Source organism: Silene latifolia, chromosome X (assembly GCF_048544455.1).
Source record: "Silene latifolia isolate original U9 population chromosome X, ASM4854445v1, whole genome shotgun sequence".
NCBI lineage: Eukaryota > Viridiplantae > Streptophyta > Magnoliopsida > Caryophyllales > Caryophyllaceae > Silene > Silene latifolia.
Window position 1 is genome coordinate 76,291,280 of NC_133537.1, and position 72,089 is coordinate 76,363,368.

At 38.3% G+C, this 72,089-nt stretch overlaps 2 protein-coding genes and 1 non-coding gene across 3 annotated transcripts; 2 read left to right on the plus strand and 1 right to left on the minus strand.

Annotated features, from left to right (window-relative positions):
- The first annotated feature begins 5,564 nt into the window (after positions 1–5,564).
- On the plus strand, positions 5,565–5,671 carry LOC141626094 (small nucleolar RNA R71). Its single transcript, XR_012535820.1, has one exon. It is a non-coding gene; the product is annotated as a small nucleolar RNA R71 (small nucleolar RNA).
- Positions 5,672–20,615: 14,944 nt separating this feature from the next.
- On the minus strand, positions 20,616–33,850 carry LOC141617643 (uncharacterized). The gene is made up of 6 exons (XM_074434814.1): positions 33,428–33,850; positions 32,034–33,320; positions 31,380–31,742; positions 31,262–31,293; positions 30,915–31,164; positions 20,616–21,146 (listed from the first exon to the last, which is right to left on the minus strand). The coding sequence occupies exons 1-6, from the start codon at positions 33,848–33,850 to the stop codon at positions 20,616–20,618; spliced, it is 2,886 nt and encodes a 961-aa protein (XP_074290915.1).
- Positions 33,851–40,673: 6,823 nt separating this feature from the next.
- On the plus strand, positions 40,674–41,264 carry LOC141617644 (uncharacterized). Its single transcript, XM_074434815.1, has one exon. The coding sequence runs from the start codon at positions 40,674–40,676 to the stop codon at positions 41,262–41,264; it is 591 nt and encodes a 196-aa protein (XP_074290916.1).
- Positions 41,265–72,089: the final 30,825 nt, after the last annotated feature.

A 72,089-nucleotide genomic window follows, 5' to 3' on the forward strand; every position in this document is an offset into this window, starting at 1 on the left:
CATGCTTCGTGGAAGTTCTCATCCGGCCCTTGTTTAAAGCCCGTGATTTGAGCTCTAATAGAAATCGTCCTTGAAGCGGAAAAGTACTTCTTGTAGAATGCCAATGCCAATGAATTACAATCGGTGATCCCCTAAACGGTTCGGTCCAAATCTCTATACCACTCCCTTGCAGCATCACGAAGGGAGAAGATGAACATGGTCTCCTTGATCTGGTCTTGGGTCACGCCGGCTGGTGGGGGTATGGAACAGCAGTAGTCAATAAAGGTCTCCATATGCTTAGCTGCATCTTCATTTGCAGCTCCCCCGAACTGGTTCTTCTCAACCATGCTAATGTATGAAGGCTTTGGCTCGAACTTCCTGGCATCTCCTGGTAATTCGAACCCCTTATATAAGTTTTCAGCTGTCGGCTCAGAATGACTAGCTATACTCGCTTCCTCGGCCATGACTGGAATTTCTGGAGAAGTAACTGTCTCGGCTGAAGAAGTGGAAACGGGTGAAGATTGTGGGTCTTCTTCGAACAGATCGTTCTCGTAATAGCTTGACAGAGTACTCAGCTCTTCCTCTGTCGGTAGTATCCTTTGTGTTCGTCTCAACTCGCGCAAAGATTTCTCTAACTCAGGGTCAAATGGTACTAGTTCACCACCCTGTGACCTGCGCATAAGAGAAAACTACAAAAAGAATATAAGAAAAGTTTAAGGAACAGAAGTCCCTTAAACTAAGAAAGACTAAAAATAAAAACAACTAAAATTAGGACTATTGCCTCCCCGGCAACGGCGCCAAAATTTGATACCCGTCGTTGTGACTACCAAAAATAAGATTTATAATTTCCTATTAAGACTAACCTAGGCTAGTGGTAACATGGTCGAACCACAAGGAGGCAGATGTAAATTCTAGTTGATTTATATTCAGTCTAAGGTAACAATTGTGGGGGTTGAGTTGAGATGGTCTATAGCTAAGAACAAATAAAGATAATAAACTAAAAAGACGGTTTAACAGATAAAGAAGGGGTACTAGGATGATCGGTTCATTATAGCTTCGGCGGCAGCAAACTAAGTCGGTCTGAGTCAACACAGGTGAGGCGGGAAATAAAGAGGTCCTCTCGGTCCACTCTTAACAAATAGCATCTTTCGATCTCGCTATAGGTCCCTAATATCACTAATACTAACTTTCGTTCTAAAAAGTGACTAACGGTCTAAACTATACATATCTTTCGATCTTAGCACAGTTTAGTCGATTCAATTGATGGTCTAACAACTTTCCCTATCTTTCGATCTATTGGGTCAGTCACGAAAGGGTATCTAACTGGTCGCATGCATTCGATTCGTTAAATATAACAATTAAAATCAATTAAAACGAAATAAAGCTTACGAGGTCAGTCGATCGACCGGGTTAGGTGGTCGACCGACCAACACGCGGGTTCAGGCCGTGTATAATCTAATGCCGCCTATGCTACAATTCGCCTACATCCTAGCACAAACTATTTAGCTACTCATGCTGAAAGTGATAACAACAATAATACTAGGGCGTAAAAGAATTGAATTCATAATTAAAGCGACAAGGCAAACAATTAACATGCAACAATAAAGATGGTTTCGGGAAGCTACTAGCAATTCTAATCTAATAACGAAATAGATGAATTGAAATAGGGCAGAGGAATACCGAGAATAGCAGAAGAATGATTAAGAACAAGAGCGGAAATTCCAATGCTTACGTTATTCCAAACCCTAATTCTTCCTAAAACCGTATGTAAACTTAATGTAAAACTTACTGAATAAAACTTAGGTGAAAACTTCGATTCAAAAACTTCCTTCAAACTGAATGTTTCTAGGTTACGTTATATAGCAATTAACGTAACTTCATATTTCCTAAACCTAGCATCATGGGCTTGCGCTTCCTCAGTCTTCTAATTCTAAATCGAAATAGCGAGTTGGTCGATCGATCGATAGGATCGGTCGATCGATCGGTCCTCGCAAACAGTAGCTTCTGGAACCCGATAGTTGGTCGATCGACTGAAGGAGGTGGTCGATCGACTGGATGAGCTGCTACTTGCCTCTTATAAACTCGTGGATTTGTCTTTTGGGTCTTGGATTGCGCACCAAGCTCGTTCCTTAAGTGATTCCTTTACTTCATTTGCAATGCAGGATACTCGGGGACGGATTTAGCTTGATTTTCCCGTTGAATTCTTCACATTTCTGCAATAATGTACAAAACACGGAAGTAGACGGAAATAGGGAGAAATGCAGCATAAACTACACGAATGAGCTCTGAAATGCGTGTAAAATGGGATGTAAAACATCATATAAAAGACACGCATCAATAGCCATTGAAGCTTTATTTGCTTGAAGGCATTGTTGCCTTTTTGAGAGTGCCTTTGCCTTGAGTGCCTTTGTTGACCCTTTTGTTCTTGCCATTGATGATTATACCAAGAAAAGATTGAAAATCTTCAATTTCCAATTATACCCAAATCGATTTTAAGATAAAAGTATTTGCCTTTGTATTTCAAAAATCGACTCAAAGGTTGAAGATTTGGTGCTTGGATTGATTATTGTTGGAAAAGGAGTGATTAATTGTTGTTGTAAGGAAGTTTGGATTTGATTTTGTTGAATTTGGTTGAGGAAATCTTGTTTTGGTGATGGAGAGGATGAGGGTTTTGGGGTTTATGGGTAGTGTTTTGAATGTATGAATGAATGAATGAATGTGGGAAGGGTATTTAAAAACACCCGAAATTTCGAATCTGGAGGGGGAAGACGAGCGGATTCCCTTCGGGACGCTCGGATTCTGCCTAATCTGGGTTCAGGAAATCTCGCCTAAAGACGGGCGTCTTTCAGTAAAGACGAGCGGATTCTTCAGTTCCAGGACGAGCGGATTCCCTTAAAGACGAGCGGATTCTGTTACAGGAACTTTTCTTATTCTGCACTGGCAAAAAGACGGGCGTCTTCTTGCAAAGACGAGCGGATTCTTTCAGACGAGCGTCTTCTCTGCTGGGACGCTCTGATTCTCTAACAGTCCCAAATTTTCAACTTTGCAGCTCATTTGGACGGACGGTTTCAGCCATAGACGCTCGGGTTCCCAAAAGACGAGCGGATTCCCCATAGGGACGCTCGGATTTCTCCTAGTCTACCCGGATTCAGATCCATCCGTGCACTTCCATATCCCGTGTAATTTTCATTCTTCAAATCCCGTGTTCTTCATTGTAGGGGCACTACTAAGGCATGAATAGCCTAGGCAATTGTTATCCCTACACTAAGCTAAAGCACTATACATCAATAAAATCATTAGTCTCTCCCTTACTTCTCTCAAAAATGATAAATATCTTGATCAAAGCATAAAAAATCCAAAAATGACAAAAATGCAATGTAAGAATTAAAATGCAAGTTAGGGAGTTAGAAATATTTACAAATGGTGGTTTGGAGAGGACTCCACCAAACTCTCATCCTTAGTGAGATGTCATGGGCGCATGTCCAAGGTGTTGTTGATGTTACACAACACCTTGAAGAAGTAGTCAAAAGCTTGTTCATTATCATGATAAAGATCCTCAATAGATATTTGCACTTGTTGTCCTTCATGTTGGTCTTGATCGATAGCATTACCAATGTAGGGATTGAAAATCCCTTCAAACTCATCGTCCCAAAGACCATAAACTTCATCTACTTGATCACTAAAGATCTCTTGAGTTGATAGAGACAACTCTCCCACTTTCTTGTCTTGGCCAATGAGGCCATCTTCTTCATTGCTTGACTTTGGTGAGCTTTTCAAGCTCTCTTTGTTACCATTTCCTTGCTCTTTTGATGAAGTATCATCGACTTTCTTCTTCCATTGGAATTCCGACTTCTTCCTATCATCCTTCCGGCTATAATGATCAACCATAAAACATGGTTCATGCAAACGGGGAGTTCTCATGGTCTTGTCAAGATTGAAAGTTATGCTCTCATCTCCCACTTCTAGAGTGAGCTCTCCATGCTTCACATCTATCACCGCACCCGCGGTGTGTAAGAAAGGTCTACCTAGAATGATTGGAATATTGGAGTCTTCTTCCATGTCAACAATGACAAAGTCCACCGGGATGAAAAATTTCCCAACTCTTACGGGAACATCTTCCCATATTCCTAATGGTGTCTTCGTCGATCTATCGGCCATTTGGAGTATGATATTGGTGCATTTAAGCTCTCCGATCCCTAACCTTTTACTCACCGAGTACGGCATAACACGCACACTAGCCCCTAGATCACATAAGGCTTTGTTGATCGTGGTGTCGCCAATGGTACACAGTATTGAGAAGCTTCCCGGATCTTTAAGTTTTGGAGGTGAACTCCCTTGAAGTATTACACTACTTACCTTAGTGAAGGCGATAGTCTCAAGTTTCCGGATCGACTTCTTCTTCGTAAGGATGTCTTTCATGTACTTTGCATTGGCCGGCACGTGATTGATTAAATCCGTGAAAGGAATTGAGACTTCCAAATTCTTTACAATTTCCATAAATTTTCCAAGTTGGTCATCAAATTTGGGCTTGGCTTGACGACTCAGAAAAGGAAGTCTAATCACAATGGGCTCCTTCTCCTTGGCCTTGTCTTCATTTTTCTTTGAAATTTCTTCTTTTGATTGTTCTTCATCCTTGGAGTCTTGCACAATTTCTTCTTTGTCACTAGCTTCCACAACTTCATCCTCAACTTGCTTCTCCGGTGCTTCATACCTTGTACCACTTTTCAAGTGAATGACACTAACCGTTTCATGTCTTGGGGGATTACATTGAGGTGGTAATTGCCCCTTTTGTCTTTGTGAGCTTGAAGATGCTAGTTGGTTAATTGGGTTTCCAACATCTTGGTGTGGGCTAGGATGTTGTTGATGGTGATTTCCTTTGCTTGACTATCCTTTAGCATTTGAGTGAAAAACTCTTGTTGATTCTTTTGCATTTGGTGGACCGCTTTTTGAACATCAAAACCTTGGTCATTTTGTTGATTGTATGGAGTTTGATTTTGGTAACCTTGGTTTTGGTTGTAAAAGGGTCTTTGGTTTCTCATGGGAGGTGGGGTGTATGTTGGTTGAGGGTTTTGAACATTTTGGCTTTTGTATGAGAGATTTGGGTGGAATTTGGTGTTTTCATTGTAATAGTTTGAATAAGGGGTACCACTCTTGTATGTTGAAAAGCATTTACTTGTTCATTTGTTCCCTAACATTCACTTTGGTCATGTCCCAAAGTTCCACAATTCTCACATATCCCACTTGGGATTGATGAAGATGCCGTCATGGCATTAACATGTTACTTTGGTGATTTTGAGGCTTCTTCAAGTCTAGCCATAGCTTTTTCGAACTTCAAATTGATGGTATCAATGTGAGCACTAAGTTGAGAACCCAATTGAGTAATAGAGTCCACTTCATGCTTTCCTCCTCTAGTAACCTTGCGAGGTCTACTATATTGTGAGTTATGGACCGCCATTTCCTCAATCTTGTTCCAAGTTTGATTGTCGTCAACTTCGGTGAACATTCCATTTGATCCCATGTTGAGAATGTTTCTTGAGTCTTCATAAAGACCGTTCCAAAATTGTTGTACCAAGAACCACTCTCTAAGTCCATGAAGAGGACATGAGCGACAAATTCCTTTGAATCGCTCCCAAGCTTCATACAAGGATTCTTCATCTCTTTGCTTAAAGCCCGTAATTTGAGCTCTTAGCATGTTAGTCTTTTCCGGTGGATAGAACTTTTTGTAGAAAGATAGAGCCAATTTCTTCCAAGAATCAATTCCGAGAGTAGCCTTATCAAGGCCTTTCAACCATTGTTTTGCGGTGCCAATGAGAGAAAAAGGAAATAAGACCCATCGAATTTGGTCTTGAGTTACACCGGTTTGAGAAATCGCATCACAATAATCGCAAAAAGTCTCCATGTGAGAGTGAGGGTCTTCACTAGGCATCCCCCCAAATTGGCTTCTTTCGACTAATTGGATAAATGCGGATTTGGCAATAAAATTTCCAGTTAAATGTTGTGGTGTGGGAGTACCATTGGGTAGGTTCTCTTCGGTTGGTACGGAATGTGATGAAAATTTAGGCATTGTGGATTGATTTTGTGTTGGATTTTGTGTTGGGTTCTCCTCACCTTCTCTTGCAAAAGGGTTGATGAACTCAATAGTGTTTGGTTGAATATCTACAACCTCACCAATACCTCTCAAATTTCTCCTAGCAAGTCTTCTATTGGTTGTCAAAGTCCTTTCAATTTCGTGATCAAAGGGTAACAAGTTACCTTGTGATCTTCTAGACATGCAAAATATCAAACAACTTGGAAATAATTAGAACAAACCTTGAGGAGTTTTACTTCCCCAAGGCAAAGAAAGACACAACTAATAACAATACAAGAAAATCTAAATCAAGTTAACACCGTCCCCGGCAACGGCGCCATTTTTGGTCGGACTCACTTGGAGGTTTAGTTTTCGGTACTTGTCGTTAGGAGCACCTAGACCAAAACACAATTTATAACTTCACAAACAACTCTACAATTAGTAAACAGGCAAGTAAAGGTCGGATCCCAAGGGACGAGAATTGAGATGAGATTTTCAATTGCAACTAGTGGTGTCTAAGGGTGTCACAATTTGGGGTTTGAAGTAGAAGATCACTAAACTAAATAGCAATAAAAGTAAACAAGCAAGATGATTAAAAAGGGGTGTAAACAATTGATAAAAGGCACTAGGGTGTCATGGGGTCATAGGGGATTCATGGGAATTGATCATAAAAACATATTCTCAAATTATAAGCAAGCAATTATTGTTGTGATGGATCGAGTTGGTTTATATCTTACAATCCTAGGAAAGTTTGGGTCCCGGAGCCGAATCGATTAGATTGTACAACACCTACAAGTCGGCTTAATCTTCCCTACTCAACTATATGCATGGTCTAATGAGACTCGAGTTGGTTTATGTCTTATAAGTCTCATTGAAAAGATAGGTGATGGGTAAAAAATGCAAGGATTCATAGGCTCGCATTTCATCAAACATAACATGTGCATAAGTTGTGATCACAACAAGCAAACAAATAAACTATGAAAACATATTAATTTAAGCATGAATCATCCCCCATGTTGGTTTCCCCTAATTACCCATTAACCCTAGCTAAGGAAACTACTCACTCATTATCATGTTGAACATGCTAGCAAGGTTGTCAATCATACCAACAAAGTGAAACATGATGAATAAATTTAGATAATTAACAATAATTAAAAAGGGATTAAGAGAATTATACCTACTAATGATTCCAATAATAAAGCAAAGAATAATAGAAGTACTTGATGATTGATTGGAAGGTTGTCAATCTCCCAATAATAACCTAAATAATCTTCAATTACCCAAAACAAAGGATGAACAAGAGAGAGATTAAGAAAATGAAACTTGATTTAAAACTTGATTAAATGTTGATTACAAGATTAAAGAGAGATATGATTGATATTAACTACACTAAAGATTGCTAAGAAGAACATGCTCTTCTAATTAGCCTAATGGGGTATTTATAGTGGGGATTAGTTACATAAATTAGGGTTTACTAAGGGCTTAAATGACGATTAAGTCCTTGAGGAATCGCCGGTCTCAAGGGAGACCCCGGTCTCCTTTTCGCCGGTCTTAGAAAAATATGCGCATCCTCCCTTGAAGCTTGTAGAAGACAAAATGGCTGACAGACAATCCGAGCGTCCAGGGCACGGGACGGGCGGATTGTGGTGATTCTGGACGGGCGTCCAGCTGGGGAAGACGGGCGGATTCTGGGTGTTTTGGACTGGCGTCCACTGGGGGAAGACGCTCGGATTGCCCCTCTTGGAAGGGCGTTTTGTGGACAATCCGCTCGGATTGTCTTACAGCTACTTTACTTCTTCTTTTCTTCCTTTTTCTTCATAAAATCCTTGAGGATTTCCTCGGGGATGCAAGGATCATTTCTCATCATTGCCCATCTACTATAGTATGTACAAAGGCCTTCTAATCTTGTCTTCTCTTTGATGTTTGGTCAATGAATTCAATCAATTTAGCTTCATTTTGCCATGAAAATGCAAGGTTTGCACTCCTTTCCTACCAAGGAAACAAAACCTCAAAGAATATGCAAAACAAAGGACTAAAGACAATAAATGACCCAAATATGCACTAAAAAGCATGGGAACAAGGCTAATTCGGGGACTAAATATGCTCTAATTATGGTCACATCGGTATTTTTCCAGAATGTTCATGAGTTTAAATTTCAAATTTTGAAATTATTTTAAATTTTTATAATTTAATTTGAAGTTTATAGCATAATTTTATATTTTTGGGTCCATTTATGAACAATATTAAGAAATCAAGTTTAATTATTGTCAAAATGTTAGTGGAGACTAAGTTTTGAGTCCTACGATGGTTAGGGTAATAAACTTGTACATAAATATGAATTTATGTAATTATTGTGATTTTAACAAGTTATAATCACGCAAATCCATAAAAACCGATAAATATACGATATTGGCTCTTAAAAGGCGATTTAGCATAAAATTAAGCATGTTCATACATTTTATAATGCTGCATTTTATTTATGATTGTCATATTTTAATTTTATGTAATTTTTGAATTATGTAATTTTACTTAGTATGGCCTTAGTTTTAATTGGTATTACCCGAAATGTATGGGAGTATCGATTTGGTTGTAATTATTGTGATCTCGTATCACCGTTTTGTAACATAATAGATTTATTTTTATTTTTATTACAAATGTATAATAGGAAATTATGTAATTCGTTTTGTAATTTAATTATTCCGGAGTTCCTTGAAGATGGTGCCATTCGAGAAGGCGGTCCATCAAAGAAAGTGTTACCTCGAGATGCGTGCCAAGACCGAAGTTCAAGGGACCAAAGGAGTTGGTTTCCGAATTTGTAATAGTTTATTAGATTTACTTTTTTAGGAAGGCCATACTAGGATTTTATTTTTATGCTCTGCATTTTATTTATATGTTGCAAGCATCGCTAAATCGCCAGAACTAAACATGCATTTTAAATCGAGTTTATCGACCGTGTTAGTTACAATTATCATAGTTCACCGCTTTAGTTTACTTAAAACGTGATAGATAATAAATTGACATGACCTCTCGCTAAATAAATAATTGAGAGTTAGCCTTACCAAAAATTAGAAACCATGAAAACCTATTTCATGAGGGAGTGCGCTCGGCCAAACCGGGGTACAAACCTTGTTACGTAGGGGAAGTGGGTGATAAATGTCTATCCACTGAATTCATGTTGATAAGGGTTGTATCGCCAAAGCGTGCCCAAGTTGATGTGGATTTGGATCATGGACACATTTATTCGAAATTTGGGCTGAACTCAACAAAAGTATTCTCGACCATAGCCGGATGTGTTTTGGGCTAAAGATAAATATTAATGTAATTTTATCGACCACGAGTTCTAAAAGTAGAATCGATTAAAGGGTTAATCCACCGAGTTATATTGATGAGGGTTGTATCGCCAAACCGTGCCCAAGTTAATATGAATTTGGGTCTTGGAATCATTTATCAAGTTGGGTAGAGGTCACTAGATAAATGCAATAAAACTTGTTTAAATTAAAATTTACAAATATTATTATTATTTTGAAAAACGACAAGTGTTTTATTTCTTCTATTTTTGTTTTGTAGACCACTTTTATTTCTCATAACAAATGGCCACACCAAACACCAACGCCACCACTCTCACTAATGTTTCATGGCTCCGATCCTTCATGGATCGTTGTAAACTTGAAAAGAATGGGTCAAATTTCTCCGATTGGGATGCCCAACTCAAATTAGCCGCTCAAGGTGACGACAAGCTTTGTTACCTCATTGAGGCCTCTCCACCCGAACCTAATGCTAGGTCGAGGGGTCCCCACTAGGGAAGCATATGAGGCTTACCACAAAGAGTCCGCCGCTATGAAAAATGTGTTGATTTTTGCTATAGAGGCGGATCTCCAAAGGAGAGCCTTTAAAATGGGCACCACTTATGAAATCTATTCCAAACTTGTGACAATGTTCTCACAAGCACCGAGGATCGTCCAATATGAGACGGCCTCGGCATTCTTTGATCTCGATTTCAAGGAGGGCGAAAAGGTTAGCCCTCTCGTGCTCAAATTGTTGGAGCTAGTCGAGACATTGAAAATTCAAAAGATTGAAATCCCCAAGGAGCTCATTGTTGATAGGATTCTTCACTCCTTATCCAAAGTCAAAGCATATGTACAATTCCGGGTGAATTTCAACATGCAAGACAAGGACGCGTCTCTTGAAGAGTTGCACAAGTTACTTGTGCAAGCCGAAAGAGACATGGGGCTAAATGTTAACCCACCTAAGGATGTGCTTAATATAAGCACTAAGAGCAAGGGGAAGTTCAAGAAGAATGAGAAAAAGAGTAAGAGGCAAGCTCCCATGAACACCAAGGCTAGGACTTTTGAAGCTAGCACTTCCAAAACCAAGAAGGGTCCTCTTGATAAATGCCATTATTGTAATGGTGTTGGACATTGGAAGAGGAATTGTTCCAAGTATCTTGGTGACATCAAAGCTGGAAAGATCACTCCAGTAGGTAAATGACTATCCTTTCTTTTATGTTTCTAATTCAACTATGGTATTTTGATACAAAGTTGTGATGATGTATCCCCTTTTTATTGTAAATAGGGCCTCCTCCAAGCAAAGACAAGGGAAAAGAGAAGCAAGCTTAAGATATCATGAAGGAGCTAGGAGTAGCTACCAATGAAGCTTAGCTTTTATTATTGTCTTTATTTTAATGTTATGAATTTTAGAACTATTTAGATTTCCGTGTTCGATATGGAAATGGTTGATCCTTTTAAACAATGGTTGTATTTTGGATTTTGGTGGCTTGGCTTGCAACCCAAGTCACCTCTTTTATCGTATTTGTTTGTTCTAAAAATTCATCTTTACATGCTTGCACATAGAAACATATGATCATCTACATAAAGTGATCCAATAGACAACATAATGATAGGATTCATTATATGTCCACAAGCTTGAGGCTTGTGTATGATCAATTATAAATTGATGTTGAGTTGATGAACTCTCCTAAATGAATGTCAATTACCAAGTACACTCATCAAATCTAAAATTTATTAGTCAATCTATGGGATAATCCTCTTTCTACTTCAAAATCATTATTTGTGTCTCATAAGCTATCTTTGAATATCTAGTGTATTTATTCTAAAGATAGAGTGGGAGAAAAATGAAGACACAAAGAATACAATGAATAATTTGTATGCTTGAGTAAATGAGATCTACGAAAGAAAGAATGATTTGTATACCAAAATAGATAGTATACATGAATAGATGAGATCTATGGTCTCGAATAGATGAGATCTACATGACAAAAGAGACCAAGTGAAGTAATCAAAAGAATATGTTCTTAAGATAACTACACGGTGAGACCAAAAGAAAGTTTTTGAAAGAAAATGACTAAAGAAAAGTCTCAACAAGAGATTTTGCCAGTTTATGACCTACATGTGAATAAGAGTTTCAATATTGATATTTACTTAAGAGCCTAAATGAAACAAAGTTGCATCCTTGAATATAAATGAGATTTATGATTAAAAGTTGCAAAGAAAGATATGCCGATGTCTACAAGAGCTAAGTTAATTGTTAACCACGCTAGTGTCATTACTTAACCTCATTATGAAAATGAAATGGTTAAACCTCCTTCCGAAAAGGGTATTTTGAGAAGGACGTGTATTAAATGGGATTTCACTTTTAAATAATGACATTGCTACGCATCATTATAAAAATGAATGAGTTAGAGATTAAAATCTATTTCCATAAGTTTAAAATTGAAACCTTTTCAAAATAGGTATTTTGAAAAGATATGTTGGGAACATATATGGTTTTATCTTAACAACATGGCAAAGCAAAATGTATTTCAATTCTTGAAATGTTTCGATTGAGTAGTCAAATCCGAAACATGTGGAATTGAGTGGGAGTTTGAAATTATCATGTGAAGACATGAAATTTAGTGGGAACTATCATCTTGTAAAATTTATAACTCATTACTCATTGAGAATGACGAGCTAGTACTATCTTTCACAAAGAAGTATTTGAGTTTTCAATTCTGGATGAAAATGGACTAAGATGAATCCAATCACATCATGGGATGTTGGATTGGCATTGAGATATGCACATCAAATCAACCAGAAACGTAGGTTATTCATATCGATAAAAATGGAATTATCATAAGCAGTCATGGTCATTCATTGAACCTAAGAATGGTTGATCACATGATTAAAGAATACTAATGTTTCCGCCATTAGAATAATCATGCACATGTCCTATAATGAATCATATGCTTAAGAGCATGATGAATCGTTGGTAAGCCATATAAGAATCGTCATGAATTCTCGAGGAGCACTAATGAGCTATTCTATTGTTTGATAGAACACTCTGTTATGTGACAAGAAGTTGCACATATTGAAGTTTCGAAAACGCGTAAGGATTTATGAAAAACCTAAGCTATTTAAGCTAAAAGGAGAAATAAGAAGTTTGAAAAGATACTTGGTTATGGTAAGAAGTTACTCAAAACTAGTATTTTCAAATTTGCTAGGACTTATGAGAAGTGCTAAGCTAATCATCTTGACAATTGTTGCAAGATCCTACAAAACATATACCTGGTACATTATTAGTTGGAAGAACACTTGACTAGTGCAAGTTATGTTGTCCACCATAATTCGTTTGTTATGTGAAGAAGGTTCTCTCAAAATAAAGAACCTAAACCTAGTCAGGGTAACTAGATATGTACTTGGTAAGATTCATGCTATGTAAGACAAACATGAAAATAAAGAAAAATGCAATTCAAGAGTTTGAACACATGGACACATGGTGTGTTAAACTCATGTTGCAAATGACTAGTGTTTACACACTTACAATATACATCGCAAGGTGGTAATATGGTATTGACTACCATACCCTAATGTGATGTCTACATTTGTCGTTTGAGTTATTATTAACTCACCTCATACTTTGTTACATCCAAACGGGTTGTAGAGACAATTGAACCCCGTTAAAGTGAACACGGATTAGCATTGTATTCGCCCATAGTCACTTACATGAGGTGACGTCTCGAAGTGACTAGAGTATGATGCGATTTATGGCAAGTTCAAGTGCCATGGATTCATGTGAGATGACTAGTCGATCACATAGGCAGATTGTTAGGAACACTTTATCGGGCTAATGACCGCTTATAGAGTTCTGGTAAATTTATATAGCCTGGTCGTGGCGAGAGCTACTATAGTATTCTAATGAGTCAATTCTTTGACTAAAGACTATTCGCCTAATGTGGCACAGGTTCAGATTAACTTTGATTTATGTTACTACGACCTTCGTAATTGGGGTCAAATGGGCATATTTTGGGTTATGATGGCTGTGGCTAATCGAAGGGAATAGTGCGATAGGAATTGTCCACCCCTTGTCAGGGTTAAAACAATATCTCAGGGCCACTCGAGGAGTAATGAACTGGAAATGCGTGGCCACGCTCGGAAGGTATCTATGGTAGATAATTCCGGTCAATCAGTTATTCTCCAGATCGTGGAAACCACTCTCGATATGATCACTTACAAGTACGACCTGAAAGACACCTTGCATTGAGTGGGAGATAAGAATAGGACAAGAGAATTGGTGACGCACACTTGTCGAGGACAGGTGGGAGATTGTTGGATTATGTGTCCTCCGACAATAATGCGATCACAACTGTCGATCATAATGATCACATGTTTAAATCTCATTTTTCAGAATACATGTGGGATGTAATATTTTACAGTCAACTGGTCCACACATATCGGTAATGATTGGCTGACTAGAGTTTGACATTCTTTGTCATGCGACGGTGGTGATCGATTGATCCCCTTAGGTCATACCTATAGGGAAATACTCTTAATTGATTATTTAATTAATCGTATGCCGATACGAGTTAATTAAATTGCTTAAAATTGACGGATGATTTTGTGAGTAAAGTTAACGTGTCTTATTGTAATTCGATTAAATTAGATACGGTCTAAGTAATCAAATTGTTTTATTACTTAGATAAAATTATTGTTTACGAAACAATTGAAATTGAATGAATAATTTATTATAAATACAAGACGTTGTAATTTATAATTTGATAAACCATTTTGGAACATGTAATTAAGAATTACTAGTTAATTTTGTATATGACATATTTTATTAATATGTTGATTTTTAATATGTTAAAAATACATTATAGTGTAACATGTCATGTGACATGTGACACATGACAAAATTGACAAAAGACAAAATAAAATGGACCTCCCATTTTATATGTGTGCCGAAAAATTGGAGGGGGTATTAGTGTTTATATTGTGTTGTTTATTTTAAATGAGAAAACACAATGATTACACTAGCTAATAGCCATGCGACCCTATAACTTTTGAGAAGAGCATCTCTTGCATTCATTGGCCTCAAATACTCCCCCCCTCCAACCGGTTTTGCATGAGTAAAGCCAAGGGGTTTTTCATCTGTAATTATTCACTACCTTACCTAATATTTTCTAGTGTTAGAAAATTATTTTTCCTTCTCTACAATTTGTGAAAATTAGAGAAAGAAACCTCACAATATTACTCCCCTTGTCCGAAATTTTCAAGGGCCAAAGTAAATCAATTTTTGTGTCATTTTTAAGTAAGATTAATATTATTACTAGTTCATAATAATATTGGTTATTAAGGGTATTCCTTGGGTATATGCTTTTGGGAGAGGTTCTAATTTGAACCTTGTTCATCCATTGTTGGAAAGCTCAAGAACTAACAAGAAGGAGATCTTGTTGATGCCCAAAAATCCGAAACACAAATGTAAGAAGTGACGATTTCTTCTGTACTTTGTTTTATGTTTGCATGCATAAGATCTTGTATTTAATTTATGTCTAAATAAATTAATTCATATATGAATGTGTAAACCTTTGAGATTAATGAATCTAACAGGTAGGAGATGATCGCATAAGGTTTTGGTATCGTTTTATGTCGGTTTTGGTACAGTTAGTGGTTGTCTTGAGTTGGTATGAGTGATGGTTGAGTTTTGTTTTTGAGTTTTTGTTGCGTTGTTCTGTCGTAGTTGAGTTAGTAAGTTTTGTTTTTGTGTATGGGTTTCAACTTCGGGGACGAAGTTCATTTTTAAGGAGGGAGGACTGTAATACTACGGTTTTATGTGCTGTTAGGTACTCTATCGAGTAAGGCTTACTTTGTCGAGTAAGTGTATGTTGGCATTCTGGACAGTGTTTTGTCTGATGGGTACTCAATTGAGTAGGGGCAACTCGATCGAGTAGGGACAACTCGATCGAGTAGGGGCCACTCGATCGAGTAACTCACTCGATCGAGTGCCTCGGGTTTTACTGGTTTTTGGCCGGGTTTGATAGGAACGCGAGAATGATATAAAAACACTTTTTGTCAGCTTCTTTTTACTTTTTACCCTATTCTAAATATTTCACACAAGAAACCAAAGTTACGTAGCTCTTCTCTCTCACATTGCTATCAAATCCAAAAGCTTCAGTCTTCGGAATCTAGAGTTCTTTACGCCGTTGGGACTGTCGCATTGGGGGTAAGATCTTAGTACAGTTTTTATATTGTTTCGTTGATTATGGTTTAAACCCTAATTGGGTAATTTGGGGGTTTTGGGTTATTGTTGGCATTAGTTGGTGATTGTATGATTGTATGATTGATAAGAGGTGATTTTGTAGAGGAACGTTTCTGATTGGTTTTAAATCAATCTTATATCCTACTTTTCATTATGTTGTTTCGAACTTCTTCTTTAGCCCTCAAGGCTTTGCTCAAAGGCTTAATTCGAGTCTTGTGTTTGTATCAAACTTTGAATGGAAGGCTTTATTTAGGTATCTCTACCCGCCCTCACTCTTATTTTCAAGAATGATTTTATCCAAATATCGGTTTTCAAGTCTTGTTTATGAGCTATCCTTTGATTTGCGTTTAGTTACGTTCTCTTTTCAAGATGTGTTGTTATCTGCTGATTTCTACTTCGTCATCTTCTGTGTTTAACCTGTTTCATGGTCACTTGATTTCTTCAATGTTGGGAAGTTAGTTTTAACTTGTCTCTTTCGTCGGCTGAGGTTAGAGGCTGTCAGCTCCGTTGTTTGGGGTGATGTCTTTTAATTGGGTCCCTTTCCATGGTCGAGTGTTAGGCGAAGGTGGTGCGTTTGGGTCGGTTTGTGGTGGATGGGTTGGTTGTAGTAGTCTTCCGTTTCTCCTCCTTCGTTTCTTCTTTATGTTTTCTTTTTCCTCTTTTTCCTTCTCCCTTAAGTTTTCTACTCTTCTTACTCTTTAAGTTTTCAAGTTTCAATTTACTCGTTTTTAGGTTATGGCATATCCATTAATTTTAGCTGGTCTTCGAGACATATTTTTTGGGTATGATTGTCCCGAGATGGATGAACTTCTTGATCAAGTCGTCTTGGAATGTGGGGCGCCTTCGTTTTAAAGCGTCGGCATCCTTAAGGATAAGGGGAACACGTTCTTTAAAATGGGTGTTCTGCCTCGAACGTACTTTCATTATAAAATTTCTCTTAAATTTATGTTGCTTATGGGTACCCCTGCCAGTTATGACGAACCTTCTGCAACGTCTCTTGCCCTCTTCATCTTTTTGAATTTGCCAGCTTGTGATCTGAAGACCCCCGATTATGAACAACTTTGCTGGTATTGTAATTTGATTTTGTATGTCGATCCTTCTAACGTTAAAGCTCTCTATAGAAGGGGGTTAGCTTTTAAACATTTGAATCTTCTTCCGAAAGCCATTGCTGATTTTGAATGTGCTCTCAAATTTAATCCACATAACAAGGATATTTTCCGAGAGCTATAAGTGGTGGTTGACCGTTTCACTATCAACTCAAATGGGAAACGAGAATGTTCTACATTCGACCCTTTTGGTAAAGTAAGGAAGGGGAAGAAGCCCATGTTGTCCCCGGCTACGACCGATGTTTGTCTTCCTCGTAGTTCAGCCGATGTGCCTATGGTTTCTGAGAGTAGCAGTGCTCCGTGCGAGGCCATGAATGATTCAGGTGTCTATAATTCATCCTCCTTACATAGCTCAAAACCATCTCACTTTCACTTCACCAGCAAGAAGAGACCTCACAATAGACTAAATCTATCATCTCAAGATTATGCACACTTATTACATGGCAAAATTTTGGGATTCAACCACCCAAGGTCCATGTCTTTCTTGAGGGTCCGTACCCTCACCTTTAAAACTATCCAGACGGGAACTCCCCATGAAGAAATTACAGGGACGGCAAAAGTTTCCACCGCTTCTCCTTTGCCGGAGAATCTTTGTAAGCCAATTAATGACAAGCTTTCTGAAAGTGTTGAGGTGGTTCAAGAGGAGGTCGTCATGCAGGTAGATATGGAGTCCCATGACGATAACGTGGTTCAAGAAGAAGCTGTTTTACAAATTACTAAAAAGAAGAAGTTCTCACCACTGTTGTTTTTTTAACTATTGCTGCTATTTTTACGGTTAACCTGTTAGTTTTGTTAAACTCATAGATTTAAATAAATTAATATTTTCTTAAAATCGAATTGTTTGTTAATTTTTCATACTCTCTCCGTTGTTCTAACTGTTACTTTCATTACATGTGTTGTGACTACTATTTCTTTCACTTCTCCCGCCGTCATTATTTCTTCTTTCACTACTCCCGCATTTATTTTTGTTAATTTCACTACTCCCGTTGCTGCTAGTATGACTTTCACTACTCCCGTTGCTATTATTGTTGCTTTTATTACTCACATGGGTGTTAGTAACTTATTATCATAGTAGTTGATTATCTAGTTTTATTAGAATTATATACTTAAATAAATCTGAAATGTTAGATTAGAATATTATTTAAGAGTAGTCATTATTATTTACTAATGAAATTACAAATCTAACGAATTATGGAATATTATATTTTTTGGAAATCTAGATTGATTTATTTATCTTTTAATAGTTTCCAAAATATAATATACTTATATTACATTTGTATATGTTAAATAATTAACATATATTTATTTTAATTAATAACATAAGTGGGGTATGTTTATTTTAAGGAAACTCTTATTTTGATATTCTCTTAATTTATATTTCAACCAAAACTATATAATATTTACATTGAAGTCCCTTGTTCAGGTCCATCACACATCGCCATCAATTCAAAACTATAGAGTATAATTAATTTGTATAAATTTATTTAATTACATAGAAGTCCCTTGGATTCTAGAATCTGATCTTTATAAAAGCAAGAACATTTAACCCATCCTCATGAAGCCACATCATCACATACATTTTCTTTTTCTTTTTTTGAAAAAAGCAATAAATGTGGAGCCCGCAGCGAATAATTTGGATTTAATTTCTGAAAACCTCCATGTTTATGTTTTGTACGTAAATGTTTACGATTATGTTTTATACGTACATAAATATTAACGAATAACGAATAATGAATAATTAAATCAAAAATAATTCATTAACTTTTATATAATGCATGTAGCAACTAGCAAATAAATTGAATAAAATTGAAATTGAAATGCGATTGAACTTATGGCCTTTAATTAATAAAGTCAATATTACTAAACATACCCTCAATATCACCTAAAGATATATGTTCTTTCATTACTTATTGTTATTATACATGTAAAGTAATTAAACATACCCTCAATATCACCTAAAGTAAATAACCAAGTGGTGTTAGTCCAGTGGTAGCCGGGTTGAACCTTGAAGCTTGTAGAAATGCAGGAGTTGAGAGGTCCCGGGTTCGACTACTAGTTGGGGCGATGATCACTTGGCCACTGCAGCCCCCAAAGGGGATGGCTTACATGGTCCATGTGGTGGTGCGGGAATGCATGGGCCCGGGGGGATCCAACCCTCTCGTCATCAAAAAAAAAAAAAAAGATAATTAATCTTGATGATAAATTACCTATTAAAAATTGCTATTATATTTATCAAATGTTTGAATTACATTAAATCCGACACAAAGCTTTTTTTTTCATCAATTCTTGAAAAGAAATTTTGAAAAGACTTTTGATTAGTATTAAAAAAAATGTAAAAACAATAAAAAAATAGTGTTACATAATAGTTCGAGTTAAAATGGAAATGGTTCGTTTTGAGTTTTGCAAGTGATTTTTTTTTTTTTTTTAAAAAAATAGCTATTTTATCATCAAATAATATCAAAGTTTACATTCGTGTCGAGCTCTTATCATCAAATAATATCAAAGTTTATCATCAAATAATATCAAAGTTTACATTCGTGTCGAGTTATAATATCAAAAATAGCTATTTTATCATCGAGTAGGTCGGGTTGGATAAGGTTTCGACTCTAAAATAACGAATCATTTTACATTCGTGTCGAGCTCTTAGTCAAGGTTTATGGGTTTTGACATTGGAAATAACAGGTCAGGTAAAATCAGTTCAAGTCGAATTTTTATAGGTCTACATTATGAACTTTAAAAATTTAAACACAAATATAAATAATTAATCAGTTTATTTAGACTCAAATATAAACGATTCGGGTTGGGTCAAAACTCAATATTTGGGAACTCTATAACACGAGGCAAATTTGTAATATGAGTTACATGACGGGGATGGGTTACAGTCAGTAAACAAGTTAAGTAAGTTTATGACGCTTTTATTTTGCCATTTTATTTTTACTGTAAAAACAAAATCCCATTTTTAATAGGGAAGCTATTTTTATAAAAAAAAAAAAAAATCTTATTAATAATTTAATAATAGTTGTGACTTATACTATATTTTATATTAAGATAAACTTATATATAATCGGTCAGATATAGTCATACAGTAGATCGGATTTCGACCTAAATTAATGGGTTACTTCGAGTTAATCGACATATCAAGATTTACGAGTCAAGACTGAGGAAAAAATAGATTCAGTTGGGTTAAATATACAAGTACATGCTTTGTTGTTTAACTTTGTCAATTATAAATATTTTAATAAACAAAATCGCTAATTATTTTTTACACATATTTACATAAATTCATTAAAAGATGCTAATCTTCATAAAAAAATCTTCTTTCATTTTATTTCTTTGCTTTTACTCAGTCTCTCGATTACTATGTTAAGTAGGTGTTCATACTTTAACTATCAAGAGGACAAATCGTAATTTAATCAGTACTCAGAAAATAAACCTAAGACATCATGTATTTGACGTCCCGTTTGATAATTACAAATGTAATTTATAATTAAAATCTACATAGACAATATAATTATGTTTCTTTTATAGATCTTGCTAATCTACAATATTAAATTAGTATATACTCCGTATATAATATTGATGTAAAAGGTTTTTTTTTTTTTTTTTTTTTACAGCTGTATATAAAGGTTTCACAGTTTTATGGCCTGCTTAGGTAAGCTATGCGCAAGGCCATTTAGATGCCTCAGAATAAAATTAAAGCATAAACAATGAAAAAAGCTAAAAGAGCCCCGAATGTCCTCCAAAATCCCTTTAATCATGTGGCTATCCCTGTCAACCCCTGCTATTTGATTGATAAGTTGCAAGCAATCCGATGAAATGTCCAGATAAAAGATCTGCTCCTCTCGTGCCCATTCCATTATATCACGAACGCCCAAAGCTTCAGCCTGCAGCGGTGATTCAGCCCTGGTGCGCACCTGCCGTCGACCCAGTTTTTATCCCGTATCATCATACGCAACCCACCCGAAGGCCGCATCAAAAGTCCTGACCCAATTAGCGTCCACTTTCACCCGTATCACTGCACACCCGGCCGACTTACCTAGAATGTGCACAAGATTGCCATTGCGAATAGTCGTAAGCTCTCTTTGGGATGGTCCCTCTTCCTCAATTCGCATGTCATTCCGAGCCTGTTTTGACGCCTGGTTTTTACACAAGATTTGCGCTCTCTCCCCGACGACATTATAAAACACATTCGTGATCAAATGCGAGTGAACAACCTGATCCTGGAATTTGATTCTATTTCTCAAAGTCCATAGACCCCACAAGACGGCCACAAAGTGTATCACCTGGCACATCCCCTCCTCTCGTTTTCTCAAATAGTGAATCCAGTCATAAATCCAATCAGACATGGGAGTGCCCCTAGCACCCTTTACCCGTATGCCTAGGAACGAGCCTGCCCAGATTCTACTTGAAAAACCACAGTCCCTAAAGAGATGCTCAGAAGTTTCCATGACTCGTTGATCCCCCTTACACATACAACAGAAAAAATCCACTTCAATATTGCGTTTGGAAAACTCACCCAGTCGGTATCACATTGGTAATAATTTTCCAGATAAGAATTTTCCACATCTGTGGCACTGGTAATTTCCACAACATTTTCCGACAAAACAGCCGACCTCGATCATTTAGTCTACCGTTGTCCTTTACAGTTCCAGCATTAATCATATGCTCTTCAAAGATTAGACCATATCCACTCTTTACCGTGTAAATGCCCGACGTTGTGCGTGGCCAGTAGACCCTATCACCCATTCGCACTTCACATGTAACACCCCGTAATTTTGAAGACCTTTATTACATTTTAAAAGTAATATTTTAATCTATTTTAATTTAATATAAATTTATTTGAAATAAAATTTATTTGATAAAATAAAATCTTATTTTATTTTGAATAAATGTAATTATTTTTGATAGTTTAGAAATGTTTAAAAGTGATTTAAACAATATTTAAACCTTTTCCTTTAATAAAATAGATCTCGGATAAAAGTCGTAAAATTGGGATTTTCCCATTTCTTACGATCGATGGGTAAACGAGTTTGGATATTGGGCATATGAGTAGTTAATCTTTTAGTAAAATCGTGTTTAAGAACTTTAATTTTCTCGGAAATCGCGTTCGACGAATATTTCTAATTTCCGTCGAAACGAACCAAAACGTAAACAATTGAAACTCACCCAAACACCCTACCCCAAACCATGCACCCTCCATCCTCCATGGGTCTCCTCTTCATCTTTCATTTCCTCAATTCTCATTCTCTCTCTTCCCTTCATCAAACACCAAATTCATCTCAAAAATCCTCCTTACAATCCCTAAATCCACCATAAATCCTTTATTTCTCCACCAAATCTCATAAAAATTATATATTTGGAATCCTCTCTTGAATCCTCATCTACTAGTAAGCTTTATTTTCATTTCCCCCAATTTTGTTTTAAGGCTCATCTTTTAGGGTTTCGAATTTAAAGCTTAATAATTGTGTTTTTATTGTTCTTATAGGTGAAGAATTTGAAGATGAGTTAGGTGACTCATAAGTTGTTGAAGATGAAGAGTAATTTTGGGATTTAGAAGCTTTCTCGAGTTATTACTTATCTCTTTGCTAGCTTAAGGTAACTATTCCGAGTTATTCGACGAATTAATGTCACATTAGTAGTTGTATTTGTTGTTTGTTGTTGTTTGTTGTTGTTGTTGTTGTTGTTGTTTGTTGTTTGTTGTTGTTTGAGACGATCTTGTTGATAAATGAATGATTGGAGTAAGATGAGTATGCTTATGTTTAATTTATGTTACCCATTTGTATATTATTGTTTGGAACAAATTTGGATGAGGAATTATGAGTTGTGACAAGTTCGCATATTGGCTGGAACACATCAGTACCGAACCGAGAAGGTTTCCAATGTTTCCAAAAATATGACAGATTGAACGGCATCGAAAAATTAGGTGGTTTAGCCACTTGAATCACTCAATTCGGAGTCCGTATGAGTAAATGGCGTCGTTTTATCGATTAAAATTTATAGAAAAGTTTACCCTTGTGTGAGACGGTTATTTATGCTATTTTATTATGCGAGAATTTTGTGGAATTAGTTATTTTATAAGTTGGAATATATTTCCTTATATTGATAGTTTTTCACATGATAGAAATTGGAAATGGCATGAGAATGATATTGTGAGGAATTTTTTGATTTGGGCCAAAGTAGGCCAAGACTCTGAGCTGGGCGAGATTGACCGAACGAGTTTGGTCAAACTAGGTTTAAACCGGTCAGCCTCGATTTGACTGATGACCCGTCGCGGGACTCGGGTCGAGGGTTTGTCTTTGAGGTGAGATTGGTTGTTATTGGATGTTTTATGTTGATGCCTTGATATTTGTGATTATCATTTCACATGGTGGTTGTTGGATACTTTGGATGCCTTATGCTTGAGTCTTGTTGCCTCTTTGCCATTTTAGCTTGTTCTCATGGATTATGGTACTGTTGGTTAGCTGGAATTTGGATTATTATTGATATTGGAGATATTGTTGGATTGTCAGCTGAATATGCTCTTGCGTAGCCTTTCATATGCTAGGTTATGTATGATCATTTGCGTATGTGCATGTTTGGACTCTTTGCCCCTCTTATGGTTAATTGGGTGTCCTACTTGTCTTGTGTGGTGTGGGCTAAAGTATTCAAGCTGGGACTAGGTCCTAGGTGTGTATTTTGGCCTTCGTCATAGATAGGCCCTTATAGTCTTTGACGAGTGTATGTTCACAGCTTAATAGCCTTTGTGTCTTAGCTTGGTGGGCTTATATCCAAGTTAGGGTATGACCTCCTGACGTACTCTTAGAAGTATATGGTCAGCTTAAGTACTAGCCAACCCTTTGGTGGACTCCTTAGGGGTACTCATGTGTGTGATCATGGGTCTTGGATGCGGTATTTTCCGCATGTCGCTAGGTCTGCGCGGGTTTAGGACTAGGGTGTTTACCTTACCTCGTGGTATAGACTCGAGTTACAGAGTGACTATTGACTGTCCTAAGAACTTATGCCTGTCTCTAGATATATTGTCCTTTCTTGTTTGATGATTCTATGAATCATAGAAGGTGAGATGCAAGCCGGCTATGGTTGATAGAGTTTGGATTCCTGGATGTTTTGTGATTCACATGATAGTGTAGTATGAGTTGGTCTAGTATTCACATGCTAGGACTATGTGTTGTTATATTGTTGTTCACATGATAAGCACGATTGTCTAGCATCTATATGCTAAGGCTATGTGTCATTCATATTCATATTCTTATGTTTACATGTTATATTAATTATGACATTTCGTGGCTGGGAGGACTCGGAGTACTCCCCACTGACTGTGGCTTTCGTATTTGTATAAAATGCGATTGACAGGTAGGTGATGCATATATGGGGTACATGGACGAGCTAGCGAGCAAAGTAACCTTGGGACCTAGATTGGCTTTATATTATTGTGACCCTTAAATACTTTTATGTCATATACTTTTTAGGGACATATGTCTCCCTTTTTCATAATTGGGTTGTATAACTTTGTTTCGCGACTTTAGCGATGTTTTATGTATCAGATTTATTTTGGACCTTGCATGTTTGACACCTTCCCATTTGGATATTTTTATAACAGGTTCAGGTTTTAAAAATTACAGGTTTTTACCCAAATGAACCTATTACAAACATATCCATGCAGTTTTTATCTAGAGTTATGTGTTTACTTTTCCGCAATGAATGAGGGTGTCACAGTTGGTATCAGAGCATATTTGCTCCCGACGCACGTTTGTGCACCCCAATATAAATAACTTGACCTTAAAATAATAAACTTGAGAGATGGGTAGGATGGGTAGACGTAGGACCATATGTTGTAGCCTCTTTGTGATTACTATTTGTTAGGTGCTAACCAATGTTCTCTTTTGCAAGATGGCCCCTCCAAGAAACGTGGTTAATGCAATCTTACAAGCTAGGTTTGTTAATTGTTAGTTATTAATTTTCATGCCGTTGAAGCTATGACCGTGATCTTAATCGTTGGTGACCAAGATTGAGTGGCCGTTGCCGAATGTTGAAGATTGGTTATGCCAAATGAAGAATGCTTCCACTTTCTCGATATTTCTTTCGTATTCAGTGTATCTTACCTTAATCTTTCAATCTCGTTGTTTATTCGTCTTTCAAATTCCTCTTCTCTCGCCTTGGTAACTACTCTTCTATTCTTTCTCCCGATTCATCCTTGGTTCGTTTTCTTCTTATAATAAGAGTCCGTGTGGACACCTTCCTTTTATTCCGCGGGATAGTCCCCTTGTTCAAGAGAACCCGGTTTTGAGAGAATGTTTTTAACTGAGCCTCGTACCTTGGGGTGAGTGAATGTATCATTGGAGGGCGTGAACGAGTTGAGAAATTGATTGTTTAAGGTTTGAGTTATATATGAGAATATGACTTGGGATCCTTTGGTTAGTCTTGTTAGTTGTGCTTGATGTGAGAGCCTAGTGAGTTGAGAAACACCTTGGGATTTATGTCTATTGAGAGCTTGTTTGTTATAGGCGATTGAGCATGGGTACTACCTTAGCACATAAGTTGGAATGAACCTAAGCTACTTCATTTGAGAGTCTCGATGTTTCTTGTGAAGAATTAAAGGAATGATAGTTAGCCCCAATCTTTGTAGGCCTTGAAAGGAATACAATAGGACATTGACCTTGCTTAATGGATTGGTATCGTACTTTGGAATTAGTTAGTTTGTTAAACCTTTTGAGTTGACCAAATCTAGTATAGAGTAGCCCTTGTTGACCTTTTGAAATTTGAGAACACGTGGTTGACCTTATTAATCATATCTGAATTTGGGAATTTTGGTGGAAAATTATTCGATGTAGTTCGTGAGTTCAAAGATGCGATTCTAATTTATGGTATCGAAGACTAGAAGTACGAAGTGGTGAGATGATAGTGTAAACACGCCATGGTACTTGGGGATGACATAGCAAGTGAAGTTCGATGACGAGAATTGTAAAGGAGATACTTTGGGACTTGGATGGTAACAAATGAATTTGTGTGGTGAATTGATTTTGGCTCTTGGAACCAATTGAGTTGAGGAATACCTACCATTGTGGAGTCCTTGTTAGTCCTATGATTTGGTAGACTTTTGAGGCTTTGTTGAGCACCTTAGTGATGTAACCTTATCATAGCGATCATAAGCTTTGAGGAGTGTTTGGTTAAGCGGTAACCCTTTCATTATGCCGCTTCTATTCTCCTCTCCTTCTCTTTAGCGTTCGTTGAACCCTGTTTTTATGCCGAAGTTTACATATCTTCTTATTGCCCGAGATATTTTCTTAACTCGAGTACCTCTTATTTCTGTCAACCGTTATCTTTACGGTCCGACTCCTTAGTTTCCTAACCTGCCATGCTCATGCACCCTTCGAAAATATTTTACCGTTTCTCTATCTCGTTATCACTCGTTATCTCCTTAGTATAGTTGGTACCTTGTTGACCATGTTTACAGAGTTAGTGGGATGTGATTTGAGGATTTTTGTATTTTAATTTTTGTCAGGAATTGGTGTAGGAGTTTGTGTCTGTATTTGACCATGTGATATGAGAGTTAGATTTTTGATGGAATTCTTATGATGGCAATGTTGTAGTCTCCTTGCGATTTGAGGTTCGCGTGATTAGGTGGTATAAGACTCACTTTGTTTTCGATTAGATGATGAGACTAATGGGATTAGTTTACCTTGGTGGAGTATTTCTATGGTTATTTTGGATTTGTTTTGGGCATTGTTCGTTCGGGGATTGTTCGTTTGTCATTTGAGCCTTACTTTACAGTATTGGGGATTGATAGCTAAGTTTGTGGAATGTTATTGTAAGTTTGGACCTTATATTTAATCGTTTGAGGAATCTTTCTATTGGAATTGGATTATTGTTGGGAAGTAGGATAGTGAATCTTGAGTAAACCGATCAGATGATTTGTGTGATGAACCCATTTATCTTATAGTTAGTGCTAATCATAGATTGGATAGTGCAACTTGTTGCTTGTGGGTTGGTTTCAAGCATGAATGTGTTTGGGAATATTGAATCTTGGTAAGGGTATAATATTGTTACTAGTTTCGACTTTGAATTTTGATTTTGTTCGGTGGAGGATATTGGTGGAAACATTTTGATTGGGAAATTGTTAAGTTATAATTGTAGAGGATAGGATTGTCTCAAGGATTAACTTATAAGTAGACTTGTCGATGAGTGGTTCAAATGGCTCTTTGGATTAGTGTGGCCTCTGGTTGTTGCCCTGTTGATGTTCGGAGGACCTAGTAGGATGACTCCGTGGTTGGAAAATTGAGTGAGTAACCTTTCTTGATGTACCGATCTTCCTAATTCCGATCTCCGACAATTGTCATTCTTGCTATTCTGGCTTGTTCTGTTGAGTTCGCCTTTTTGGAACTCATTTGACCTTTTGAGTAAAGCTTCTTGTTCGTTGACATCTTTATTGACTTCATCCCAAAATTCCACCTTTAAGAGTTCAATTCCTTCTTGTCTGTTGGGTGTGAGTTCCCTATCGCGACTTGCACTTCTCATTCTTGAGTTGTTTTCCATCTTGCATAGATTCTATCTAGTTTGAATAAACTTTTGGTTCATTATTTTAAATTTGGAGTTAAATCTACAAATTGACCTCTTTCTATAACATTTGAAAATGATTTCTCACTCTCTTTCAACCTTGGTGTTCGATTTGATACCTAAGCTATTTCTCGTCTTGTGTAATTTCGGACCAATGTAAGTTAACTTTTCGATTCATTGTTAAAATTTGTATTATATTTGGAAAACTTGACTTCTGGTAAGGTTTGAAAAATGATTTAACATTTTTCTATAACAATTGCATTTGACTTTTCGCTTTCATTTTATTTTGGCGTTGATTCGTTGTCAGGATTCGTTATTGGAGACGTCTGATAGCTAGTTCTGCACTTATCGGCGAATGATTTCGTATTTTGATTTGTCCTTGATTCGGAATGATAGCGCGCTTGTATGCATCAAGAGTTCTCTCATTCCCTTGATATGGACATCGTGCTTTTGAAAGTTTTCTTAAGCCCTTTTTGAAGGATCATCTTTTGAAATTCCAATTTGTTTTGAATGTTTTGATTTTCGCCCTTGGAAAGTTGAGTTCGTCCTTATTATATTTTCGTTTTCTACTTGCAAGTTTCGAGGAACAAACTTCTTAAAAGGAGGGATGATTGTAACACCCCGTAATTTTGAAGACCTTTATTACATTTTAAAAGTAATATTTTAATCTATTTTAATTTAATATTAATTTATTTGAAATAAAATTTATTTGATAAAATATAATCTTATTTTATTTTGAAGAAATGTAATTATTTTTGATAGTTTAGATTCCTTTAATAAAATAGATTTCGGATAAAAGTCGTAAAATTGGGATTTTCCCATTTCTTACGGTCGTTGGGTAAACGAGTTTGGATATTGGGCATATGAGTAGTTAATCTTTTAGTAAAATCGTGTTTAAGAACTTTAATTTTCTCGGAAATCGCGTTCGACGAATATTTCTAATTTCCGTCGAAACGAACCAAAACGTAAACAATTGAAACTCACCCAAACACCCTACTCCAAACCATTCACCCTCCATCCTCCATGGGTCTCCTCTTCATCTTTCATCTCCTCAATTCTCATTCTCTCTCTTCCCTTCATCAAACACCAAATTCATCTCAAAAATCCTCCTTACAATCCCTAAATCCACCATAAATCCTTCATTTCTCCACCAAATCTCAAAAAAATTATATATTTGGAGTCCTCTCTTCAATCCTCATCTACTAGTAAGCTTTATTTTCATTTCCCCCAATTTTGTTTTAAGGCTCATCTTTTAGGGTTTCGAATTTAAAGCTTAATAATTGTGTTTTTATTGTTCTTATAGGTGAAGAATTTGAAGATGAGTTAGGTGACTCATAAGTTGTTGAAGATGAAGAGTAATTTTGGGTTTTAGAAGCTTTCTCAAGTTATTACTTATCTCTTTGCTAGCTTAAGGTAACTATTCCGAGTTACTCGACGAATTAATGTCACATTAGTAGTTGTATTTGTTGTTTGTTGTTGTTGTTGTTGTTGTTGTTGTTGTTGTTGTTGTTGTTGTTGTTGTTGTTGTTGTTGTTGTTGTTGTTGTTGTTTGTTGTTTGTTGTTGTTTGAGACGTTCTTGTTGATAAATTAATGAATGGAGTAAGATGAGTATGCTTATGTTTAATTTATGTTACCCATTTGTATATTATTGTTTGGAACAAATTTGGATGAGGAATTATGTGTTGTGACAAGTCCGCGTCTTGGCTGGAACGCGTCAGTACCGGACGGAGACGGTTTCCAATGTTTCTAAAAATATGACAGATTGAACGGCATCGAAAAATTAGGTGGTTTAGCCACTTGAATCACTCAATTCGGAGTCCGTATGAGTAAATGGCGTCGTTTTATCGATTAAAATTTATAGAAAAGTTTACCCTTGTGTGAGACGATTATTTATGCTATTTTATTATGCGAGAATTTTGTGGAATTAGTTATTTTGTAAGTTGGAATATATTTCTTTATGTTGATAGTTTTTCACATGATAAAAATTGGAAATGGCATGAGAATGATATTGTGAGGAATTTTGTGATTTGGGCCAAAGTAGGCCAAGACTCTGAGCTAGGCGAGATTGACCGAACGAGTTTGGTCAAACTAGGTTTAAACCGGTCAGCCTCGATTTGACTGATGACCCGTCGCGGGACTCGGGTCGAGGGTTTGTCTTTGAGGTGAGATTGGTTGTTATTGGATGTTTTATGTTGATGCCTTGATATTTGTGATTATCATTTCACATGTTGGTTGTTGGATACTTTGGATGCCTTAGGCTTGAGTCTTGTTGCCTCTTTGCCATTTTAGCTTATTCTCATGGATTATGGTACTGTTGGTTAGCTGGAATTTGGATTATTATTGATATTGGAGATATTGTTGGATTGTCAGCTGAATATGCTCTTGCGTAGCCTTTCATATGCTAGGGTATGTATGATCATTTGCGTATGTGCAAGTTTGGACTCTTTGCCCCTCTTATGGTTAATTGGGTGTCCTACTTGTCTTGTGTGGTGTGGGTTAAAGTATTCAAGCTGGGACTAGGTCCTAGGTGAGTATTTCGGCCTTCGTCATAGATAGGCCCTTATAGTCTTTGACGAGTGTATGTTCACAGCTTAATAGCCTTTCTGTCTTAGCTTGGTGGGCTTATATCCAAGTTAGGGTATGACCTCCTGACGTACTCTTAAAAGTATGCGGTCAGCTTAAGTACTAGCCAACCCTTTGGTGGACTCCTTAGGGGTACTCATGTGTGTGATCATGGGTCTTGGATGCAGTATTTTCCGCATGTCGGTAGGGCTGCGCAGGTTTAAGACTAGGGTGTTTACCTTACCTCGTGGTATAGACTCGAGTTACAGAGTGACTATTGACTGTCCTAAGAACTTATGCCTGTCTCTAGATATATTGTCCTTTCTTGTTTGATGATTCTATGAATCATAGAAGGTGAGATGCAAGCCGGCTATGGTTAATAGAGTTTGGATTCCTAGATGTTATGTGATTCACATGATAGTGTAGTATGAGTCGGTCTAATATTCACATGCTAGGACTATGTGTTGTTATATTGTTGTTCACATGATAAGCACGATTGTCTAGCATCTATATGCTAAGGCTATGTGTCATTCATATTCATATTCTTATGTTTACATGTTATATTAATTATGACATTTCGTGGTCGGGAGGACTCTGAGTTACTCCCCCCATGACTGTGGCTTTCGTATTTGTATAAAATGCGATTGACAGGTAGGTGATGCATATATGGGGTACATGGACGAGCTAGCGAGCAAAGTAACCTTGGGACCTAGATTGTCTTTATATTATTGTGACCCTTAAATACTTTTATGTCATATACTTTTTAGGGACATATGTCTCCCTTTTTCATAATTGGGTTGTATAACTTTGTTTCGCGACTTTCGCGATGTTTTATGTATGAGATTTATTTTGGACCTTGCATGTTTGACACCTTGCCATTTGGATATTTTTATAACAGGTTCAGGTTTTAAAAATTACAGGTTTTTACCCAAATGAACCTATTACAAACATATCCATGCAGTTTTTATCTAGAATTATGTGTTTACTTTTCCGCAATGAATGAGGGTGTCACATCACACCTCGGTATAGCAAGAATCCGTGCAGCCCACTCCTCCGTGAACATACCTTCTATGAAGCCTTTATTTCAGCTACCATCAAGTTGGAGAAGATTCCTAACCTGTAAGTTATCAAGATGACCATTACTTTGATTTAGCCATTCATTCCTAGGCTCCGGTCGCTCTCCCCCCACCCATCTCGCTGTCCAGACATTTATCCTCGAATCAAGACCAGGCTTCCAACCAATATTTTCCATAACAATTGAGAGCCCATGCAAGATACTACGTATGCCCCACGAACACCCAGAACCCCTGATACGGGTCATACCCTGTAGTACCACTTGAGTCCCAAAGAGCTTTTGTCTGAAAATCCTGCAAAAGAGAGATGACTCTCCAGAAAAGATTCTCCATCCAAGTTTGGCTAATAAAGCTTGGTTAAGGCATTTTACATTACGTATGCCTAACCCACCCGCACTCTTCGGCAAGCTTAGGAAGTTTTTGCTGCACCAGTGGATATTATTCCCCATCTTACATCATGTCCACCAAAATTGTGCCAAAATAGAATTAATCTTTTTTGCCATACTTACCGGAACTTTGAAGACCGATAGAAAGTAATTTGAGAGATTGGATAGAACCGATGAAATCAGAGTAAGACGTCCTGCTGGTGAGGGAAAAATCCCATTCCACGAAGAAATGCGTCTGGTGACATGATCAATAAGTGCATTGAAGATGCCCTGTTTTGATTCTTTAAATTCCGCCGGGATACCCAGATATTTCCCAATACCATTGTTCTTCCTGATATTAAAGGCTTTCATAGTCCTCTGTGCTTTAACCAGGGTAGTACTCGGGCTAAAAAGTATCCATGATTTATCCACATTTAACCTTTGACCGGACGCTTCACAATAATCCTTGATGAGTTGCACCACAAGGGTCACCATATCCCCTTTATCCTTGAAGAAGAAAACCGAATCATCCGCAAAAAAGAGATGTGTAATTGGCCGAACCCCCCTAACTAGTTAAATTCCATGAATCAACCGAAGATCATGAGCGTGATCAATATTTCGGGATAGCACTTCCATACACAAAATGAAAAGATAAGGGGATAGGGGATCACCTTGCCGTAATCCACATTTAGGTTTGAATTGTGGTAAAGGGATGCCATTTACCAGAATTTCATAGCTTACCGTCGTCACGCAACTCATCGTAAGCGTGATCAAATGTTGAGGGAATCCGTACCTTACCAACACTGCTTCCAAGAAATCCCATCTGACTCTGTCATACGCCTTGCTAATATCCGCCTTAAAAGCACACAGAGCCAGTCTCCCATACCCATGGGACGAAATTTTATTAATGGCCTCATGAGCCACAAGAATATTGTCACAGATGCTCCTCCCCGGGAGAAAAGCATTCTGTGTTTCACCTACTAACGAGCTCATCACCTTTGCCAATCGGTTTGCTATACATTTTGTCATAACCCTCATCACCACGTTACAAAGACTAATAGGACGGTAGTCCGTAACCCCCTCCGGATTTTCTTTCTTTGGAATAAGCGCAATAAAAGTCCTATTTAATTCTCGTAGCACTCTCCCGGAATTTAGGATAGAAAGAATAGCCTTTGTAAAGTCTCTTTTGACCAATGACCAGCACCTTTGAAAGAAGACCGCGGGAATACCATCAGGTCCCGGGGCTTTGAGAGCACCCATTTGGAAAATCGCCGTGCGGACCTCCTTAGCGGAGTAGGGCCTACTTAGCCGGTCCAGCTCATCTTGTGGAAAAGAGTGATCAAGATACTTGAGTGTAGGATCAAAAAGGGAACGATCTCTCCATTCCACGCTTTCATCCGAAGATAGATAAAGATCCATAAAAGTTTTCTGGAATTCTCCTCGATCCCGCCCCTCCTCATAGTGCCAATTTCCATCCGAGCCTTTAATCTCGTGGATATAATTTCGCCCCGCTCGACCTTTAACCCAATTAAAGAAGTATTTTGTGCAAGTATCCCCATTAACCATCCACTTTATCTTTGCTCTCTGTTTCCAGAAAGCCGCCGCCGCCCTTGCAAACTCCGTTACTTCCTCATTTACTTTTTTGTACTCCTCATCCCCATTCCCCGCAATAGCCAACGTCATGCCATGTTCCAATCGTTGATCAAACTCATCCCATTTCCGTCTCCATTCTGCTCGTTTATCTAGAGTCCATCGCTTAACACTCGTCCGGATTCTAGATAGTTTCCTATTTACTTGATACGCCAGAGAGCCCTTGTCACTTCTTTTCCAGTCAACCCGAATTCTTTCCACGCATTCTTCATGATCCAGTACCCACGCATCAAGCTTATAGGGTCTATTCCCAGACATGGTTGCAAGATTCAAATCCACTTCTATGGGTGCATGGTCCGAAATTTGGATAGGGTAATGTTTAATTCCTGTATTTGGGAAGACCGTGAACCAATCCTTCGATCCAAATGCTTTATCAATTCGTTCATAAACCCGCTGTTCCCCCTTGCGATTATTACACCACGTAAAACATGGTCCCTTAAAAGGGATATCCAAGAGTTCATTACGGACTTTCCATAGGCTAAACTCATCCGCTTCCCCTATGGGTCGCTGACTCAAACTTAGTTTGTCACATCGATACTCACCTGATTAAAGTCCCCCACCATAAGAAACGGAGCCTTGCAGGATCCAATCCATTCCTCAACCTCATGTAACACGGATGCACGCAAGTTTACACTCGGGGCACCATAAAAAAGCACAAGATACCATACTAATCCATTATATTTTTGAACCAAAAGGATAATGAAATGATTACAAGCCTTAACCAACGACATCCGGGATTCCTTCCGCCATCCCACCCAAAGTCCACCTGATGCCCCCACGGCATCAACCCCAAAACATTTGTCAAAACCTAAATTCCTAAACATAGGGAAAAGCCGACTAGCATTACATTTGGTTTCTATTAAAAACAGGAAATCATAAAACTTCCTACCTACCAACGCTCTTATTTTAGGAATTGTAGGGGTGAGCGTGTTATTAAGACCCCTACAATTCCAAACCAAATCCATCATGGCGTAAGAGGAGGTTGTGAAGGCCCAACCTCCGCAAAGCCATCAAGATCATAGTCCACACCCCCCATTCACAGATGGGAAAGACGAGTCACTTGACTCTACCATCACCACATCTTCCACATGTACACGAAAACCCCAAGTGGGTTGCTGCCCATCCTGCTTATCCCGGTTGCTCTCTGAAACCCAGCACTGTCTTTTTGCCATTTTACGCAGATACTCCTTTGCTTCCTCCACTGACTGTTTAGCATATTCAGGAATAATGTATTCTCCAGCATCAGAGCAGCACCTGCGTTTTCTTGCCCCTCTAATCTCCTCTTTGTAGTCCTCCCTCATATCAGGGGCATGATACACATCAATGAGTCCCAGGCAACCATCAGAGGAGTTGCCAACAGGTAATGCTGCAAACAGTTTTGATCTGGCACCCACCTCAGGAACATCAAATAACTGCACACCAGAAGCACTTACTGGTTTCTTACTCTTATTCCTGTTACCAGCTCTGTGAGTCTCAGCTTCCATTAACTTCTCCCATGGAACCAGATTAGAAGAGCCTTCATCCAAATCCTTGCCCTTCTTGACAATAGCACTGGAAAAGAAAGTGGGTGTTACCTGCTGGTGCTGCATGTCATCCCCAGTTACCTCTTGAGAAGTGTTATTAAGAAGTCCCTTCTCAGAACCTCTACCCAAAGCCAGTTGTAATTCCGTGTTAATCTCTGTAGTATCATCAGAAGAGATCACAATAACCTCCTCCCCATCCTTGTCATCAGAGTAAAATTCTGATGCTAGGGATTCAGAGGCACGCATATCACCAGACAATGATTGATCAGTAATGGGAATGCCCACAGGTTCATTGTTAGCTTCAGTATCCCCATTGTTTCCAGTTTCCAAGTTATTGGATTCAGTATTCCCTTCATCCATTGTAACCATCATGATGCCATCAGTTCCTACCCCATTATCAGCTACCTGGCCAAACCCCTGACCCACCTGCCTAGTTGTCCCATCAGCATAGTGATACACAGTGGGCCAACCTTCCACAGGTGGGTCAAAAGTCTGATTATAACCCTTGTGTTCATCTTCCATATGTGCCCAGCCCAGATCATCTTCAATTCTGCTCAGAATGGCATCTTGATTTCTCTAGTCACGATCTAATGCACCAATCAGACTGTTCTTATTTGAGTACAGAACATACGGGTCCTCAGCTTGCATCTGTTCAAAAACACCTTGCTGCAAGATGTTTAAATCTCCCTGGGCTTCCAGCTCCTCTCCTACACTGTGATAGATTTCGTTATTAACATCTCCCTCCTCTAGCCAGCCTCCTGCCCCAGGGGTAGGTGATTTTCAGTGCCCATCACAACATCCTGAATCTTGTTAGACTGAACCTGCCCCTGCATTCCCACCCCTTCCACTTCTTGTGCCTCAGCCATAGCCACATCACCCTGCACTCTGACCCCATTTACCTCTCCTGACACTTGAATGTTTTGGACATTAGGTTGTGAATTAACATCCACCTCCCCAACCCTATTAAGAGCATGTACCACACCTGTGCCATGATCACCCACCCCATTATCACCATGAAACACCACTGGTCCAGCAAAAGGTTGGGCTGTGACTGCAAAAGCCATACCCGGTAAAACTCTCCCTCCAGGGGTTATGCCTAGATCAAAATCAACTGCCCTCTCAGAAGATTCCCACCTCCTTCTTCTCCTATTAGGACCCCTAGCATTCCCCATTCTAACTCCGGAAGACAAAAACTTGGTTGTGGAGGGGGTAGCATGCAAATCTAGATTGAACATGGTATGCGTACTGTTAGATTGAAACACAGGAAAGCCATTTTCCACAGACCTATCCAGCATACCATTAATTCCAGACACCACATTCATAATAGTCTCCCTACACTGAGCCCCTTTATGACCTATTTTGCCACACTTAATACAATATTTAAAACCTTCTTCATAACGAAATTGGATCCACAAAAGATAGGCCCCCTCCATGGCCAAGAAAAAGCCGGGCATTAAAGGTTCATTTAACTGAATGTGTACCTTCAACCTGAGGTAGTCATTATCAGGTACGAAGTGAAAAGGTTCCACATGGTAATTATGACTCAATAACTTACCGGCAATGTGAGCTACCTGCATAGTCAAATACTCAAAAGGTAGCCCACAAACTCTTACCCAGACCTCTGCATATGGAAACCTGACTGTGCGTGGCACAGTGTCAGCAAACCATTTCGAGAAAACCATAACAGCACCATCAATAGTTGCTGTGGTCCTCTTCAGCAATCCCTCCATGTCCTCTGTTTCAGCACAATGAAATACGTAGACCTCACCCATACGAAAAGCGGTAACAATCCCCTTGGTAGTCCACTTCTTCCTGATCACACCATTGATCAGTTCTGCTTCAAATAACCGGTAGTCAACCAAGAAACCTAGTACACAGCGACTCCAGAAACCTCTAGATTGTCCCAACTCAGTAGGGTCAACATTAATGACCCCACCAGACCTGGGATACCTCCAAATATTTGCGTGTAAAGGATTCATCGGGTTGAACTCGGTTCATGAATTAGCCTGGTGATAACCCTGATGATCCAAAACATTGTGTTGTACTTCATATCCAGGCTCATCGTTTCCCTGACCAAAACCCTCCACTTGATTTTCAGTCTCCATCCTTTTGTGGAAAGGTTTGTTTGAGGAAGGGAAATTATACTTATTATTGATAAAGAAGTCTTGAGAATGTGATTTGTGACGAGTTTTCTTTTTTGGGTTAATTAAGTTGATGAAATGTGAAGATGAGTATGAAACTCCAACAGCCATACTCTTGGCTTAAATAGTGTAATGAAGCACTCTGAAAAGACGTAAGAACACTGGAATCCTCACCGTTGTGTCAATCAGCAGCGAGCGAAACGCCAATCAACGAGAGAATAAAACCTCGAGCTGACCAAATAAATGTAGCAACCAATTAAGACAAACTGCAATTTAATGATGGAATGGAATATGGAGAGATTTGGGGCTGAGTAAAATTTCTGACACTCAATTAGGGTTACGAGCCCCAATTAATACCCCCAAATTAAAATGATTACTAAACTTTAATAGAGTAGCTGAGAAAATCGTAGGGCAAAAGGAATATTAAGGGATCAATTATACCCAATTAGCAGTAGATTTAATTTGGGGGAAATAAAAAGGAGAGATTTAGACAAGAGAGGCGATGAAACTAGCTATGCTAGGTGTACTTGAAAGCTCTCCAGGGAGAGTTGCAGCTCTCTGGAAAAATAGGGAGAGAAAATTAACGGGAGTATAGTTGAGCCGATGTAAAAGGTAAACCAAATATTATTTTTCTTTCAAGTCAACAATATTAAAATTATTATATATTGAATCTCACTTTTGTTAGAGGTAATTTTTCCAATTTAATTCGTTACGCTGCCTTTACCATATATGTTTGTGATATTTTACCTATTCAAACTAAAATTTGAGAACTTGAAATTCATTTGAGCACTATTTAACTGAAAAAAATATACCATTTTTAAAAACGTACAAAAGCCTGAGCATATTGAAAGTAATTTACTAGTGAAGGAGAATGAAAGTTGAAAAATTGTGTTAAAAGAGAAAAAAGGCATTAGGTTCACATTTACCAAAAATTGTACCACCAGTAGTATGCAGCGATGAAGGTAGGCGTTATCAGTAGTCGCTAGCAAGGAGGTGTTTTTGGATATAATAGTGGTAGCAGCAGGCAGCTCCACGCCTCCACCAAATGATATGATCCCCCCTGCCAAATCCAAATTCAAGATGAAAGTGACTGTTCATTTCTATTAAACCCAATGCGTGTTGAGCACTGCAGCTCACGCTGTCTACTCTTCTTGTAGCATTGTATGTACCTTTTATAAATCGATCCATTTTCTCACGTGTGCACACACTAAGAAGTCATTTAAGAAAAGGAAAATGTTTCATCTTAATATTATATTCCACTGTCTATTCCAAGTAACTACGAAAAGTAAACGTTTCATTCGTGGATATTGATTTCTTAATCAGGCGTAAATGGACCGTTATACCCTTATAATTTTTACATCCTTATTTTCGATTTTTTGTCCATCTTCTTCCAAACCACCAGCCTCCCCACGGCAACCTCCCTTCCCTACACCGACGCTACCACCGAGCCCCTGTACCAGAGTCCCGTACCGAACCCTTGCACCGGACCTCTACACCTGACCACCTCTCTAACAGAACAGCCGCCCCGCCATTACTACCGGAACAACCGCACTAACGATAATAGCATGTTAATCATTATTCATTTGCATCCATTAATGTTCAACTCCATCTCTAATCTCATGTTTTTTAGTAAAAAAATTGAAAAATAGTAATTGCTGCGCCTTTGAACAAAAACAAACAAACAATTAAAGTCATTATGTTCCTCATTCTTAGAAGTCAGAAGAGTCATCACCATCCACTTTTCATGTTTTTATTAAACAAATCTGTAATTACAGGGGTGCATCGAACAATAAAAACAAACAAACAGTAATTCTATGTCCCTTCCCGTAAACCTTCGTACCTCACCACCCAGACGTCACCACGGCCAACAGCTATGCCACCATCACGGCCAACACCTGACGCCACCACCATGAATAAGCGAGTCGACGTCCCAAACGCAGGCAGGTCGATGTCCCAAACTCAGAAGACCGACTGATATCTAACTTTACCACCAACGGCTCAGTACAATCATCATCATGGTCGTCGTCCCCACCACAGCCCGCCCTGCCTACCACCGCAGCCACTACCGACGTCAAACTCCGACCATGAATTTACTTTCATTAATTTTTTCAAACCCTAATTTTATTAGATTAAATTAATTTAATCTCCCTAATTTGATAAAACATGGTTAATAAAGTCAGAATTATTACTTGATCGGACATGAGAAGAACCAGCATTCATAATTGAGTAATTTGTCGGATTTGATTAGGTTGGTGAGGAAGAGAATTAGAGAGCTTTTTCTTCTTTGTTTTTGGGAAGGGTAAAGAATGGAAAAAAAATGGCAAAAAGTCCATAAAAGAGTAATGTTTGTCCATGAATGAGCAACTACGCTACGAAATACTCCGTAATTAATAAGAATGACAAATAAATCCCGATCTTATTATTGATTTTTTTCTTAAATGGCGTTTTAGACCCAAGTATTTACACAAATAAGGCTCATTCCAAACTATTTACACGGAATGGGTCGTCATAACTTTTAATTTTTTTCAAGATTTCCCAACCTCTCGACATATGAAATAGCGAGTAGTATTTTTTTTTATTTCACCACCATCTCGCTACTTGGAATATCGAGAAGCTACAGGTCTATTTTGTGAAGCATTCTGCCACTTGTCGAATTTTTGTGTTAATTAACATCTCGCTCATTGAAATAACGAGAAGTTGGCTGACTCGAATAAAACACAAAAAAGCCGGCCTCTTTCCTCATTCATTAAATAACTAAAATAACAAAATTCCCAATTTTTTTTTTTTGTAAAAGGTTAGTATATTAATATTAACAAAAATACATCATCCAGGGGTATTACAATTCCCAAATTTTCCCCAAACCCTAAATTGCGACATATCAAATTCTTCCCCAAATCAACTTTAATCACTCCACTATCTCTTCCTGTCTTCTTTAAAGGTATTACACATTTGCTATTAACTTTTAAATCTTTATATTTTGTTATTAAAGTAGATGAATTGGCTAGGTTTTAGGTTTAGTAATTGGTATATGTTTTGTGCATTTGTTTGATTTTGTGTCGATTAGTTGGTTATTTAGCTTGTTATATTTCTAGATTTGTGGTGAAATTTTAAGATGGAGAAAACTAATTACCCTTTATGTTGTTACTCTAATGGTGAGCTAATAGATGAAGGAGAAAATGTGAGTTACAAAGATGGTGAACCTTTCTTTGTTTTTGTCAATAGTGACAATAGCTATGATGAACTCACTTCCTTAATTTGTGATGAGTTAGAGATTAATGGAATTCAATTTAAATTAGATATTAAAATGAAATATCCCAGTATCAGAGGATACAAGTTGTTATCTTTGAATTGTGATAAATCTTTGAAAGCTATGTGGGCGAGTGTTTATCAATCAAATGCGTCTTCGATAGATTTGTACATTGAGTTGATACCCATCCAACAATCCAACAACTTTTTTACAAACATATTAAATCAAGCAATGAGAGGTGATGACCATATGCTAAGTGTGTCGTTGTATGCTAATAACGTTGATCAAGATCAATATGATTGGAATTTCAATGGGGACGAGTTTGAGGAGGACAAGGATGAGCTAATGATGAATGAGGTTGATGTTGACGGTGAGGACATTGTAATCCCTTCTGCACCTACACTTGAGTTTAGTAGGGTGCCAACTATCGATGTGGAGTTTGTTAATGGTTGGTGTAGCAAGGCTGATGTTGCTTGCTATAATGGTGGTGAATTTTGTGAGGGAAAAAGGTTTAATAACAAATTGAGTTTGTCGCAATTATGTCCGTCAATATCATATTCAAAGGAATCTAGAATTCAAGACAATGGAATCAAAACCACACACCGTGACTTAAAAATGTTGTAGGAAACCAATTCCTTGCAATTGGACTTTAAGAGCCTCTAAAAAAGATGTTACCAATGATGCTTTCACTATAGTCACATATAAGGATCCTCACCACACCTCTTGTGTTGTTGATGCACCACCTCTTGATCATCCTGATTTGAGCAATGTTTTTATTGAGAAACACATTAGGACAGTTGTCGATGCGGATTAAGGTGTGAAAATATCTAATCTAAGAGCCAACATTCTCACTCAATTCAACTTCACGCCTTCTTATATGAAAACATGGCATGCTAAACAAAGAGGTTTGGCGGATTTGTATGGTAATTGGGAGGAGTCTTATGCCTTGCTCCCACATTACTTTGAAGCAATGAAAACCGCAAATCCGGGGACCGTTGTACACTTTGTCAACAAATCTACACCTTCTCCTAATGTTGAGGTTTTTGATCGGGTATTTTGGGCATTTGGGCTTTCAACTAAGGGTTTTAAACATTGTAGGCCAATCATCACCATTGACGGAACTCATTTGTATGGTAAGTGTAAAGGGGTTCTCTTGATTTCAATTGGAGTTGACGCAAATGATAAAATTTTTCCATTAGCTTTTGTTATTGTTGATTGTGAGAGTATTGATACATGGAGGTGGTTTTTGGGCTCCATTAGGCATTATGTCACTAAACGAGATGGTCTTTGTATTTTTTCTGATCGTCATGTTGGTATCATAAGGGCAATGAACGAATTCGGTGGTGGATGGAAGGAGCCACATGTGTTTCATAGATATTATATCCATTATCATGCTTCTAACATAAACACCAAATTTAAAAGCAATGAGCTAAAGATTGCATTCCTTTCAACGGCAACCGCGACATAACCTAAGAGGTTTAACAAAGGGATGCAAAAAATAGGTGAAATATGTTGACCCATACTACTCTAGTGAGGACTATCACATATCCAATCGCTCTAGTTTTCATCTAGTGTAACACCCCCTTCTTACCCAGCCAAGGTAATTAAGAGATGTTACCATCTCGGTTTCCCGAGGCGTTAAATCGGAGATACAATCAAGAAACATCTTATATAAATACAAGTTTAGTTATTACAAACATAAACTAATAAATAAAGTGAATTATACAAATTACAAGTCTACTACCATCTATGTCATCTATGTTATGCTACTCAACTCCGAGTCCAAGGCGCGGCCTAAATCCCGATCACGTCAACAAGCAAAACCGGTCGACACATGCCACCCCGAAAATAATTGACAATTACACAAACACACAAACGTCGGTTTCAATAAATAAAGTATGACACGACAGAAGTGTGTGAATATGCAAAATGACTATGATATGAATGGCACTTGTTAGGTTCATTAACCCCTAATTAGACTTATCTAATTAATCTCTAAATTACTTGTTAATTTAGATTTACAAGATCTAGTGTATGCAATATATAAATAAATGAAATAAGGAGAAAACGGATTTATCCTTACTAAATGGTGGACCAATTTATTTGGGCACAAGGTAGGACACCTTCCTAACCTTGTTCTTGAGCTTAATAATATTGGGATGATCCTCCAAGATCTTCAAGTTTCAAGTATAGAAACACTCCTCTTAGTTGCACCCAAGACTTACCCTTAACACTAATAATATTTACTAGTAACCTTAAATTTATTCTAATGAAATTATTATTACTACACTAGTAATATTTTTGAGATATTAGAATTTTTAGAGCAAATTCAAGTATAAAACTATTTTATGTGAGAAGGTCCCTTTTAGAGAGATAAGCATAAAAGATAAGAATGATCTTAAAATGAGAACATCACATGCTCATAAAGGGGAGGGGAGACCGGTTTTTCATACCTTGATTAGGGTGGGTTGTTTGCTTTTTGCCTTACCCAAAAACTAGGGTAGCTTTTTTAGGTCATAGGTCTTATGATTATATTTTTTACAATTAAAAACAATCAACCACCAAAAAACCCTACCAAAACCCGGTTTTCTACACAAAATGGACCTCCATTTTATCTTTGTAATTTGTCATTTGTAATATGTTGTGACATGTGACATGTGACATGTCATTAGATATATTAATGCATATTTAACAAATTAAATATCATTTTGGAACAAATAAATTACATTTAAGAAATTAACAAGTAACTCACAATTACATGTATATAAAATGAGTCATATTAAGTCTTGCTAATATAATCTACAACATTTTGTAATCATGATTAAGTAATTATTCTTTTTTTTGGTCAAATGTAAGCGTTTTAATATTAATCAAGATCAAATTACATAGTGCCAGTACATGCCTCTGATCAAGAGGAACGTCTACTTACTAAATTGGTCATACAATATCAATTAAACTCAACCAAATCCTATTACCATTACTAATAGGCATCTGCAACAGCATCCTAACTCGAGTACAGATGAAGGTTTTAATCTCTTTCACCAGTGCCTCATGTCTTCTTACAGACATCTCAAGTCTGCACTTCTTCCTTCCCATCCACAGATGGTACCATACAGTAAGTTGTACCATTCTGCAAATATCCTTCTGCAATTGAGACAGACCCGTGCGTTCCCATCCAGAGTAGTCTTCAACCAGTCTTCCAATAGCAGCACCACACATCTGCAATAATCACTGAGCAAACAGATGCTGGTGTGTTTCAATCCCCTTCTCACAAATAACACACAGGTTACTTTCACATATATTGAGCCTATGCAGTTTATCTCTTAGGTTCAGAGCTTCATGCTTGATAAACCAACCTATTATTGAGTGTTTGGGTAAATACCAGCTATCCCAAACCTCCTTATACCACTGTACATGTAGGTGTTGTCCCTGCAACAGATGATAACCAGACTTCACACTATATCCTTTTACATCATATGTCCACTGATCTCCTACATACCCCACAGCCAGTAACTTTCTAATCTTGCAGATGTTCCTCCAGTTCCAATTGGAATCAGGAGGTGGTTCATAAGTATGCCATCCTTGACCCTTCAAGTAGACATGGTCCACCCAGAGCACCCAAAGTCTATCAGCCTTAGTATAGATCCAATTCACTAACTTGCCAACACTTGCTGCATTCTAATATTCAGTATTTTTAACATCTAATCCCCCTTCCTTCTTGCTGGAACAGATAGTATGCCAGGCAACAAGAGGTGCCCTATTATATTCTGTACCACCATCCCAAAAGAAATTCCTACACACTGCTTCAATTCTCTTAATGACTGATTTTGGAATCAGGAATATAGATAAGTAATTATTCTTATCTCAATTGTTTCATAAACATTAATCAATTTTAGTAATATAACATATTAATTACTAAATTGAATCTTATTTAATCACATTAAAATAAGATATATAATTCTCACTCACAAATGAAATTTGTTCAATTTAAGGAATTAATTAATCTGTATCGACATACAATCAATTAACTTATCAGTTAAGGGAATTGTCCTATAGGTGTGACCTTAAGGGATCAACTGATCACCACCGTCAAACGACAGTAATGTCAAACTCTGTGGACAGCGGGGGCCCATGGGGGCGCTTGGGAGAGAAGAGAAACAAGCGTTTGCATTTTGTATGGAGTCGCCACCAATGTTTATGGGAAATTGGAACCGTTCGAATACCTCGTGTCATGTCAAGACACAAAGTAGTGACATGAACACTAAGCAATTGTTACCCTTAGCATTCTATGTCTAGAATGACTCTCGTGGATGCCAATGAACACGGGTGTTCACAGATATCTGGAGTAAGGGGTGAGGGTACGTATTAGGAAGCTCTTTTGATCGAACACCTAATCCCGCCCGCCTCGATGGCGGCCTCTACTAATGATTAGGGAAGTTATTCGTACTCGATATATCGTCGATTGTATGCATGCAATGCAACATCCAAGTTTTAATCCTAGCATGTGAGAATTAATACTAAGTCGGTGAACAATTAAGTTAGCAAACAATTAGGTCGAAGTAGGATTTAAGTTCAATTACATGTGAGAACATTCAAATGACACAAGAAATAATGATAAATACAATAAAAGAAAATTACAATAATGAAAATTACAATAATTACATTGGATTAGGCGATTTATGTCGAAAATACCTTTAAAACGGATAATTTGAGAAAAAGAATAAAAGAATAAAATTACGAACAGATCAGAAGGTGATAATACGATTAATAGTTAATTGAATGTAAACTAAATAAACTAAGTCAAGGCAACAACGGAGTTCAGGGACAGAATTCAACCCGGAACAGGCGCAGCAGAGCTGCATCCTTTGGAATAGGCGCAGCAGATGATGCGTCTGTTCCTGACCTGAATTCTGGCTGTGAAGCCGGAATTGCGTGTTGTTAATACTCGTTGGTGAATTTTAATGATTGATTAAATTATTTACTCGGATGAAAGTGGTTAATAAGTTATTTACATATGATTAATGGTCATGAAACAATAAAACATGGATGAAACGGAATTAAACGAATTAATATAAGATTAATGAGAATTATTAACAAATTAACAAACTAAATCAACTAAATAGGTTAAATACAACGGATTAATGACGAATATATGATAAATATGACAAATAACAGATGTAAATATGCCAACGATGAATTCCAGAAACTCAATATTGATGAATTGAATCTCTAAAACCCGAATTGAGTTTAATGACGAAAACCCGCAACTATTGATTACTTAGGATTTAAGTCGAATTTATGATGAATTATGTGCTAATGAATGATAATTAATATACATGTGAAATATCAGACTATTATGACGAAGAATTAAAGAACAAGCAAATAAAAAGCAAACAACGAACGAGTTTACAGAGCACGAAGGAAGAAGATAGGAAGCAGGAACTGCGGCAGCCTCACGAAGAGGCGCAGCAGGTACTGCGCTCCTTCAAAGAGGCGCAGCAGTTGCTGCGTCCTTTCTCGACGGTTAGTCTTCTGGAAATCCGTAAAAAAAGAGGTTTTAAAGCATGGTTTAGAAATCGGTTTTAATGAGGTATTTTCGACATAAACCTTACAATTGTGATACAATAATTAAAATACAATAAATAAAAAAAGAGATTTAAACCCTCAGACTTACATGTTGACGAAACGAGAAGGACTAAGATATCGATTAGTGATGCTCGACGCGAATGCAAAGAAAGTGCCCTCGTAAGAGGAAAACGATTAGATTAATTAAGTTGATTGATGTGTAGTTGGTCAAGTTGGTCGGTCATGCAAACGAGGCTTGTACTCAGAAGGATCCGAGCTTACGTGGTCGAATGTTCAAGCACGTAGACGCCAAAAAGTAAAAACAAAGGTCTAGAATGCAAAGGGAGAAGAGAAGGGCGGACACTCGCGTGAGAAATATGAGGAGCGAAGGCTCCTATTTATACTAATCACGTGAAGGAATTAGGGTTTCGGAGACTCTTTGGAAGTGAATCTCAGAAAGATATGAAAAAGATACGAAAATTACGCAGAAAAGGACCTGGGAAGAGGCGCAGCAGTCACTGTGTCTCTTGGAAGAGGCGCAGCACCTGCTGCGTCTGTTCCCAAGGGGTTTCCTCTTGCGGAAGAATGATTTCCGTGTTTAAGTTATGGTAGGACGGAATAATTCGGTTTTCCTTAATATCTTATGTGAATATTACGGGAAATTGTTTACCAAAAGATAAAGATTGTGAAATATTGAATAGAAGTATCCGGAACATTCCAGAACATTCTGACTCGGGATTTAACGGTTATCAGAAAATGGAGACGGTTTTAGGCCCGTACTCCAAATGTACTCTAATTACTGTCAAAACGACCGTATCGGCACGTAGATGACAACTAAGAGGTAGACATTAATATTTGAGCAATCACTTGACGATAATCTTACGAATTGTCACAAATCGTTCCGCGTACCAAACATGCGGCCCAATCATCACCGGGTGGTTTGCGAGAGGTGCAGAAATGAGGTATCTACAGAGCCCCCACTTTGACTGAGGCTTGGATAAGGCGAAAGTCAAAGTATAGCCATCAGGTCAATCGAAGATTACAACCTCACGACTATGGCGACGCGAGGCGGCTCAAGGGGTCTGAGCCAAGGACCTGTCGTCGGAAACATTTTAGAGTCTGTCGACTATCGGGGAGGGTCGTTTAAAGTCCATTAGACTACGTAAGGAGGCTCGCCAGCCATAAGAAGAGATCATACCTGAGACTTCTTTCTCGAGATGTTTCCGGACGTACATGGGAGCTGTTGAGCGAAGATCAGGCGTAAGGACTAAATAAGGTGAGTAGCAGGACATAGGCGGGAACTGCTGAAAGAAGGCTGCTTGGGTAGTCTTCGAGAAATAATTGCGAGTAGCAGGACACAGGCGGGAACTGCCGAGGAGGAATCTGCTTAGGTAGATGTTAATCTTCATGTCTTGAGAGGGACAGTACGTCCGCTTACTCTCGCTGGAGACATGATTGGGAATTATTCTTCATGTCATGAGAGGGAAAGTGTATCCGCTTACTCTCGTCGGGAAACATAATGAAGGCGTGTCGAATTCTGTGAAGGGATAAATGCTCGTTGTGACAAGCAAAAGGTCTTGGAAGAAGTAAATAATATGCAACAGTCTGCTGCTGGCTTGGAAATGCAGGCCGGAATGAAAGAAAATCGTCAAACGGACCAAAAGGATAAAATAGCATTGGGGAAGAGGCGCACCAAAGCTAGGCCCACAACTAAAGAACTCATAACGAATTTTTGAAAATCCGTATGGAGGGAACACAAGGAAGAGGCGCAGCAAGAGCTGCGTTTATTCCCCAAAGTGTTTCTTCTGCGTAAAAACGCGATAATCAGAGGCTTATGTTCATTATTATTTCGAAACACAATTTCACATATTCTCTCTCAAATCTTCACCATTTCCGCCAAAGTTTGATCCAAAAGCTTGCATTAATCATGACTAATCGAGGTATGTGTCTTATTCTTGCATTAATCGTCTATATTTGCTCAATTTTGAGTCGAAAAACTTAGGGTTTATGACCCAATTGATCGAAAATTTGGGGCTTTTCCCCCAAATGCATTTGCCTTGTCAAATGGACATTAGAAATGGATAATTGGTAATATTAGGAACATAACCATGTATTTGTCTTGAATTTTCGTTGAGTTTTGAGCCTTTGAGTGAATTTTGAGACGGTTTCACAGCTAAACCGTAAATTGCTTCGAAAATAACCTTAGGACTGCCCATTTGCGATAAAACTTGATATTTGGGATCCTTGAATGATGGGTAAACTTTCTACCATCTCGGAATTTTGGTTTGTGACGGCTTTTTCAGGACACTTTTCTAGGGCATAATCGCCGTTATAACGAAATGCTGCCGAAATTTCGACTTGAACCCGGAACTTGGCTTCACATTAGGCTTGACTTGACCCAAATTACCACATGAGCGATCAGGTTGGTGAGAATGTGGCCAAAGATGGCGAGAAAAGAGCGATTTCAGGGCTTCCGAAGGCTCGAAAGTCCCTTAACCAAGGCTTGTCGTCACGTGACGCGGCCTAAATTTGATTTAATATTACAGGTGATGTAGCTTCTACTTCTGGGAGAGCTCCCATGGAGATAGACGTTGCTACTGTCGAGGAGGCTTTAGAGCAGGCCTTCACCGCCGCGGTGATGGCTGCTGGGGACGAGGTCTGCGAGGAGGAGGCTGTCAAGGAGGATGAGGCCCCGAGACGGGACAACGTTGGGCGAGGACGTCGTTAGCTGAGAGGAGCTCCTGCGTGGGCTGAGACTTGGGAGAGTAGGCACCTGCTGTGGGCTGCAGAGGGTAACCTGTCCTACAGGACGGTGAAGAACTTGGTAAATAGGAATTCACTACTCATTACTCATCCTCTTTCATTCATTTGTTCACATCTCTTTCAAATTTCATTCAAAACTAAAGATAGTTTTTGTTTCAAATCACAATAGGAGGCCGGGAACATCAGGTCGTTCTCGGGCTACATGACAGCGATGGAGCACTACGAGCGGCTGTCGGCGGAGGAGCGGGCCATGATCGAGCGTGGAGCGTTCGGTCCTTTGGTGCAGGCCTGAAGGGATATCGCGAAAAGGAAGCTGCGGGCTAACCTTAGCCTGGTCTGCGCTTTCTTGGACCGATTCTGGGATACGACTTCCACGTTTCACATGCCTTTCGGTGAGGTGGGAGTCACTCTGGAGGACTACGGCATGATTTCTGGTCTGCCGTGTGGGTCTGAGGAAGTGGAGTGGCCGGAGACTGCTATGAGGGTGGACTCGGCCGAGGCGAGGAGGTTGATCGGCTGGAACTTGTCGCCGAAGGCTGTCACAGTGCCGGGTTTGGTGCCCAGCTCCTACGTTCGAGACTACTTTGCGGGAAAGATCCCGGCGCTGGTGACGATTGACGGGAGGGAGACGGCTCCTCCTCCCTGTACAGCTGAGCAGAGGGCTCGTTTGTGGCTCTGGTGGTTTCTGTATTCGATTTACCTCGGAGACAAGGGCGAGAGGCTGTCGACAAAGCTTCTTCCCTTCCTTTTCGACTCCGAGTTCCCTAGGGCGTTGGGACGGGTCATCTGGTTTTGCGGTCCTCATCCGCTTCATGAGGGCCATGGTTCGTCCGGAGTTGATGGAGAAGGGGACTTCTCCCGGTGCTGTCGGACCTGGACTACTGCTGGAGGTATGAACCTTCCTTTAGACCGAAATCAATTCCTTTCCTTATCAAATTACGAAAGATCGTCATTAACTATATTACTTTACAGGCATGGGTGTACTCCTACCTCCCGGGCCTCGCGCCCAAGAGGACGGAGCCGCTGGAGAAGGCCTATCCCGTGGTGAGGGATTGGGTGATGTGCCGGACGAAGAGCAAGCGTTCTTCTCACAGTGTCTACCGGCGGGACGTGAACGCTCTTCAGCTGGACAGCGTAAGTATCTTACTTATATTCATTTGCTTCTTATATTGCCTTTTAATTGATCATAGGAATGATCCTTTGCTTATCTTATCCCAGTGGGTGCCCAGGCCTTGGCGGAGTACGCTGACACGCCTCCTTTTGTGGCTGAGGTACTTCGACCTAGGAGCTCGAGCCGGTTGCTTTTGAGGACGTCGATGGGTCCGGTGTGGTACTTGGACGAGCGCTTGGCTCGTCAGTGCTCTTGGGACGTGTTGACGGTTCCCGTCGATCCTCCCAGGACGATGTTCAGGGAGCCTTCTGAGGTAGAGAGGGAGGCGGACTTGGCTGGTGCCAGTGGTGACGCCCTCCTTCTTCCTGGCGAGGACTACTCGGCGTTCCTCTACGGGAGGTTGGCGTACTGGCCAGTAGTGGTGAGCATGTTTTACTCTTCCTCTTGATTTGATTTCCTTTTGAGAACCATGATGAAAGATCACCAGTTAACGAGAAATATTTGACTTTGCAGGAGGTCGAGGCGGCGGGCATCGAGCCCCTAGAGTACCCCGAGACCCTCGAGTACACTGACGCGACCGGGAGGACGACGATCTCCGAGCTGCGTGACTTTGACGTAGCTGTGACGGATGCTGGCCTGGACGACTGGCAGCATCTGATTCGGAGGGTAAATCCTCTAACTTTGCATAACTTCTGTGTAGGAACACATTTGATTGAGTTTGTTCGATTGTTGAGAATTTCTTTTTGGAAATGCAGGTTGCGCCGACTCGGTTTGTGGCGTTGTGGAGGGTGGCCAACCGGCTGCGAGCTACTGCCGTCGAGGCACTTGTCGGCGGTCGAGGTCGTCAGGTATGAACCTTGTGACTGTTCTATTTTTGAATTTTGATTTTCCAAATTTCTTGAAACGATTGACATGAGCCAATTTTGTTGTTGTTTACAGGGTGACCGCGAGCTGGAGCGAGAGTAGACCCAGTCTCGGGAGGAGACAGCTCGCTTGTTGAGGGAGCTCGAGGTTCGGGACGCCGAGATTGCCGTTCTTGCGGCAAGAGTTGCAGAGTTGGTGGGCGACCAACAGTAGTTTTGTGTAGCTTTTTGTAGACTTGCACATTTGGACATTGATTTTGGACATTTTTGGACTTTGTTTGGGGCGAGAGCCCCCAGTTTGTTGTACATTTCCCTTGTTTTGTGTATATAGGATGGCTTGAGAGCCTTTGCTGCTGGGTTGTGTTGCTTGTATCTGCAGGTTAGCTTTGAACAGGTTTGGTAGATGACGGTTTACACCGTCATGCTGCCGAAATTTACATAGAAATCACGCAAAACATACATTTGTATATACATATGGCCTTAATTAGCGCAAAACGAGTGACTCGAAAGATGCAAAAATGCAAAAAAAATGCAAAAAATTTGCCGGAAATGACCGGACGGTAGGGAGGGTTACCCCTAAAAAAAGAAAAAAACAGAAATCTATAAGTTAGAAATTTAGAAATGAAATTAAGAAATTGAAATTAATATATAAATGTTGAAAATCGGTAAATCGAAAATTATTTTCTAAAATAAATGAAATAAATGAGAAATGTAAAATGAATTAAAACGAAAATTATTTCCTAAAATGATGAATTAAAATTATTTCCTAAAATGAGAATGTGTGAGTGCGGTAAAATGGTGAAAATGTCGATGTTGCCTCGAAATGCGTGCCTGCGAAATTATGAAACCTGAAACATGGTAATGTTCATGTATTTACCAAAATAATAACCCGTAGGAATAGGAAATTACTCGTCATGGAATTAGGAAAGATCCAACGCGGAAAATCACAGAAGGGAAGCTGAGGAAGAGGCGCAGCATGAGCTGCGTCCCTTTGAAGAGGCGCAGCAGGTGCTGCGCCTGTTCCCAAGGTGTTCTGCTCTGACGGATTTTTGGAAACAGAAATTAGTATAAATAGAAACGTCGATGGAGCTTTTATTCACATAATTCTTCCGTCTCTTCTTCGTCTAATTACACAAAATTCTCAAAATAATCTTTTCATCATGAATACTTTGGAGATTCGTTTGAAGGAATGGACCAACGAATTTTCGAACATGGAGAAACATGATATGGGTGCTTATAATTTCGGGTCTTTGTTGAGTTTAAAACTCATCAAGGTTGTTAAACCGTTCTTGGATGCTTGTCTTGACTATTGGGACCCAAATTACCATGTTTTTGCGTTCCCTGGAGGTGATATTTGCCCATTTCTGAAGAAATTCGCTATTGGTGGGTGGGATCCTGACCACTTGCCTGCCATTCCTTCTACTTCGCAAGGGTACAAGAGCAAATTTAGAGACTTGCTTGGGTTGACTAGACTTGAGGTGGACCGTCTAGTGACTTCGAAAGGCGTGAGGATGCTGGACTTCATAGATCGATTCATCAACAGGGCCGACCCCACCGTTTCTCATGTTGCTAGGCGGAGAGCATTTGGCTTTTGTTTGTTGCATGTGTATGTCTTCCAAGGGCATGTTGATGAAGACTTGAGAGGTGATCCCCGTCTTCTGGGCCTTGTTGAGCAAATGGAGCTGCGCAGGAGCCCAACTTGCTTATGCTTAGGAGAAATTCTTTTGGGCTTGGATAATAGGAAATCCAACCGTGATCTACCGTATTTGGGGAGCCCCGTCATTCTGCAGGTAAAAGACATTTTTTCTTTTTTCTTCTTCTTTTGTTTTTCGCTTTCGTTTTTTTTTTTTTTTTTTTTTCGTTTTTCGTTTTGTTTTTTTTTTTTTTTTTTTTTTTTTTTTTTTTTTTTTTTTTGTTGTTGTCTAATACCCGCTTTTGGTTGGTTTGGCTTATGGAACGGCTCCGCTTGATCGAGCCCCCAGTTCATGTTCTTTCCTATCATACCCGCTCGATTGCGATGAGGACGAGGTTGTATATGGTGGACTTCACTCGGGTCTGTGATTACTGGAAGAACAAACCGAAGAGCGATGATGGCCCGTTGATCAGGTGGGTCGTACCGTGGCGGCACCTCAAATCCGTCACTGGAGTGGCTTCTTTGGATCCCACTAGGTCCGTGCGCATTCCTGGATTGGAGTTTATGGTGTGCATCTTCCCGGAAAGGCTGATGAGACAAGTTGGGCCGGAAGGCACGATCCCGAAACTTGATACGTCGTCCCAGATCGCTATGGCGCTTACTACAGAGAACCGAAGAGAGTGGGCCATTAAATGGGCCCAAAGAAACACGTGGTTCTTGAATTTCTCCGCTAATGCCTTGTGGGTGTCGGATTCTTATCTGCGATGGAGAAAGGCTACTACTCCGGAAGAGCGCGAGAGATTGAGGAAGCGCGAGCCCGTTGACTACAAGGTGCGCGAGGTAGAGAAAGAGAAAGAGAAGCATCTGACAGAGGGAGAAGAAGAAGCCGGGTTTCAAGTTGTTCATCCTTCGAAGAAACCAAAGACTACTCCTGTCGCGGAAATGGTGATTAGCAAGAATGGAAAGTCTAGGCCTCGAGAAAGACCGTTGGTGATTAGGTCTGAAGTGGCGCAAGAGCGTCCGGCTCGAGGTCGTGACAAGAAATATGACAAGAATGACAAGGGCAAGGGGAAGATGGAGGAATAGCCCGAGTCTTTATTTATTACTTGATTATTATTATTATTTATTGTTGTAATAAAAGGTGGGGTTTTTAGGATCCTAGCCTATTCTATTTTTATTATGTAGTTTACTATTATTATTAGAAAATGGATGAAATAAAAAAAGGTTAAGTGGTTATGAAACCGTTGTGATTTTCTATTTATTATTCTTGTCGAATTCCAAATGCAATGCAAATGTCCTTCTATTTACATTTTAGATATAACGGGTTGAATCCTGTGAAGGATTGCCTACGTATTCACTTAAAAAATGAAATCAAACCCCTTGCGCGATTCGAGTAAATATAAAAGAATAATTGTTCTAAGCAAGAGCTTGTAATGAACTTAGAAAATAAGCATGAGCTTTTTGCTTATTCTGAAGGTGCAAATTTAGTTTATTTGATGATATGAGGATGACAAATTTGTCAAAATGCAAGAGCACAGTGACATTAGTTTATTTTAGCTTGGCCAGGGGCCGTTTATTTAGTGCCACAAGAGCGACACGTGGGGTTACGCGAGGCGCGTTTTTGTTCCTATTCTAGGCATAGTACCGTTTTAGTTGGTCAAGGTTTGTTGGGTTCGAAAACTCATTCCCATCTAGGTCTGTGATTCTAACCGCACCCCCTGGGAGTATGGATTTAACTAAAAATGGTCCGGCCCAATTAGGTTTGAATTTTCCCCGTGGGTCAACAGGTAGAAGAGCTCTAACCGATTTGAGCACTAAGTCTCCTTCTTTGATGTTTCTTGGCCTAACCCTTTTGTTGAAAGCTCGTTTGATACGTGCTTGATATGTTTGGACATTATGCAAGGCGCGTAACCTACGTTCATCCAGGAGGATGAGTTCTTCATATCTATCCCTCTTCCAATCGGCTTCCGGGATTTGACTTTCTAGTAAAATACGCAAGGATGGTATTTCTAGCTCGACTGGTTGTACAGCTTCCATGCCGTAGGTCAAATAGAAAGGAGTAGCCCCAGTGGGAGTCCTAACAGATGTACGATACCCCCACAAAGCAAAGGGTATCTTGCTTGGCCAATCTCTATAGTTGTCAATCATTTTCTTGAGGATCGTAACAACATTCTCATTTGCCGCCTCTACCGCGCCGTTAGTCTGTGGTCTATAGGGCGAAGAGTGGTGATGCCTAATCTTGTATTTGGCTAGCAATTGCTCGGTCTCAGCCTGGAAATGTGATCCGTTATCGCTAATGATCTCATGTGGGCAACCATATCGACAGATGATGTTGTTTTGTATGAACTTTGCCACATTTTTAGCTGTAAGACTAGTGTAGGAAGCCGCTTCCACCCATTTGGTGAAATAGTCAATTGCTACTAGAATGAAACAGTGACCTCCCGTTCCGGCCGGGGTTATCTTCCCGATTATGTCAATTCCGCATGCAGAAAATGGCCAGGGAGACGTCATTGTATAGAGCAATGAAGGAGGGACATGTTGTACATTCCCGAAGATTTGGCAATTGTGGCAATGTCTTACATATTTGATGCAATCGGATTCCATTGTGGTCCAATAATACCCCAAACGTGTGATTTTCTTTGCCATCATAGGCCTACTCATGTGAGGACCGCATTCTCCGTCGTGGACTTCTTCCATCACCTTTCGCGCCTGTGAATGATCAAGGCAACGTAGGATTACACCAAGAGGTGTTCTTTTGTATAATTCTCCTTACATGAGAACGTATTGGGAAGCGAGTAGGCATATAGCACGTTGTCCCCTCTTGTCCATATCGGGTGGATAGGTACCATTGAGCTTAAAATTCAGGATTGCTTGGAACCAGGGTTCCTGCGCGATCTCTTCTTCATCGGTGATTTGGTGGACATAAGCCAGCTCTGACCGTCGTTCGATGCACAAAGGCATTTCCACCATGTGATCTGGCATATTAATCAAAGATGCGAGTTTCGCAAGAGCGTCTGCAAATTGATTTTTTTCCCGAGGTAGGTGTAGGTAGGTTACGTGATCAAAGAATTGAGCGACTTGGTCTATTCTAGCTTGATAAGGTGCGAGGCTTTCGCTTCGAATTTTCCAAGATCCCGTAACTTGGTTGATGATCAATGATGAATCCCCATGTACTCGGAGGTTTTTAATGCCTAAGCTCACCGCCACTTGTAGTCCAATGAGACAAGCTTCGATTCTCGTAGCGTTGTTTGTCACCTCGAAGTCGAGTTTGACAGCAATTGGTGTATGCTCGCCTTCAGGAGAAATGAGCAACACTCCTATTCCAAATCCTCTGAAGTTTGATGCTCCATCAAAGTAAAGGTCCCAGGAATCTACATCAGTTTGAAGTATATCCTCATCTGGAAATGACCAAGTGTCTACCGTTTGTGCGTCATTGATGGGATTTTTTGCGAAGAACTCGGCTACGGCGCGCCCTTTAATAACTTTCAGTGGCACGTATTTGAGGTCGAATTCTGAGAGCATCAGGGTCCATCTTGCTAGGCGTCCGTTGAGGACGGGTTTCTCGAAGAGGTATTTGACTGGATCCATTTTGGAGTATATTTTGACGGAGTAGCTAAGTATGTAATGGCGTAGCTTCTTCGTTGCCCACACAAGAGCGAGGCATGTCTTTTCGAGTTGTGAATATTTGCACTCGTACTCCAGGAACTTCTTACTAAGGTAGTAGATAACCCTTTCTTCACTTCCTACTGTTTGAGCCAGCATGGCACCCATGGCTGTTTCGGTTACTGTGAGATATAAACCAAGAGGTTGATCTCGTTGTGGCGGCATGAGCACTGGTGGTTTAGCCAATATCTCTTTTATTCGGTCAAACGCCTTCTGACAATCGTCGTCCCACATGGTGTGGTTTGTTTTCTTGAGTTTCTTGAAGATAGGCTCACAAATCATTGTAAGTTTCGATATGAATCGACTTATATACTGCACCTTTCCCAGGAATCCTCTGACTTCTTTTTCTGTTTGAGGTTGTGGCATTTCGATCAGAGCCTTGATTTTGGAAGGATCTATTTCTATACCTCTTTGACTAACACACCTTATCTAATATTCTGTGCTTATGAAGGTGAACTTGTGATATCATATCACACTCTTTTTAGTGCAAATCAAAGTCATTACTTTATTGTTCCCCACCTTAACAAAGTACTAATACTTTGGTTTTATAATCTCTAAGTTTTGATACTTTTTAAAAATTCATTGGACTTATTCAATGAATTTCTCTTCTTACCTCATTAGGTGGATACCAAGTATCTACCTAGTTCGTTAGTAAAAGAGATGAAAAAGTAATAACCTTTTCTGATTGAAATTGTATTCGACCATACACTTCAAAGTGTAAATAGGGCGAATATCTTGCTCTATTAATAATCCTTTTCAAGAAGAAGATCATGAACTATCTTGATTTGAATACAAGATTTGCACATACCAAGCGATTCCCAATCAAATGGTTTGGGACACTAGTCAAAACTAGTTTCTAAATGCGATTTTCAATCGAGAATTGAGAAATGATTGGGGTCACCTACTTGAGTCTTGTATATATGACATTTTATTTCTAATTTGAATATAATTACTTTGATTTTTATGGTCTCAACACAAACTTAATTTTGGTATGTAAGGGCACAACGCTTGTTTTATTTGCATAATAGTGAAACCCTTTGCGTTTTATACAAAACTTGAATTATATTCTTATTTAGAGTTAGTGTACTTTATAACAATTATTGAGGTACATTTCTAAATACAAAACTAAAATGAGTACACTACAACATTCTTGCTAGTCGTCACACGATAATGCCAAATATTATGATGAAATTTACAAATTTGAATCAAATACTCATGATGTGGTAAATAGCAAGAATGCAATGTCAATGTCATAGATATTTAAGAAGGAATATGTTGGGGTCACACAACCAACTTCCTTGATCTTTACTTATTTGGGGTTTGTATCTATTTTGGTATCTAATACTTTCCTTTTTGAGCCTAGTTCTATCCTTAACAATTAAGATAGGTACTTACTTCTTATAGCTCCCAGTGACCTCAAGAATTTCTACTTGATGAAGACTTATCTTCATATTAATTCCTAGTTAATACTTCACAAGGGTTAACTCTATTGTGGTATTTGATTAATCAAAATTTCTAACAAATCAATTAACCAATTTAACATTGTCATGTTCTTAACTAATTAAGTGCTTGATGACAAGTGTTTTGGTAGAGCAATAAGACTTTTGAACCGTGGAAGCATAGAAGATATCATCAAAATATATTTTGACTAATCATTACTTCTATTCATACTTCTTCACAAGAAATCATACAAAGGTATGTTAGGAATTTAAGATGCTAATCTTATATAACATAGGACAATTCCTATGGAGTTCTATGTAATAGAACGATTCCTATAGAGCAAGTCCATGCCTTATTTAAATGGTTCAATTGAGGCTTTTAGAAAGGAGATTATATTTGTCTTTAGCTATAGTGGTTTAATGGAGAAATAAGTTAAAATCGAAATGACATCGTATATGTCTAGGAGCAAAGATATAGAATAAATTTAAACAACAAAATAGTAGAAAAACTTACATTCATCGTAATATGTGAAAACTTTTAGCAAGTTTTAGCATTTATATAATGACTTCCACCCAATTATATAAACGATTCCAAGACCCAAATTCATACTAGCTCGATTGTGGGACATCGGTCCCTCTACAACCTTTACTTATATAATTTGGTGGGTTAACTCGTATAACCGATTCTACACTTAGAACTCTTGGTTGATGAAATTACATTAAGTTCATCTTTAGCCCGAACCTATTGAGACAACGACCCCTCTAATACTTCCGTTGAGATCAACCAAATTTCGAAATGTAATAACATTTTATTACCCCACTTACCCCACATTAAAAGAAAGCACCTCGGTATAATATTTCAATAACGTATTGTACCTCTAATGAAATTGGGATTCATGAGTTCCTACTATTTGGTAAGGCTAAGTCTCAATTTTTTAGAAATGTGAAGGTCATGTCAATTTATTATCTATCTCTTTTAGGTGAATAAAATTAGTGATCTATCAATAATTATAGTTGACAAGGTCGATGATTCGATATAAAAGATATGCTTGAGATGTTATGGCGATTTGGCATGCATGCAAACATATAAAATAGAACATGTAAAGAAAAGCAATTTCCTAGTATGGCCTTTCCTAAAATAAAAACTCTAATAATCTATTACATATTCGGAAACCAACTCCTTTGGTCCCTTGATCATCATGTGACACGCCTACCAAGGAAACACCGTCTTGATCGGAACTACTTTCCGAATGGATCCGTCTTTAGGAAACTCCGGAATTACAAAAATAATAATAAAATACATAGCATATCCTATTATACATTTGTAATAAAAATTTAAATCTATTAAATTATAAAACGGTGATGCGAAATCACATTAAAATTACAACCAAATCGATATTCCCTTACATTACGGGTAATACCGATTAAAAACTAAAGCCATACTAAGACAAATTACATGATTCAAAATTACATAAATTAAAATGACATACATCTATAAAAATATGCAGCATTATATATATATTCACCATGCAAAAATGAATGTGCCAAATCGCCTTACTAGATTATATCGTATATCGCTTTGGTTTTATGGAAATGCGTGACTTTTAACTTATTAAAATCACAAAATAATACTTAAATCAAATTTAAACCCAAGTTAATTACCCTAATTGTCTTAGGACTCAAATATTAGTCTACGCTAAGATTTGACAATAATCTAACTTGGTTTTACATTATTGCTCATTATAATCTTATTAATCTTAACAATTACGAAATAATTCCCAATAAATCATAAAAATTTGGAAAACTTCGAAATCAAAATTTTGTATATACGGGAATATGACCAAGATCCCAAAAATTCAATTAAAATTGCTCACAAAGCATTTTTAATTTATTTCATGAATAAATGGCATAAATCATAATTTTTACAACTTAATTCCAAATTAATCACAAAAATTATGAAAAATTCAAAATCAAAATTTTGAACATACTATAATAATTTCTAGATCCAGGAAAAATATAAATCCAACCAAAAATTTCGAATTTAATTTTATGACTTGTAAAGTTTCCTTTTATCGATTTTATCACATAGAAAATCAATAAACACACAAAATTAACAAAATTAATTTTTCTTTTTAAGATCTGATATTCAAAATATGTGTGCAACTCTGAGAAAAAAATTTCATGCCATAAATTTCGTTTTAGCTATTTTTAGCTTATATAATCTCGATTTATTCCATTTTAATCATTAAAATCATAAATCATGCAAAATTAATCATATTAACTTCACATTTTACATACAATAAGTAAAATATACATGTTAGATCATATTAAAATTTCGTGGCCAGAAACAACATATAACTATTTTAACCATGATTTTTGACATTATGAGGGTCATGGAAATATTCCAGAATGTTCACAAATTTAAATTTCAAATTTTGAAATTATTGTAATTTAATTTGGATTTATTTCATAATAATTATGATTTTAAGGTCAAGAATGAGCATAAAATTAAATCAAGTTGAATTATTGTCAAAAATTGAGTGATGACTAATTTTTGAGTCCTAAGAGTGTTAGAATAATTAACTTGAGCTTAAGTTTGATTTAAGTATTGATTTGTGATTTTAATAAGTTATTATCACACATTTCCATAAAACCGGGTTATATAATCGATATAAGGTAAATAGGGCAATCTGGCATGATAGATACATATTATAATGCTGCATATTTTAATTGTTGAATGCCTTTTTATTTATATAATTTTGAATTATGTAATTTTATCTTAGTATGGCCTTAGTTTTAATCAATATTACCCGTAATGAAAGGGAATATTGATTCGGTTGTAATTTAATGTGATCTCGTATCACTTTCATTTTTACTAGTTTTTCATATTACAAATGTATAATAGGAATAGCTTTGTATTTTTATTATTATTTGTAATCATGGAGATTCTTCAAGACGGTGCCATTCGGAAAGGCATTCCGACAAAGACGGTGTTCTTCGGAGGCGTGCCACTTGAAGATTCAAGGGACCAAAGGAGTTGGTTTCCGAATATGCAATAGATTATTTGATTTTCTATTTTAGGAAGGGCATACTAGGAATTTATTATTATTGCTTAGCATTTATTTTAATATGTTGCATGCATTGACAAATGGCCATAACAACACATGCATATCATATCGAGTCATCGACCGTGTCAATTATAATTACCGTAGTTCACCGCTTTAGTTCATTTAAAACGTGATAGATAATAAATTGACAAGACCTCTCACTAAATAATAATTGAGAATTAGCCTTACCAAATTGTAGAAACCATGAGTCCCAATTTTATAAGGAAGTAGGCTCGGCTCACCGGGGTGCTAAACTTGTTACGTTGGGTAAGTGGGTAATAAAATGTTATTACAACGAAATTTGGATTGAGCTCAACGGAAGTATTTGTGACCGTAGTCGCATGTGTTCCGGGCTAATGATAAATATGAAAGTAATTTTATCGACCGAGAGTTCTAGAAGTAGAATCGATTAAAGAGTTAATCCACCGAGTTATATTGATAAGGGATGAATCGGCTCACCGTGCCCGAATTGATATGAATTTGGATCTCAGAATCATTTATAATAGTTGGGTGGAGGTCACTATATAAATGCTTAAAACATGTTTAAAACGTTTACAAGTATAATTAAAACGATAGATGTTTATTAATTGCTTCACTCCTATTTTGTAGTCAAAATTGATTTCTCAGTTGCAATGGCAACTCCAATTTCATCCGCAACCACTAGCTCGAACACTCTCACCAATGTTTCATGGCTCCTATCCTTCATAGATCATTGTAAGTTAGAAAAGAATGGGTCCAACTTTGCTGATTGGGACGCTCAACTTCGCTTGGCCGCCGAGGGTGACGACAAGCTGCGTTACCTTACCGAGACCTCTCCCGCCGCACCTAACGCTAGGTCTACCCCCGCCGCTAGGCAAGCCTATGAGGTTTACCAAAAGGAGTCGACCACGATCAAAAATGTGTTGAATCTTCTCAATGGAGGCCGAACTCCAAAGAAGTGCTATAAAGATTAGCACCGCCTATGAGATCTATACGAAGCTTGTGACCATGTTTTCACGAGCTCCGAGGATCATTCAATATGAATCGGCATCCGCATTCATTGATCTCAACATTATGGAGGGCCAAAAATTTACCCCTCTTGTGCTCAAGTTGATGGAGCATGTTGAGACTTTAAAATTGCAAAAGGTAGAGATTCCCGAGGAACTCGTCATTGACCGAATTCTTCATTCCTTAAACAAAGTAAAGGCATATGTTCAATTCAGGGTGAATTTTAATATGCAAAACTTGAAAGTTTCCCTTGATGAATTGCACAAAATGGTTGTGCAAGCCGAGAGGGACATGGGGCTAAGTGTTAGCACCACCAAGGATGTGCTCAACATTAATCATAAGAGCAAAGGGAATTTCAAGAAGAGTGGCAATAAGGGAAAGAATAAAACTCCCTACAAGAACAAGGGAAAGGCTTATGAAGCTAGCTCCTCTAAGTCAAAGAAGGGTGCCCCGTCCGGGGACAAATACCACTATTGTAATGGCGTTGGGCATTGGAAGAGGAATTGTTCAAAGTACCTTGGTGATATCAAAGCTAGAAAGATTGTTCCAGTAGGTAAATAACTATCCCTATCTTTTATGTTTCGATCTCAACTTTGGTATTTTGATACAAGTTGTGATGATTACCCTTTTTATTGTAATTAGGGCATCCTAGCAAGGACAAAGGCAAGGAAATACGAGCCTAGAAGATCTTGAGGGAAGCTAGATGTAGCCGCCCATGGTGCTAGATCTATAGAAGCTTAGCTTTATTTTGCTTTGTCTTTATTTTCATGTTGTATTTAGAGATTTTAGAACTATTTTGATTTCCTCGTTCGACTTGAAAATTTGGTTATTTCCTTAATACAATGGTTTTATTTTGGATATTGGTGACTTGGTTTTCAACCCAAGTCACTCACTTTATCGTATCGTTTGTTCTAAAATTTATCATCATACACTACTTGCAATGAGAAACATAAGATTATCGACTTAAATTGATCAAATAGACAATTATAATGATTAGATCATTATGTGTTCATAAGCTTTGAATTCAATTCTCACTTATGCTTTGGTGACTTAAATGTCGCATCTTATTTGATATAAGAAGAATTGATCATAAAGTCAAAAAGAAGTTAAGAGAACTCTAAAAGGGAAATTTTATAAACCAATTGACTACACCATTTATAAAACTCCATACGAGTTATGGAAGGGCTTAAGACTTCAAGTTTGTTCATTACATGGACATGAGTCGATTTGAGTTGTCAAACTCACTTTTGGGAATTGGCGATCCAAAATGAACACGTTATTTTGGAAGGTCACCCAGGAGATACCTGAAATAGAGAGTCTATTTAACAGATGACATGGATAAGACTCGCATATTATGTAATACTACGGTTTTATGAGTCTCTGGGTACTCTATCGAGTGGGCCTTACTCTGTCGAGTAAGGGTGTTTTGGTTTTTAAAATAGTATTCTGTCTGTAGGGTACTCGATCGAGTAACCTAGGCACTCGTTCGAGTAAGTGGCACTCAATCAAGTACGTCAGTTACTCGATCGAGTAGCTCGGTTAGCGGGTGATAATTCGACGGGTTTTGTTAATAACACAGATTAATATATAAATATTTCCGTCACTTTCATAATACACTTTTAATAACCTAATAACATTAAAAAGGGAGATTCAAGTTACGTTCTTAGCATTCATCCGTGTTATTGACAAATCCTGGAGTTTGAGAGGTCGGATTCCATCGTTCTTTACATTCTTGTGATCCTTGCTTCGAGGTAAGATCTACGTACCAATTTTATAGTATTTAGTTAAGTTTGTTTAAACCCTAATTTGGGGGGGGAGGGATTAGGGGTTTATGATGATTATTGTGATTGTTAGTAATTATGTGATTATATGTTAGGAGAAGGATTCGTAGAAGAGGAATTTTGATACAACTGTTGAGACCGTCTGATTGTGTTGCGTTCCAGGTAGGGTTTCCCAACTCAGTATTAGTTACATGATTGTGTGGTGATTGTTATTGAGTAATTATCGTACTGGAATTGGTTGTTGGTAATTGTTGGTGTTGTGACGGTTGTTGTTTATTATCGTTGACTGTTGTTGTATCTGTCTGTGTTCTTCGGGGTGCGTCCCTGGCTGAGTGGAGTCACTTGCGGGAGTGGCTTCACGCCCTTGATTCGCCTCTTGTGGAACCCGCCACAAGAGGGATGTGCACATTAATGAACATGGGTTTATCGCTGAATGGAGATGAGCGGGGCTTAGGTGGGAACGGCTGCGGTCCCCCACTGGCGGCGAGGAGTATCTGTTGCGATGGGTACTCTGGCAGGGCTACACACTTTAGTGTGTAGTTAGTTATGAGGTGATTGGAGATGGAGACTGGGATTGTGTGTGAGCTGTTTGTATGATTGTTTCGGTGTGGCTTTGATTGTGTAATTAATACTGACCTTGTTTAAATGTTTCAAAAACGGTGGTGATCCATTCGGGCATGGTGAGCAGTTATTGAGCAGGTATGATATGACGCGTATGGGATAGCTGGGATGAGTCATCACGTGGCAGTTAGAAGTCTTCCGCTGTGTCAGACGATGTTTTATAGCTTTGATAGTTTTATCAGTAGACCGTCTGAGAACCTTGTATTTCAGTTTAACAGTTTTGGTTTTGATCATGTAATCACTTTAAACTATGTTTTTATTTAAATTATGTTTCTTCATTGTCTTATGATTATCATTGCCTCGGGTAACCGAGATGGTAGCACTACCATGCCTTAAGTGGTCCTGGTAAGGCACTTGAAGTATGGGGGTGTTACAAAAATGGTATCAGAACGACGATCCTGAAACCTGTAACCAATGAATCTAATGAACCTAAGGAGTCTAATTAAAATGCACCCGGGGTAGAAGTTGTAGGAGCTAATGCAAAGACTTGGGAGACGTCCTAAAGTCACGAACTCGCCATAAATTTTGAACCGGTCACCATGGGATATGAGTCGGGATCGCTACGTCTTTATCTTGTGAATTGTGTATCTTTGTAGCAAAGTGTGGTATAAATTGGTGGATGTATGTATGTGGAGAATAGGGAATGTGTAGAGAAAGATGATAATGAGGTGATGTTATACATTATTGATTGAAAGCATGATAGTTGTTTTACGATATGGCATTATAGAAATACGGAAAGAAAATTTGTTTGATTTGAGTTGTACATAGAGTTATGTATACATAAATGTTGTTGGTAGTGTTGTACGAGTTTATATAGCTGAAAGTTTGAGTAAGAGCATGAATAATTGGTGGAAAAAGATGATAATTGTTGCATGATAATATGATTTTTGATAAAGCATGTTGTATGATGGAAGAGATTTTATAATGTTGTTATGCTAGTAACATGTGAATAGGAGACTTAATGTTATATATTTGTGATTTTGTTTACGTAAAGTTATAGAATAAAAACATGTAGGTAATACATACTTGGTAAATTGAATGATGCATGTGCATAATGGATGTTGTTGCTTGGCTTTTGAAGATAGTAACATGTGGTTAGGGATACTGGTTTTATGAGCATCGAGTTGTTTTTGTTTACCTTATTGTCGTTTAAGTTGTTTGGAAGTAAAATCAAGTACTTGTGTTTTCAATTATAGAGAGGTTGTCTTTAAACTGTTATAACTGGAGATGCATAAATGATTTTAATGTGATTATAATTGGAGGTGATAGCTTGTTCTTTTACGATTCTAACGATAGGTCACACGCCCAAAACGACCAAGAAACGAGTGAGTTATGACCGCTTTACGAAAACTGGATAGTGCTGAGAAATGGGTAGGGTACTCGATCGAGTGCACCTTGGTACTCGATCGAGTACCCCTTACTCGATCGAGTAGCCTTTGTAAATTTTTTATACGTGTCTCTGACTTTCACCTACTCGATCGATTTAGTCATTTACTCGATCGAGTGGCCAGTACTCGATCTAGTGACCCCTGTTTTGGGCCATATGCTTATATTTTGACTTCGTTGCATATCATGTTTAATTCAAAGGTGTTATTTTGCTTCTTTATGCATTATTTTACATGTATGTTGGTCTTGATGCGTAAGTTACCCAATATTATGGTGTAGCGAGTGGCACCTTATGGTGGGTATGAATTCGGTGGGAGGACATGAGTTATATGTGGTTGTGATGGATAGTGGAAAAAGAAAAGAAGGATTAGTAAGGCTTATTAAGGCATGGAGCATGTTTTGTGAGAAGAGATGAGTAATATGATTTTGTGTTGGGTAATGTGAAAGTAAGTAAATATGGATAAGGGATGATAGGAGTCTAAGGAACACGAGAATGAAAAGATTGAAAGGAAGGATGTGGATGGTGGCAACTTGAGATGTGTAAGGAATTATGGAAGGAGATGGTTAGGAAATCGTGTGGGTTAAGAATATATTTAGTGAAAGGTCGTTTTAGAGGAATTGAAAAGAGTAATATATAGTGAACTTAATGGAGACATGTCGCGAAGTGGATTTGCAGATAGTGAGTGAGTTTGGGAATTTGTATTATCAAGAGGTGAAACTAATGTGTGATTTCCTTGGGCAATTAACGACATGAAATGAAATTGTTTGAACATTGAACGTTGATTTTATGGATAGATTAGCGTGAATTGTGATTGATAGCATAATGAGAGAAGATCCATGGTAAGAAAGAGTGAGATGATATCGACATAAAATAATGGGATATGAGTTTGGAGCAATGAGAAGGTAACCGGAGCACTAGAAAGTTAGATAGAAGTAATGAAGAGTTGAATTATTAATTGATTTTATCGAGTGTAAAAATAAAAGAATGAGGGGAGTAAAACTAAGAAAATGTTCACCGGAGTTACGTGATATAAAAGTAAGGAATCGTCGAAATGTATGATACTATCATGAGGATTTGAGTTAATGGTTATATAGGAGTTTCAGAACAACATGATTAGTCGGGAGTTTCAAGGAATTAAGTAAAGTAAAAGTTGGGTAGAGAATTTGCACGATATGAGATCTTAGTGGTGAGTTGAGTGACGATACAATCAAGGATAGTATTGGGAACAAAGTTGAGGTAAATTTTGTTAATGGATTTGATGTTCGTTATTTGGGACGTTAACCAAAGATAGGAAAGAAACAGTGATATTTAGAGATGAGTGTAAGAGGTTCGCTATACGAGAGTGGTGGTATTGTGGTGTTGTCACTAGTGATTAAGGGTGATGATAGATAAGAAAGGTAGCAATTCTAAAGAGGTGGATTTTGTAGAGACCAGACTGATATGTGTGGTTGTGAGAGAGTATAAGATATGGTTATGTGAGGCGGTTGTTAGTAGTTGAGTATTAATGGTATGGTTACATCTAGCAGGGGATGATGGAGATGCGAATGGGAGAACATGTTATGAGGGGCATACGAGTTAAGCTCGGGTGAGAGGTAACCTTTTAAGGGTGGTAACTTATGTGATCAGGATTGACTAGTTGGATATGATTACAGGTCTATGATGTGTATTATTGTTTGTGTGAGGTTTTGACCTCACAAGAAGTGGTATTATGTGATAATTATAAAGTTGTTATCTGAATTTTCTACATGTTGAGTACGGTAACCTAATTGAATGATAAAAAAAAATGGTAATAGTTTGATTGATCTGGCATGGTTAGTTATAATTGTATGTGTATTTATAATACATGTGTATTCCGTGAAATGGTAGGCATGATGTTCATGAGGTACTTGTCCGTTTATTCATATAATATGTTGCGTTGTGATTTAGTAAAGTGGATTTGAGTAAGTTTTCGTGTCCAAGAAGTTATTTCTGAGTTAGTGTTTATGGGATTGTGTATGTTGCGATGTCTATCGGCGTGGTTGTGGTGCCTCGGGTGGTGATCCGGGCACGGTACTTAGTGTTGTGATGGGGTTATTTTCGCACTGCGGTGTGGCTGTTGGTGGCGGTGTTGCGATGCCGTCACCGGTTGTGGTGGAGTAGGCGGGGTGATTATGATTCGAGCTTTGAAAGTACATACCAGTTATACATAAATTGTTGTTTTGTTTGATGTTGCTTCCTGTGAGTTTCAGGTTGTGCAGATAGACAGTTGTTTTGTTTATTGATGTTTCTTACCCGTTATGTTTGGGAATGAGGGTAGAGTATGATATGAAAGAGAGTTGTATATGTTTTCGTTGTTGTCGTGGTATAGTGATATTCTGTTGATGGGACACAGTTGTCAGAAGTTGTTACAGTACATTTGATCTTGTTGTAGATGACGCATCGGTAGACATAGTCATGGCAAGTGATTCGTAGAACATGTGTGGTAATTATCTGAAAGCTGCGGGTGGTTCATAATCTTTCGTTGAGACAGTGAGAATAGGGTGTTGGGAATTGGTGTCATATTGAGTTATGAATGATTTTTGCGGTAATGAAAGAAAGGAACTTGAGGATCTAGTGTGAGTGTACGTAACAAGTGTGGATCGTGAGTTATGCTTTTGGCGATAGGAGTTTTATATAGTTTATATAGAGAGGTATGTCGTGTTGCTGTAATGTGGAAGAGTTAGAGTGTCTGTTATAATCAGGATTTTGTAGTATTGGTTAGATGGAGTGCAAAATAAGTTGAGGTATGAGAACTGTTTATGTAAGAGAGTCTTGGAAATAGAAATGGTATAGGTGTGAGGGTATAGGCGGTTATATTTGACATGTGGTGGTGATGAAGATAATGAGAGGATATAGCTAAGGATCTAGTCTTAGTGAGTTACGAGGACGTAACATGTGTCTTAAGAGGAGTAGGATGCGACAAAGAGCGTTTGAGGGTTGTGTATATCGTAGTATAATTGGAAGTAGAGTGTTGGTGTAGCATAAAGAATGGATTTGTATATATTATGGTTGATAGTGTCAAAAGGTCATGGACGTGCTTGTAGTAGTTCGATGGTTAGGAATGGGAGAATTCTTCGATAGTGTTGACAGTTGGATGATGATGTTTAGGAGTTCGAGAGTGTTGACAGTGGGATGATGATGTTTATGAGTGTGAGTAAACTTCGAGGACGAAGTTCCTTTTAAGGGTGGTAGAATGTAACATTCCATTTGATGTTTATGAATGTCTTGATATTGGATTTTAAGGTGGATAATATGTTAGTGAAACGGAGCTAGCAACGTTTGTGGATGGTAGTTGGTAGTGTATGGAGTTAGTGTCGAGGGAGACTATAATGTAGTTGATACCATATCGTGAGCCATGTTGTGGAGGTAGGAATAGTTGGTGGAGTTGGTGTTACGAGTTCGTGTTTGGTCGGTTGGGGTTTTGTTTTAAGTTCTTAGTTGCGTTGTTCTGTCTTGATCGAGTTAGTATGTTTGTTTTTGAGAATGGGTTGAACTTCGGGGATGAAGTTCTTTTTAAGGAGGGAAGATTGTAATACTACGGTTTTATGAGTCTCTGGGTACTCTATCGAGTGGGCCTTACTCTGTCGAGTAAGGGTGTTTAGTTTTTTAATAAACGTATTCTGTCTGTAGGGTACTCGATCGAGTAACCTAGGCACTCGATCGAGTAAGTGGCACTCGATCGAGTACGTCAGTTACTCGATCGAGTAGCTCGGTTAGCGGGTGATAATTCGACGGGTTTTGTTAATAACACGGATTAATATATAAATCTTTCCGTCACTTTCATAATACACTTTTACAAACCTAATAACATTAAAAAGGGAGATTCAAGTTACGTTCTTAGCATTCATCCGTGTTATTGACAAATCCCGGAGCTTGAGAGGTCGGATTCCATCGTTCTTTACATTCTTGTGATCCTTGCGGCGAGGGTAAGATCTACGTACCAATTTTATAGTATTTAGTTAAGTTTGTTTAAACCCTAATTTGGGGGGGGATTGGGGGTTTTTTATGATTATTGTGATTGTTAGTAATTATGTGATTATATGTTAGGAGGAGGATTCGTAGAAGAGGAATTTTGATACAGCTGTTGAGACCGTCTGATTGTGTCGCGTTCCAGGTAGGGTTTCTCTACTCAGTATTAGTTACATTATTGTGTAGTGATTGTTATTGTTATTGAGTAATTATCGTACTGGAATTGGTTGTTGGTAATTGTTGGTGTTGTGACGGTTGTTGTTTATTGTCGTTGACTGTTGTTGTATCTGTCTGTGTTCTTCGGGGTGCGTCCCTGGCTGAGTGGAGTCACTTGCGGGAGTGGCTTCACGCCCTTGATTCGCCTCCTGTAGAACCCGCGACAGGAGTGATGTGCACATTAATGAACATGGGTTTATCGCTCAATGGAGATGAGCGGGGCTTAGGTGGGAACGGCTGCGGTCCCCCACTGGCGGCGAGGAGTATCTGTTGCGATGGGTACTCTTGCAGGGCTACACACTTTAGTGTGTAGTCAGTTATGAGGTGATTGGAGATGGAGACTGGGATTGTGTGTGAGCTATTTGTATGATTGTTTTGGTGTGGCTTTGATTGTGTAATTAGTACTGACCCCGTTTAAATGTTTTAAAAACTGTGGTGATCCATTCGGGGATGGTGAGCGATTATTGAGCGGTATGATATGACGCGTATGGGATAGGCTGGGATGAGTCATCACGTGGTAGTTAGAAGTCTTCATTTGTGTCGACGATGTTTTATAGCTTTGATAGTTTTATCAGTAGACCGTCTGAGAACCTTGTATTTCAGTTTAACAGTTTTGGTTTTGATCATGTAATCACTTTAAACTATATTGTTATTTAAATTATGTTTCTTCATTGTCTTATGATTATCATTGCCTCGGGTAACCGAGATGGTAGCACTTCCATGCCTTAAGTGGTCCTGGTAAGGCACTTGGAGTATGGGGTGTTACATATTAAGTCTGCCATAAAAGAGCTGGTCTTTTATGTTCTAATGCGTCAGTGTAGAGAAACTTCTAATACCTCACCATATATGTTTGTAACACACAAAGCTATCTTTTTAGAAGATAGATGTATTTCAAAGAGATAGAGTGGGAGTAGATTAGATCGTCACAAACATGTCTTATAGTTAATGTGCTACTTTTTGAAAGTAATGGAACTATAATTTATAGAGATAGAGTGGGAGTCAAGTACGCATGTCTTATTGTTAATATGTTACTTTTTGAAAGTAATAATATTATGACCTAGTCCCAAATCGACTTAAGTTGCATACAAGCAATAGCATTACAATCCAAAATTTTACTCAAGAGTAGATTTACTTTAAGGCGAGGGTCTCTTTAAAGTTAATAGAGCTTGAGAGTACCTAAGGGCATAGATTAACATGAAGATGTTAATCAAGATTAAATCATGTTAGGAATTGCCGCATTTCATTTTGATGAAGAATGGCAAATGGTATTAAAAATTCGCTTTTCTATAATGGGAATTTAGAAAAGGATGTGTATGGAACACAATACCTTGGATGGAGATCTAAGAATCCTAACATATTAAGGAAAGCTTGCTGAATGGTCTTAATCAAGCATTAAAGGATTATACTTTTTCATTCATGTGATAATTGAGAATGGTTTCATTCACATTGGGGATGAATCATATTTATACATGAAGTTGAGTGGGAGCAAGAATAATTTTCCCATGTCTTATACGTTGATGACATATTACTTATTGAGAATAATGTACCAATGCTCTCTTCTGTGAAAGATTGATTAGGAGACTAGGAAAAGGTGCGATATATTTTAGATTTCTGAATCTATGTGAGAGAATATTGGCATAGAGTTGAGAGTCTTATATTGATAAGATCTTTCATACCTGTTTAACATCAACAAGGTTGAATAGGTTGTTCATGGTGATGAAAGTGAAATTACTATGAGAGAGTCATAGTCATTCACTGAACCTAAATAAGTTGATGATTACATGAAATCGTTGTTTAATGTTTCCCCCATTAGAACAATCATGTATGTCATTAAATGCACACGCCGTGATGAAGCATATGCTGGGAACATAATAAATCAATAACAAGTTAATTCATAAGATGGCCTTGTGAAAGCCTTAAAGAACATCCTTTGAGATTCTTGTAGTGAATCAAGGATTCGTTCATATGATTGGAAGATATACTAAGTTATGTGTTGAAGGGATGCACAAACTTTAGTTTCCAAACCGAAAAGGATTTGTCGAAATCCCAGACTGATTTTATTGACTTAGGAGTATGAGACTAGAAAAATATTTTAGTTTCGATCATTGCAAATTCTACAAACAGAATCTAAGTAAATTGTGATAAGATGGTCAACATAGGGAATGAGAGTAGATTCCTCTACCAAAGACTTTATCACAAGTTATGTGATAACAGTGGGAGCATCTTTCAAGTTAAAGAGCCCAAGTCTAGTAAGAAGACTAGACATATACTTAGACAAATTCATGTTATTAGAAATAACATTGAATAGAAGAAAATAGCAATTAATAAAGTTGGAATATATGGATATATGGTATATCCACTTGCCAAGCTTTTATTGCATTTCAATTAGTATAAAAGGTACACTATAGATTATAAGATATGAATTAGTAATAGTGTATTGACTATTCATATATGATAATCGCATTTATCGTTTGAGTTTCTTTAAACTCATTCATTACTTTGTTAAATCCAAATGGGTTGTTGAGACCAATTGAACCCCATTGAAGTGAACTGGATTGACATAGTATTCGCCCCTAGTTACTTATAGAAGGTGACGTCTCAAAGTGACTAGAGTGTGATGCGATTGATGGCAAGTTCAAGTGCCATAAAGTCATATGGGATGACTAGTCGATCACACAGACAGACTGTATGGGACACTCTGTCGGGCAGTGACCGCTTATAGAGTTCTGGTAATTCATAAAGCCTGGTCGTGGCAAGAGCTACTATAGTATTCTTATGAGTCAATTCTTTTGACTAGAGACTATTCGCCTAAGTTGGCAGAAATTTCTGATTGGCTTTGATTTATGCTCTACGACTGTCGTAACTGAGGTCAAATGAGTATATTTTGGGTCATGATGAACTCTGGCTATACAAAGGGAATAGTGCGATAGGAATTGTCCACCCCCTTGTCAGGGTTATTTGAAATCTCAAGGCCACTCGAGGAGCAGTGAACTGAATATGCGTGGCCACGCTCGGAAGGTATCTATGGTAGATAATTCCGGTCAGACAGTTACTCTCCAGATCGAGGAAGCCACTCAAGATATGATCAAATGCATGTACAACCTGCGAGACACCTTGCATTGAGTGTGAGATTGTAATAGGACAAGAGAATTGGTGGCGCACACTTGTCT

Excerpts from the sequence above, each read along its gene's own strand:
- LOC141617644 (XM_074434815.1), top strand. The coding sequence starts at position 40,674 with ATGAAAACATGGCATGCTAAACAAAGAGGTTTGGCGGATTTGTATGGT.
- LOC141617643 (XM_074434814.1), bottom strand. The coding sequence starts at position 33,850 with ATGGATTTGGTTTGGAATTGTAGGGGTCTTAATAACACGCTCACCCCT. Across the intron at positions 33,321-33,427 it reads TGGTGGGGGACTTTAATCAG|GGACCATGTTTTACGTGGTG; the intron begins GTGAGTATCGAT and ends ATCCCTTTTAAG. Across the intron at positions 31,294-31,379 it reads TATCGGTCTTCAAAGTTCCG|CAAAAACTTCCTAAGCTTGC; the intron begins GTAAGTATGGCA and ends CCACTGGTGCAG.